The following is a 72,089-nucleotide window of genomic DNA, read 5'->3' on the forward strand; positions in this document are numbered from 1 at the left end:
ATATATATATATATATATATATATATATATATCGAGATTGAAGTAGGTATCTCACATTAGGAAATGTAGTGTCCGGGCAAGCAGTCCTTACTTCACTGCATACCTTCCCTAAGACCTCTATTCTTGCAGTCTTTTTTTAAAAATATAAATCGTTCTTCACATTATATATATAAAAAAATACTCTATTAATACGATTGATGTTTCCTTTATCTAGGTAGCTATATTTTGAAATAACAATGAGAAATAAAATGAAATGTCATAATGAACCACCCTTTTCTGATTGGTAGTTGTATGCAAGTCCAGGAAAACATAAAAATTGCTTCTATTTCTTCCAAGTCAGGATCCAAATAAGGACAGAAGAAAATTTCAATCTGGAGTAAGGACAAGTTAATGTTGAAAATGTTTGTATTCGTTAATGTTGAAAAATCCATTGCTATAAATTTTCATAACAAGTGCAGTAAACCAATATACCCTAACCTATATCTGAATCAAAATAAAATTAACTATGCAACACACTGTTCGTTTTTAGGTCTTACTATAGATCATAACCTGACATGGGAATTTCATATAGAGTCAGTTATTAATAAATTAAATAGAATATGTTATGCACTAAGGATTATTAGAAATAAGGTAAATTTAAAATTAGCTAAAACCTTGTACCATTCGTGTTTTAACTCTATCTTGCAATATGGTATCATGTTCTGGGGAAATTCAAGTCAGAGATTTAATGTTTTCAAAATTCAGAAGAAAGCCATAAGAATACTTTGTGACAAGAAGCCGAATTTTTCTTGTAGACATTTGTTTAAGGAGGTCAATATACTTCCTCTGGATAGTTTATATTTGTATCGTCTCTTTTTGTATTTGAAAGAACACTCATCGGCGTTCGTAACAAATAAGGATGTGCATAATCATAATACGCGACATAAGAATGAATTTCATGTGTGTAATCACCGGTCAGCAATTTATCAAAAAAGTGTAAGTTATGGTGGTGTTAAGTTGTACAACATGTTGCCTATTGATATAAAGTATGAAGAAAATATGGAAAGGTTCAGACAAAAGTTAAAATTATTTCTATTAGAAAATTTTTGTTATACGATTGAGGAGTAAAATGCTTATTACTTTATTTTACTCATGTAAATTTTTTGTACATATGACGCATGTTACACTTACTTGAGGACATTCCTCGTATTTGTAAGTTCATACAAAAGAAATAAATACAAATACAAGTCACTTCTCACACGATCGTTAAGTAAGGTCGTGAGTTTAGGATCGTGAATCCCTTCTTTATTTCAGTCCCGTCTGTTCGTAGTTGAAGGGAAAATTTCCTAATCTAGGGAAATTTCCTAGGTAAATTTAGCGAAAAAGCTAAAAGGGATTTTTTTCAATCAAATGTGAAAATCTAGGAAAATTCCCGCGCTGACTGATTGGCCAATTTTTCTTTGTTCTTCAGAAATAAATCAACACAACAGCATTGGTGTGTATTTTTTTTGCTTGAGTACATCTGTTCAAAACAGCATAATTTGCAACAATTTTCAGCTTAGGGTGACCAGATTCTGACAAGCAAAGAGTAGGACACAAGTATAATATTATATGATAGTTTACTGCGTCCCGTCGGCAAAACCAAGGATCTTATAAAATAGAGGATCTGCCCTTACAACAAAATCTTGAAGCCATGCGTCACAGTTTTGCCACCCCTACTCTGCCCACTCCGCCCAATAAGATCGTAATGTTTTGAGCTAACAATCATGGCGGAAACGAAAGTAGCGAATCAGACGATGGCGAAAACGAGAATAGCCAATCAGACTTGCCGATGCTCGATTGTTATTTTGCTTCATTAATTTAAAACGATGAAGATACATATAGGCAGATCCTCTATTTTATAACATCCTTGGGAAAACTCACATTCTTATCTCATTTAACGTTAACCTTAAATTAATAATTTATTTTCGTTAAAAAGAAAAGTACTGAACAAAAGTATTCCAGGAATTCAACACAACTCCAAATGCTTTGATGAATGACAAAATGGTATATTTTTATGAATGTACAGTGAAATTTCGTGTTGGAATGAAGATTTTTTTAAAAATCGATTTCAGAGCATGGTATTATTTTAAGGAATGAAAGAAAATTTAAGCCGACACGAGGGAACTTCTACTTAACTTCGTTAGCATCACTGTCATAAGTTGAAAAATAACCTTTCCTACCTTACCGATATATCAACAAGTCCTTCTCAGGAAAAACAATGTATTGTAAAACAATGGTTTGTTGATTGTTCTCAATCCCTAATCTTTTGAGGAGTGTTAAAACACATAGGTTCATTATTCAGGAAAAGTGCCTATGATTCAAAATGTTGTGAATAAAGAATGAAACATGAAATGGGTTAACTCAGGACATCTCGCAGCAGGCCCTATCCAGGGGGGTCTAGGGATGTCAGGCCCACCTAAATTTTTACTGGTCCCTTAAAATTTTCACGGTAGGCTTGTAAATGAACTATAATATGGGGATGAACTATAATATGGTTGGATCGGCACCCCTAAAGTCTAGGCTCCCTACATTTTTGTGCTGGCTACCGTACTGTTTCGCAGTTCATTTTAAAAAAGGAGGACATTTCTCGATTTTCTAGGCATCTTCGCAACACACAGGACAGCTCTTTGAAAAACAGTACTGTGCTGCGAAAATCAGTACATCTGTTCACCCTATTTTAGCCGGTTGTATTTGTGTGTATTTTTTGCAAAGAAAAAGTGAAGGAAAAAGTAAAACGAATATGGTTGGCACTTTCTTTAATATAACTAAATTAATCTCATCACATAACTGGACACTCAACAAACTAGGGAAAATTTGATAAGAAAAGAGAAAATTTTGTCAGTCGAGGGCAGTTTTTTAATGAACCTATGAACACTGTGGTGAATGCATTTCACACTTGTCTTTTCTTTTACGTATATATTTACCCAGGGGTAAAAGTGAGGGAAAACGCGCGGGACGCTGTCCTCCCACCTCGAAAAAATGTTAGGCGTCCCCTCAGTTTCTAAAAAAGTACAATGGGGAGAGATAGGCAGGGGGAACAGCGTGACGGCATGCCGCTACGTGCCGTCCCCCTACCTTTTCAGATCCACTTTTACCCTTGTATTTACTATAAATAGCACCCTGAATTTCACATATATACAAAATGGAGTTTGAACTCACTGAAATATTTTCAAGAAACAAACTAAATATTTCGTGAATGAATGGTAATTTTTCAACAATTACTTCTGCTGCCCTCCTTAAAAAATCACCTTTGCTATTTGGGGTATTGTGATATTGGCCAGTGCAAATATTTTGCAGGACAATAAAGAGGGAATTGTGAAGGAATGTTAACTTTTCAACTAGGGGCGCCCACATTTTTTTTTAAATTGGAAAGACTGATTCGAAGGGGGAGCGAATGACCGACACAGTCCCGAATACACATACACTTTTATGCATGGGTACATATAATACTTCACATAAAATAATAGTTATTTACGCATATATCCTTATTAACTACAGTAAAAAACTATAATACTATAGTATTTAGTGTAAACATGTTTACTACTATAGCATGAGAGAGCAAGTTAGGCCGCGCCTCCATTGCATCCGAATGCGACTGCGAACGCGAATGCGAATGCGAACTGCGAATTCATGTGCCTCTACTACATCCGAAGTTTTGTGAATGATAATGAAGTTGCATCTCTTTCAAACCTTCAATGTGAAATATTTTTGCTTGAAAATTCATATCTTAAAGTTTTCAGAGCAATAATAATAATAATAATAATAATAATAATAATAATAATAATAATAATAATAATAATAATAATAATAATAATAATAATAATAATAATAATATCTACTAATTTCCTTTGTGTGCAAAATAGAGTGAATATCGCTCCTGTTATTATTATGCTTCTGTAGTAACCGCTATTTTCTCTTTAAAATAAATTAACCAAATAAAATTAGAGATTGCAAAATCAACCAACTTTCTAAGAAAATTTTCTACATGAGTAAAAAACTCGTTTTTGCTATCTCAAACATATTAGCCAATAATTACATGTATTCGTAAAATCATGATTTGAGGAACAAAGAGGAAATATAAATTGAATAAAAAGTTGCGGTTCGTGTATTAATTAAATCTACATATTTTAAAGAGAAAACAAAGAAAATTATACACATCTTCCACTCCAAGTTCTTTACTTACATCTGCCCATGATTGTCGTTTGTGGTAATGTGGATGAGCTTAGAGCCACAATGGAACTTATCAAAAACACAATTTATAACTTTTATTACTCTTAAGGGACGGTGGTGTGATATTATTGTTTTAAAATTTCATGAATATTAACCTATATCAACAACTATTTGGTGCATTAAGTTAAAAACGGACATACATAATATAAAAATGTAAATTAAATGACAAACCAAAGAACATAAATTAGACACGCAAAACATTAATAGAAATATCCTCAACCTGTCATAGATAAAAAGTTAACCGAAATATACAAAATGATGTACAAAGAATCAATGCATTACATAATATACGAAATTCCAGGCAACACTGTGGTGTGCAATGTGATATAATTGAACCTTCATATAACAGTACTTGATGGTAGATGTGGCTAGCGTGGAACGGATTAACTATTTAAGATAAAAAACTTCTGCCATAATAGGAGCAGAGGGGAATGATTTAAAAATGCAAGCTGCGTTTCCCCGCTGAATTGCTAAACTGAGTCTCTGCATTAAAAATTGTTTGCTCCGCGGATCTCCTGTTTTCACAACCAGCTGTGAACCTATTTGTTTCATTAGATTCTTTGCCTCTTTGCTGAAAACACTCATTGTTTTAACAGCAAAGGGAATGAAAAAATGGTCTTCTTTTAAGCATTTATATTTTAAATGTTTTCGTCTGCACGCTGTTTCTGCCGCACTTTTAGCTTCCTTAGATGTCGATACGGTATGAGAAGCTGCAAAAGTATCAATACAAGTGACATCCCATACTAGACATTGCCCATTTTCCCAGGGGATTAACGTGATTCCATCTGGTCTTTTCCCATCATCCCTTGATAAACCTGATGGTTCTAAAATTGAAGGCACGTCTATGCTGGCCAAAGCACGCTTTAGGATATAATTTAATTCAGCGTGACGGGACACTCTGCCTGCGCTTTTGGGACAGCTCAATGAATGCAAACACTTTTCATTGACTTGCTCCCGACAAATGCATGTAAATTTTTTACACATGTTCATGCTAAGGCGTAGAGCAACACAAAGACGAAAAGAATTGTTATCCATGAAAGTTCCAATATTCCTCGATGGAATTGATTGCAACCATGCGCCAGATTCTTTTTCTTGTAAGGTCTTAAAGGAGCTATATCAAATACATTATCCAAGAATAGCTCTTGTTCAATAATTGATTTTAAGATTATTTTGTTCCAGCTTTTCTGTACTTCCAATGTGGATGGTATATCTTGTCTAAATAAGAACTTCCATACGTCAATTGCCTCTATCAAGTGATGAATGACTACATCATCAACGGAAATGTTAAGAATGTTGGAGATGAGAGGTCTCACCCCATAACACGAGGAAATAAAAGCTGGAAGGCTGAGGTCGGAGACTCTGCGGATATTCAAACCTCCGAAACGAATTGGAAGACTAGCTTGTGTTCATTGTATCTGATTCATAGATATATTTACGATAGACTCTAATGCTCTTTTCAGACAGGCATCCATTTGGAGAAGTAGACATGGCATATACCATGTTGGAGTAGTTCGAAGAAAATATTGTAACTTTGGTATACCCATGCATTTTTTTAGAAGGAAATATGCCAAGTGAGATGGTAAAATTTTTAACCTTTCAATAACAGTTTTAAGCTGATTTAGGTGCTCATTAAAAGCTATTTCGTAAATCGTTTCAAGCAGTGGAGCACCTAGAAGAAATAACTTGTTCGCATTAACTGTTCGAAGTCCAGGAAGAAGCTGAAATTTTGAAACAATAGTGGTGTCCACTTGTCCAGATGTGAAAAACAGTTCACATTTAGAAGGATTAACTTCTAAACCAATGCGTTTAGACTCTGCTAATAAAATATTCACATCCTGAAAGACGGATTGTGGGGAACCTCCCAAAGTACCATTTAATAACACAATTTATTAAAACATCAACATCTATTTTCATTTTTATCTTCGCACCTCGCAACGTCGTCTACTTCCACGCAAAACGAACTTTCTTCTCTCACGTAGCGCTCAATTTCTCTGCAGACGACTCTCCGTTCGCACGAATTCGGACGAACAATTCCAGCATGTTGGGATCGCTCGCATTCGCATCTTTTAGTCGGTTTTCGCAATTCGCAGGTCGGAACTAGTCGAGGCACTCCAATTTATTTACTCGTGCTGGGAAATTCGCATTCACATTCGCAATCGCATTCGGATGCAATGAAGGCGCGTGTTCTTGACATGTGTTTCCTACAACTGGAAACCCTTCGAAAGTTCAACAATTGTTTCGAGTCATGTTCTTAAAATTTGATGCAACCGCAAAGTTGCAACCGTACATAAATTACATTTAATTTTATAATTCTATATTTTGTTTTACATGGAAATAATTTAATCTGTCTTTATGTTTCGAAATTTAACTTTCCTTTCCTAGTGGAATTCTGATTGGAAACCTGGTATTTGTGTTCAGATAAATTCCCAATAGGTGGCAGCATTTGCGTGCGTGCTCCTCTTGGAGGATAAGTTCTAAACATGGTGAGTTGTAATAATGTTAAAGTTGAAGAGTTTACTATATTTATTCGTTTAGAAAAGTTGGGTTTCATGTAGGTTGTAGGTTCTGAATGTTAACGTTATTTTGTGACTGGTTAATAATTTTTCTACGTTCAAAACTTATAGAAAAAACAAGAAGCAACGACCTCGTGGTAAAGTGGCCATGTGTCACGAATATTACACATGGTAGGAATATTAAGTGAAAGAGATCGTTCAAATAAGTTATTACAATGTGTTTAGGAATAATGCAATACGTTAATTTTTTCTCCAAATAATTAACAATCTTTTTTGTATGAGTTGTTTTGACCAATATTGAGAACTTACTGGTGCTGATTGAGAAGAGTGCAGGATAAAACTATAAAATATACGAGTTCATTAATTGTCTGTAACAGTAACTTCCAGGTTTAAAATATTACCCGAAATAATGGTCTAACAATTATCTCAGTAGTTATCTGTACATCGTTTTGCATTGCATCTGGACCTATGTTAAGGTTTGGGCATTAGTGCCATATCGCCGAACCACTTTGAAAACTGAAGAAAAAAAAAAAAAAAACACTAAAATGTACTGCATTCGGTTATATTTTGTTGGATTACATTGAGTTACTTTAGATAACGTTACGTTACATTAGCGGCATAAAAACCAGTGGGGTGCGGAGTGAGGGGTGCGTCAGGCACGGTGGGTATATGCGTAAGCGAGGCTAGTGACATGTGGGTTTTGGGGATCATAAAAATTTCAATAGCTCTTGTCATGATTTCATTCTTCCGACGCTTCACTAGTTAACATACAATACAGATTCTGTATACTGTGCAGAAATGCACTTTCGTTCCGTTAGAAGTCACTTACCTTCATAATTGAGGCTTGGAAACTTTTCCAATTTCAAGATGATTACCGTGTACAACAGTTTCCTTTCCTTAAATAAATACTCCGCTAAATAGCCCTCTAAATGCTCTTCACTCTACTATATCACAAGAAATGTACCTCTCCGCGAAATACTCCTTCCGGCTCCACATACAGTTCCGCTAACATCATCAAAAACAAGTTTCTTCACTTTTACTATATCACTTGGCTTTCACTCATTCCTCCCCACAAAAAAATAAATTCTCTAATCGACCCGTTATATTTCCTAAAATTGGTCCGGCGATAGGGTACTTAACCCAAGCTTTGGGTTGACTTTCATATTTTTGGACATTTCTCCAGCAAACTGGTAGAAAAATAATTTTCGTTCAGGTTTACAACTGTTCGTCAATTTAAAAAAAATTAAAATCGAACTTACTTGAAATGATTATCTAGGATGTCCTGTTCTATATTTCTGGCGCATGCCTAAATAATTGCGTACAGATTAATATTTCACGAGTGGTTCACTCCAGCAGATGGTTCTACCAAATAGAAAATTTATAGGTAAAAAATGATGTGAAATATTTTCGGTGAAGAAATGAGTCTCTGAATATAATTATTGTCAGTGCACGGTATATTAAAATGGATTTCGAGTAATAGTGAAGTATTGTATGTTTTTCGACTATCATCGTTCATGCGCATACCCCCTTCACTGACGCGCCTGTTCGCTATGGATGCATGCCTTCGCTGGCACTCGGACTCCCCCTGCCCTGACTCTGTTAGATAGCATTCGTGCTTCTTAATGGCCACCTAGCACAATTTGATTCGTGTTTTATGCACTGTAGTTTTTATGCCATATATCCACACTAAATTGAGACCTCGTGAAGTCATTCTACAGGTGGTAGTGGAGCTCATTTAGTGCATGCTGTGCTGAAACAAGTACAAATCCCTAACCTAACTTGAAAGTGTTAGAAATGCGTCAAAATTTGGTAGAATTATCTGCTTGAGTAATGCCTTTGCAAGTAAACTGATTTGCTATAAGAAGTATTTTTCGTGCATGCAGAAAAAGTGTTGGTTTACTTTTGTTACATCACATTTGGGAAGGTTTGCATGTAAAAACATGTTTAGATACAACAAATTTTCGCAAGCAATAGAATTAAATACAAAAGTAATACACCTGTATTTAGTGTTTACTACTCTTAAATTATTACAAGTGCCTAATGACTGATAAGGAGCTCCTTCGTGGCTAAGCGGTTAGCGTACGCGCCTTTGGCGTGGGAGACCCGGGTTCGATTCCCGGCAGGAGCTCAGGTGGTTCGGATTCCACATTAATCAGTAGGTCCACGTCTCATATAGCCTCGCTGCTGAAAGGGACGCTAAACTAAAATCAACTCAACCTTATGACTGATGAGTAGGTGCGTATGAAAGACGACTGTATTAGTGCAAGGTTCTAGATTACTGGTCAACTTTCCCATTGAACAGTAATAAAGACAGAAAACAACGTGCCCTGTGGGGCTTTAACCCTCCTTCACTCGCTAACGCTCGCTTGGCAATACTGTGTAAATTAATTGTATTAACTTTAGTACAGAAAGAAACCAACCCAGCTATTAACCTACATGGAGGACCAGCAATCTAGAACCTTCCCGTGTATTCGGTACTTTTTCCACTTTTCGAATGAAGTCGAAAAACAACCGAGCATCAATCTGAGCCGGAACGTCTGATTGGCTGCTCTCGTTTCCGCCATGATTGTTGGCTCGAAACATTGCGATCTTAGTGGCGCGAAGTGGGCAGAGTACGTGTGTCGAAGCTGTGACGTATGGCTTCACAATTTTGTGGTATGGGCAGATCCTCTATTTTATAACATCCTTGATATGAACGACCTACTTAATTTGCCTACTTCATGTGGTTCGGATTCCACGTTAATCCGTAGATCCATGTCTCATATAGCCTCACTGCTGAACGGGTCGTTAAACTCAAAATCAACTTAATTTGCCTACCATTTATGCGGACGACACTACTTTTATTACAAATGATGTTAGCATACTAACCTTGAACGCTAAAGAAGAAGGAAATGGTTAAATCATCTTTATGATTCAAAACAAATAACTTTGTATTAAATACGACGTATTAAATACGACGCAAACCAACTCATTTCTTTTACTTAACTAAATCACCGTATATTTTAATCAGGATTATGTAACCCATTGGAAGATTTGTCTTACGATATACTTTCACTTCTCACTAGCTTCTTCCACTGTATATGCTTTTTCCTTAGAGTAATCCACTTTTGTGTGTTATTTATGTGCAAAGCTAAAGTTTTAACGATTATAGTGGCAAGATGAACTCTTTTCTATGCTTAAATCCATTAACTTAGAAGACTTATAAACTTAATCTGGATATAGTATACGTAAGACCGTCTGAGTTCCAGAAGAAGCTGGACGCTCATACTTTTAGGGATTATTCATTGAGTATCTACGAACTTAGAAAGGGGGTAACAAACCCACTTTCATTTACTTATCCACTGATACGAAAATAAAAAAGAACGTACCTATTTGCCCTTGTACTTTATATGCTATAGCGCATTACATTATATGCAACAAGGATTTTGGTCTGCATCATGATATAAATTTAAAAATATTTAACATTTTTCGAATCGAAATCAACAAAATTTATTCTAGAAAGTAAAAATAGAATGTTAAGCACATATAATGAAGACAACGCAGTGATTTAATTTGGTAACGTATAAATATATAATATGAAGTATCCTCGCGCACGGAGGACAGGGTGTTCTCATGTATACTATTACCCTTAATCTAAAAGAAGCATCGTCCCATCGGTTCTAGAAAGAAGTGGCCCAGGAAATGGAAAAAGTTCTGTATTGGATGGTATAGTCTGCTGGCTACTATCCTAGATGCTGAATAGGTTAATGTTTTGGGTCATGCAGCTGAACATTGGAGATAGTTTGTACGCGTGTATTTGACGTATTGTCAAGTTATGGATTGTTTTCACGTTTCAGCCTAATGATTTGAGCTACAATGGCATGATTAAACTCAAGATCAATAGTTGAATGTGTATTGAAAACAGGTTGCATAACGACATAATTTTTATTTCTTGAAAGGCATTAGTGAAGGTTCTAGACGCAGGTCCCCGATATAGATTAGTTGCTATGTTGGTACCTTTCTGTACCACAGCTTAATACTTAATTCACTCAGTATTGCCGAGCGAGCGACGGCAAGTGAATGCGGGTTAGAAGCCCCGCAGTGCACGTTGCTTTCTATCTTTATTATAACTCAATGGAAGGGGGGGGGGGCAATGTTCTAGAACCCTGCCAAGGAAATATTAAAATGGTTTGAACTCCCTAGCAGTCTTGCATATAGTTCGAAGAAACCGAGTTCAGTTTGTTGGAATATATTTGGTTCGAAGTTACTGTTAAAATCGTGGTTTCATGTATCGTAGAATTTCGGTCAGAGAAGGGAAAGTTACACAAACAAAACATGATGAAACTGTTCTACCGTATGGTTGCGTGTACTTTGGCGCCTTCCATTTCAACTCAGGCAAAAAAATATAAAATTGTACCATCACCATCTCAGATATTGTTGAAACTTTTTTTTATAGCAACTAGACATGTTTTTAAGAGACCCATATTTTTTTGTTTTGTCGAAAAAAAAATTCCCGCCAAGTAATGGGCCATCAAAGACGGAGAGTACAATTTATGAATTGTAGAAGACATGGAAAATGGTCAACTTCGGAGCCTCACTATTCGGCTATGGAGACAGGTAGAGTTATAATTCTTGTTGTGGTATGTACATAGTGATATAAATAAACTATATTTTATTATAGTTTGGTTTGCGCATGCGTATCTTTTTGTACATAAATTAACAAATGAACGTCAATTTATCTGAAAAGTCGAAGTTTGCGAATTTTTTTTCGAGCACTTCCGGTTCGAATTTTAAAATTCTGTTTTCGCGGTTGGTAAGACCTGGTTACCCGCTTTCCGAAAAATATTTTGTATCGCTTCTGTGTGCAACCGTTTTGTCGCAAAAAATTCGAGAATTTGTAAAATTTTCAAAAATCGCCATGTTTGGGCGCCATTTTCTCGAAAACACCATCTTTTAAAATTCTGAAATTTTGTCAGATGGTTTAACTTTACATGAATAATAAACACACCAAATACTATTCTCGACCAATGCTTCATGAGTTAACTGCAGCCTTTTAAAGTTAGCGAAGTTTCGTTAACTTTGATGTCACAGTTAGCAACACTGGAAACAATAAAAGTGCAATGATTTGATTGTTTGTGATTCACATTCATTAAATGAAGAATAAAAGGTTTTCTTGACTCTTTTTTTCATTATTTTGATCAAGAAGGCTCTCTGAAATAGTAAAATGAGCCTTCCCCTACTCCTCAGTTTTCTTAAACCGAAATAATCTGAGGTGGAAATTACGATTACAAAACGTACAAATTTCAAGTGTCGGAAACAAAATTTCACTGATTTTTTAAAAAATTTATTTATTTATTTATTTATTTTTACATGGACCAATCATTTGCTTGGTTGGTGTCTTCTTCGCTAATAGCATGTAACCGTGCAGGTGCTCCAATAGGTGTTGGCTCACTCACAACTCGTCCAGGAGTGGATCTAACTGGAAGAAACTTTTTTATTTTATATATAAATAAAACCGATCTCAGAGTTTGGAGCTCTTAAAAGTAGCTCTAAGTAGCTGTATTACCCCCCCCCTCCAGAAGTCCGTCTTGGATCCGCCCCTGCGTAGCACATTGTCGATAGTCACAAATGCTGTAGATCCATGTGGAAGCATAAACAGCACTTCAACTTCACGTAATTCATGATTTATTCATAATATTTCTGCTACGCACCACTGGTTATCATACATATATGTATGTAACAAAACAGATTTCTTAAATATACACTTTGAATTGCAGAAGTTCGATTTTGGGGGAAGCATGTAGTTAGTTCATGGTGACCTCTTACTGCCATAAAAACTTCGCCATTTTCCGAAAGCCAAAGATGACTTCGTTGAATACCAGTTACCGGTCGCATACTTTCCCTTTTTTCTTCCGGAAGTCGTCGAATTTAGTTCCAGGCAACAAAACGAGAGTAATACCCGGAGTTTGTACTTGCACTGTACTCACGAATTCTTCTGCGGTTTTAGTGGGGGCGCGGTGGCTCAGTGCTAGAGCGTTCACCTCCGGTGCTTGGGGTCCTGGTTCGATCCCAGATCGCGCCGTGAGGGCTTTGTGGTGGACGAACGCCGTGCTCATGGGTTTTCTCGGGGTCATCCCGTTTCCTCCCACTTTCTGTATTCCACCATTTCATTCATTTCTCATAATTACCGTCTCCTTTAGCCTAACCGGCATAATCGTGGGACGTAAAACTTAAAGATTTCATTTCATTTTTTCTTCTGCGGTTTTAATGCTGTGTATCTGTTTTTGCCTAAGGTTATGCCGCGTTGCCACATTCTTTACACCTTCCCCCCCCCCCCCCCCCTCAATACCGTCGCAGAGACCCTTGCATGGCCGGTTTCACTGCAAAACCACTGCTTTATCGGACCTGTCTGCATCTCGAACATCTGAAAGCGATTTTTAAAGTGGGATGCAGCACCATCAGAAATCACTGACACGGTTTGGGAAATTGTAGACACTTATTTTCTCGTATTCAAACCTTTTTCTATAAAATATATTTTCGCTTTTCTTCGAATATTTTTAGAATCTTGTCTATGGCTATGAATACATGAGCCGAATCGTGTGTTTTATCGTCGTTTATTACAACAAAACTGTCAGTTGTTTCATATTCCGGTGATAACTCAGAATTTCACTCTGCAGAATAACAGTCCAGTTTTCAGCGAAGTCCACATGAAGTAAAATAGAATTTGTATCTTGAAATTTTATACGGTGCTTTTCGGTAGCAATTAATTCTCTTTGGATTTTCTTGATGTAGTCATGAATTACAATTCTTACAGTTAAACCAGCAATGTACGATACGAAAACAGAAAGTGGCACAGTTTTTTAACGAGATCATTGTTTTCCCATATGGCATACGTAACACTTTCATTTTCATCAGGATCAATAATTAAAGACTCCACACTTATTCCTTCCACTCCAGGACATTCATCACATTCTTGAAGAAGACAGTTGTCATTTTCTACGGATCATAGTACTAAAGGAAATAGGTCACTCATGACAGCTTCAATACAGGCTGCACCATTGATTTGTAGCAACGCAGTAGCAACTAACTTAAAATTTGCACAATACACACACACACATACACACTTCCCTCGCAGGTTGCGGACTGACCCACTTTAGTCAAATACTGTACAATTCCGAGTGACCCATTCTTATGTTGGGATTGTTCTGTTTAAAAAGTCAGTAAATTTCTTTGGAACGCGTAAGAAAACGTTTCGATTTTTTTAAAATTGTCCTTTCTCGATCACTGTAATGACATCGCACTGAATTGAGACTTTGTCTGGAGCATTCCAAATCATCACTGAGGTAATAGTTCAGGCTTTTTGTAGATCATCAGAATTTATTGGATGGCCATTTCAAGTAAACTTAAAATATTCGTGTTTTGTAATCGCAATTTCCACCTCAGATTATTTCGTTTTAAGAAAACTGAGGAGTAGGGGAAGGCTCATTTTACTATTTCGGAGAGCCTTCTTGATCAAAATAATGAAAAAAAAAAGTCAAGAAAATCTTTTATTCTTCATTTAATGAATGTGAACCACGAACATCATCAAATCATTGCACTTTTATTGTTTCCAGTGTTGCTAACTGTGACATCAAAGTTAACGAAACTTCGCTAACTTTAAAAGGCTGCAGTTAATTCATGAAGCATTGGTCGAGAATAGTATTTGGTGTGTTTATTATTCATGTAAAGTTAAACCATCTGACAAAATTTCAGAATTTTAAAAGATGGTGTTTTCGAGAAAATGGCGCCCAAACATGGCGATTTTTGAAAATTTTACAAATTCTCCGAATTTTTTGCGACAAAACGGTTGCACACAGAAGCGATACAAAATATTTTTCGGAAAGCGGGTAACCAGGTCTTACCAACCGCGAAAACAGAATTTTAAAATTCGAACCGGAAGTGCTCGAAAAAAAATCGCAAACTTCGACTTTTCAGATAAATTGACGTTCATTTGTTAATTTATGTACAAAAAGATACGCATGCGCAAACCAAACTATAATAAAATATAGTTTATTTATATCCCTATGTACATACCACAACAAGAATTATAACTCTACCTGTCTCCATACGAATGGTGAGGCTCCGAAGTTGACCATTTTCCGTGTCTTCTACAATTCATAAATTGTACTCTCCGTCTTTGATGGCCCATTACTTGGCGGGAAAATTTTTTTCGACAAAACAAAAAAATATGGTTCTCTTAAAAACATGTCTAGTTGCTATAAAAAAAAGTTTCAACAATATCTGAGATGGTGATGGTACATGCTCTGCCTAAATTGAAATAGAAGGCACTTTTTTTTTTTTTTTTTTTTTTTAATCCTATATTTCATTCACAGCATTTCCAAAGAGGAATAAAATACTCCAACTTAAGGTGAAATAGTTCAGTTTTATAAAGTTTGTTGCCAATTTACAGCCAGTCGGACTTAGGGTTGGTTAGATTAGGTAGTTATTATCGAGGACCTATAATAATAGCTGCAGCTCTTATTCATACGAATATAAGTAATGTTGACTATGGATAACAAGTAATTTAATTCGTAGACTTTTTTTTTTTTTTTGTGCGAATTCTGATTCAGTGTAAGCAAAGCCTAAATCGTGCTGAGCAAAGTGATTACTTTGTACTGTGCTCTGTGTAGTGGTCTACTTACACTACCTGACAGACTTACGATCAGACATTTGTAACCGAAGTCGATCGTAAGTGCGACTAACTGTGTTGTTAAACATTGCCTAAAATATAATGAAATGTTAACGTTTTACAAAGAGTAGGGCTATATGGTATATGACTAAACAAAAATAGTAGCTTACTACGCTTGTAACCGTACAGAATATAAAGCTTCGTTAAATTTCAGTACTCTCTGCTACTTCCCTCAGTAACTTCTTGAATTCGTACGCTAAATTAATTGTAAATCTTCTCAAAGAACTATCCCATAAGAGAAAAAGACGCTGTTAGGAATGTTGTTTAAAAAGCAATTTCAAAATACCAGAAAACTGTGAAATCTTGTACACTTCTGTTAAAATTTTTATGTAACGATTACTAGTATGTTAAAACTGAGTAGTAAACTGCCTTTGAATAGAGGCACTGCTAAAACTCAGAAAAAAAAAAAATAGTTACTTCACTCACACTGCACGTTGTCAACTAGCCTGTCATAACTGTAGCTCGTGAAGTAACGAAATGATGCAATATGGTTGTATTAACTTTTTCCTTCTGAGATTTAGTAGTCTTCATTCACAGGCATCTTACTACTCTGTTTTAACAGATAATCGTTACATAAAAATTTTCAAAAAGTGTTCAAGGTTTCATAGTTTTTCTGGCATTTTAGGATTGCTTTTTCAACAAGTATCCAAGCAGTGACTGTTCTCTCTGACCGAATAGTTCTTAGGTAAGCGGATCTTCAATGCATTTAGCATAGTTCAAGAAGTTACTGATGAAAGTAGTCGACTGCTGGAATTATTTAATGATTTGCTTTCTGTACGTACACGAAGGTTAATACTATTTTTATTTACATTGCAAATATGTATCCTATAGCGTCCATTAGCAAATATTCATGAGTAAACGTTTGCTTTTGTTGAGATACTAGTTTTCATTTGAGCGCAATTCATGTTCTTTCAACTTAGAAATGTACACTCAGGTCCAAAATTATTGTCGCATGTCTACAAATATGTTGGAATATAATTTTATAACGAATTCGCCCAGTATTTTTTATAATCTTAGTATGCGTATAATTGGCAAAGACATGTATGCTGCAAATTGCATGTCAAAAGAGCAGTAAATAAGAACAATAAAACGAAAATAAAACTTTCTTGTCCATTTAGCAACATTTTGTTTTAGTCGTGTTAATTTTCGTATTAATAATTCTTTTCCTATGAAATGTACTCCAAATATAAATTTCCAGATTATTTACATAGTATCAGTATTAAAAGTACCCAGCAAAATCATTATCAAATTATATTTTTATACAAGAAGATAAGATATGCAACAATCAGTTTGGGCATGAGTGTACGTCGAAGTGCGAATGGTTTAACAGATTTTTCGTTGTAAGGCCCTTTTGTAACCTTACATCTATTTCCAAGTGATGAGAATAGTTATATCCAGAAATGTCAATGTTGGCAAAAAAGCTGATTTAATGAGCCTGATGGAACGTAGTGTATAGCTACTGAAGTGGGTATATTTATTTTGTATTGTAACTGATAGTAATGTGAAAATATCTTTTTTTTTTTTTCCAGCCGCCTAAGAAAGATTCAAAGTCTGGGTCATCTAAACAGCCCCAAAAGACCCAGAAAAAGAAAGAGGGAGGAAGTTCAGGAGGAAAGGCTAAGAAGAAGGTAAGTTTATATCTGATCAACATCTCATGCTTGCGCCTGGGCCGAAAGAAACAGTGTTCATCCATTTCTAAAAACTTTTCTAGGCACGTGATTCATCTTACCTGTTCACGTGATTGTGTTTGTGTGCCATTGAAGGGAATGTAGCGTCTCCTTAGAAACATTATATGCCTTTTTTTTTCTTTGAGCGTTGGCATGACACGTATATTTGCGAGGAGGATAAGGTCTGTATTCCCTCGCTTCGAAAATTGCAAGAACTTTTTTGAGAAAAAAAAAAGTTTATTTTAAATTATTCACACAATAGTCTTCCTCAGTCACTTGTTTTTCCAATATTTCGAGAGTAACACTCCGACACTCATCCTCGAGAGCAGACAGTGGTTTAATTCCTTTTCCATAACACGATTTTCACATTGCCATAAGTGTGTATATATATATATATATAATATACTAATATTATTAAATTACCACTGTTGAGACAAGAAAAGAATGTGAAGATCATGTTGCGAAGTCCATTGTGTGTCATTGAGGATTAGTGTCCCATAGTTACAGTCGGAATGTTGGAAGGAAAATTGAGGAACGTAGGTGAGTAATTGAAAATATTACAATGTCTTTCATAAACTTGATAAGTAACTATGGAACATTTATTGTTTTTTTTACAGTACATTCTGATTCCCTTTCCTTACTATCAGTCGCATCGTTCCATATTTTAATTCTAATCTCTGTGACTTATTCTCTCCCCCCGCCCCTTTCGTTCTTTGGTCTTTTAGTAGTAGAATAAGACGGGGATTCCTTCAAGATCGTTTCCGTTTATTGATTCTTTTATTTTTATTTTTTTTTCCTTTATTTTTTAAAACTCAGATTTTGTGTGCTTTAACTCTACACGCTTACGTAGGTCAGTGAAAAGTTATAATAATTTCAGAAATTTGCCTCAAATTGAAGGGTGACTGAATGCGGCCAGGCTCTTTTTTCTCCTGCATTTTCTGTAATTTTAGTTGAAATTTTCATGTTCAAGGCGGCATCTCGTATCTTTCTCTTTTATGTTCTCAAGTACACTGATCTTTGCCAAAATAGAAAAGAAAGAAAAATCTTCGACATATAAATCTACAAAATGACATTCACAATTTTATTTTCCACCAAAAATGTACCCTGATCGTTACTTTCTGACGATCTTCAATTATATATTTCCTATTTTTTATTGATACTATCTATAATATAATAATAATAATAATAGTACTGTTCTACATTACATATGAATATTTTTGGACGTATGTGTCAAAACACTACATATTTTTGAAGTATAGTACAAGAGAAATGCAAAATAGAACTGAGTGAACGAAACTTGCTTATCACTATCAATGTATACGTTCCCTCGATGTGACTTACACAGTCTCGGACTGTGTCGAATAGGAAGGACTGGCTGCTGATCCTAATACATACGGTAAGACTGACGTAGGTAATTAATACGTTCCATAAATTGACGTAATTACCTAATTTGAATTATACTTGAGTCGAATTTTCCTTTTTTCAATTAAAATTCCACTTGTTAAAATTCTTTCTTCCTCCTCTTTTCGATTTAATATTTTTTTTTAACTTCCACTCTTGTTTTTTACGCTTTCGCCTTTCTCTTTTTCCGTTCCGTTCGTTCTTTATTCTTCTTCCCAGTTCTTTTCTTTTCTAGAAATAGTAAGACTAAAAAGAGTTACAGAAAAAGCTTCTTTCACTCCTTTTTTCCTGTTCTCTCTCTCTTTTAACTTTGTAAGAAGCTGCAATATTAAACGTGTGATTATACATATGTGTATTATTTACACAGTATTTTATAAATTAAACATCATGCAGGAATATAGATATTAATAAAAGAGGCCACAGCCGATTTTTTAACACACCAGATCCTCTGTACATGTAAATAACGTACAAAGAGTGAAAAAGTGACTGATTCACGACCGGGACTCGAACCCGGGACCTCCGGCATACCGTGGCGATTCATTAATATCTATGTGAAATTACAACCGTCATAGGTGTTAAATATATTAACACAGGAATTGTCCAAGCACAGTGGTGGTCTGTGGTACAACCTACGTGGTCCGAGTGAAGGGCACGAACCTCGAGTGTGAGCGAGTGAACGGCTGTTCTGGGAAGCGGACTGCGTGACGTGTTGGTTAATGCATCGACATGGTACGGCGGAGGTTCCGGTCCAATCAGTCACTTTTTCATTCTTAGTGCGTTATCATGCAGGAATATTTATTCGAATGTAAACTATAAAAGTGTGAAAAATATAAAAATTATTTATGCTGAAAAAACATATATTACGTATGTCTTTATATACTGCAATGGATGACAGCCGTAAACATATTCAGACGCGCTAGTAATTGCAGTTTTTCGAGATTTAATACGTAACTGCGAATTGATGGAAGTCTCATCCTAGGTAAATTGTCGGGTTACTTTATTTACTTTATATGTGTCAGTTTTCATCCAGATTTTCCATATAGACTGTGTATCATAATTAGCTGAACATGATTACTATCAGTGTGCAAAATTTGGTAATTGAAAAGTTGATCGTTTTACCCGTCTTGGAAAACCCGTATTACGAAAATATTCAGTTTACACGTAGCAACTTCTGTCGCTGAGCTCTGCACTCTTTTCGTTGGAGGGACCTTCCTAGCTGATCTCACCAATTCCCAAGTGATGAGAACAGTTAAATCCAGAAATATCAATGTTGGCAAAAAGCTGATTTAATGAGCCTGATGGGAAATGGTGTGTACTTAATGTCGGCCATTGACTTCAATATACCCTTGAAATAAACTACATATGACAAGTATAATTCGGATTCATTATTACGAAATACAAATGTCCATGAATTGGTAACCGAAGATTATATCTGTAGTTTATGTACACTTACTGATAAAAATGAAACTATACACAAATTGTATATATACACAATATGTAGTCTTCTTACTACAGACTGTAATCTATCCACCTCATTGTCTTGTAATAGATCAGAGGTTTATTAATTTGTCCAATACATAAATTCCTTTTTGTCTTGTGTGAGAACCTATCAGAGGTTGTTGGTTCTAGTAACTTTGAGTGAATCATTTTACTTAAATAATCCCACATGGAAAAATGTTAGTACTTACTGCAATGTTGTGACGAAACAATAAGTTTTCAGTGCCGAAATTTCGAAGAACTGTCGTTTCTATTCTGCATGAAACTACTTACCAATATAATGTCTCAGTTGAACTAAAATCTAGCAATCGGCATAAACAAGATATTATTTTCTTCTGGTTCAGAATTTACCAAGAAATTAGAACAGCCGAAAAACAATGCAGGTTACGAATTTAGCAGTCTCCCTAAGTAAAACTCCTCTTGTAATTCAAAAGAATTGAGACCACTTTCGTTGTTCATTTGTACTTGAAATTGCAATGGTCCCATTTTCATCCCTCTGCGCCTAGTTAGTATACCTACATAACTGACGTATCATAACGTGCCAAGGGATCTTGTGGCTTCTGCACTAGGTTGCAGGCACGATCAAGATAGCTGTCAGAGAAGTACTTTTAATGGCAGACTACGGGGAAGCAAGTAATTATCTAATTGCAACGTAAGCACGTTCTAACTTTTAAAGCACAGTAATTAATCACTGAAGATTCACTTTACACTGACTATTGACTAAGTTTCTCAGTCGACATCTTTGGCAGATCAAGTCGTCATTGAGAGTGGCCTGTTTCACTATTGTCATTACTCAAGCTCGTGACTTCTTAAACACATAAACAGATAACTAGGGGTGAAATTACATAATGAACTGATAGAATGCATATTGAAGAGTGGAATGTTGGTCTTGAATTAACTTAAGCACCCGTATTTTTTAACTTGTCTGTATCTGTTTTAACTACGCTTTTCATCATAGTATGTATCTATTGAGGAATTTTCACGTTATAAACCTTAAGGAATAGGCCTACCTAGGTTATGAAGTGATCTTTGATTCAACTAAAAACTTTTTGCCTGGGAAGGAATTGAGCCAAAAGTATCCTATATAAATTTTCTATTTGTCTCCACACAATGTACAGTTGGACCAAATAGGAAATCGTAGAGATAAATAATGATTATTTTATAACATCAAATATAGCCACAAACAGAAATTTGCCAAGTTTACACTTGAATATCTGTGATGGAAAAAGTGCGAAGATTCTGAAACTTAAGGTAAATTACCTTTCGTTCATTATGTACTTACGAAAGAAAAAAAAACTGAGTTGGCAGTATATAAACTGTAACGTTGGGAAGTTAATGTCAAGATATGTTCTTTCAGCTATAACACGTAGAATACGTGAAAATGGAAAAGCATTAAATTTATTTTATTTATTTTTGTATTTCACATTTTGTACCATTTTGTCCATTTAACATAAATAATATTTTTAAAAACATTGAACAAATAAAACCAGATAATGGAGGTTAGGAAATCGGCATGGTCAGCTGTAATATTCCCTCTTCTAAGTCTTTATGATGTCATATCTTTGAATATAATTATGCCTTTAAATTAAAAAATAAAACAATCTTTTATTATCCTTTTATGGGATTTGGGAAAAAATTGAAAATCTCATTATAGTAATTAATTATATTTTTCTCTACTACATATTTTAGGAGTCAGTCTCATTTTCTTTGAAATTGCCTGAAGCAGTATCATCTTCAACTTTCCTGAAAATCTTAATGTTACAGCTGCTCGTTGGAAAAAAGAGATGGCAAATTTCTTTGAAAATAAAATAAGATAAAATAAAAAATCCATTGGACGTGAATTAAGTTAATGTTGCATAAAATTTATCCGGTATTCATGTAGCAGTTTTTTTTAGTTAGTTTACGTGTTTGCTTATCTACTTGTTAACTGTGACCTCGGATCAGGAAAATGATTGGTCTGGCACTTTCAAATCAGGGGGGGGGGATAAAAATTATTTCGTATATAGTTTTCTGTCATCTGTGAGTTAGAGGCAACTTCATAATATGAATTGTTCAGCATTTGAAACTTTTTTGCAGTCATATTGACGACGGTGGTTCGTTAAAAGAGTTTGTTCCTGTGCTATAAGATTCTTGTATGCACGTTCTTATAATTTCTAAATGTTGCCACTGTTTTCTTTTTCGTGCCAGTACTCAAGAGCTTTATAGTACCGGCACTTTCCGGGCAGGTTTTCCTGGGTTTTCGTCATTCACACCAGACAAATGCCGGAGTGGTACCTAACTTATAGGTCTCAGGCCCCTTCCTTCTTTCCCTTTCCCCGGATCGTGTGCTCGCCGAGGGACGCCATCCCTTAAATGTGACGGGCTAAATGGTCATAGATACCGAAAGCTCAGAAATCTAAATCCTAAATCCCGAAATAACTGTGTCAGAATATATATATATATATTTTAAAAGTATGGAAGATGTTACAATAGCGTATTCATATTGAGTACGGGGTCCTTTCTTCCAGAAAAAAAGCACTGATTATAACTGTGGTCAGTATTTACTAATCACTTCGTAATTTGACCCTATATTTGTGGCTGGTCGTCTAATTATCTGTTAATAAATTCATATCTCATACTGATTACCTTTTCATAATTTTTCTGTAAACTATACTAAATAGCTATAACTATTTTTTTTTTTTTTTTTTTTTTTTTTTTGTCGAGATTGTTTAAAATCGTCTTTGTCACTTGTATTCTGTGTAATTTTGATATTTTACTAATATATTGTCATCTTTTTCCTTCTTGCAGAAGTGGTCAAAAGGAAAAGTTCGTGACAAGCTTAACAACCAAGTGTTGTTTGATCAGGCAACATACGATAAATTGTTGAAAGAAGTTCCATCGTATAAGCTTATCACACCATCAGTGGTTAGTGAAAGATTAAAAGTACGAGGTTCACTAGCAAGGAGAGCACTTCAAGAATTGCTCCAGAAAGGTAATGTCTTCGTCCGTGTTTCACTTTGGTCAGAAAATTTCTCAAAATTAGTTTTTACGGTTTTATGGAGTAACATATTTGGCTAATACTAAGGAATAGATATTCTTTTGTTAACAAGTTATTGTAATTCTTTAATTATTTTTGCCACAAGGGGATGATGATAAGATTGGTAGTTGAAAGGGGGTGGGGGGAATCATTTGCGAAGGACTATGCCACTAAAGTAAAGTAGAGTGCACCCTTTGTGCTGCCGCGTACGCACCTTTGGCGTGGGAGACCCGGGTTCGATTCCCAGCGGGAGCTCATGTGGTTCGGATTCCACGTTAATCAGTAGGACCACGTCTCATATAGCCTCGCTGCTGAAAGGGACGTTAAACTCAAAATCAACTCAGCCCTTTGTGCTGCTATCACCCTTTTCCAGATGAATACATGAAAGTAAGTTCCAATTTTACAATAATTAAATTTCTTGGAGAATTTGATTCCTAATTTCCGTATAATTAAAATGTTTATTATTATTATTTAATGTCCTTGAAAATAGTTTCATTTCCTACGATTATGTCCTTCAGGATAAAATTAAAATAAATGATTATGAAACGATGGATTGATTTAAATCACTTGATTTTTTTTTTTAATCGTTGATTTAAATGAAATTTCGAAATAGAATGAAAATAAGTAAAATCTCGTTTCTGTTCTGTTATTTCAATTGTAGATGAAAATCATTATACAATGATATGCAAATGTATGTATAGCACATTATGAAAACGAGTGTCATGCAGAGAATCATTAGGGAAAATCTAGCGGGTAACGGGGCAATCCTTTCTTCTTTAGGCTTTTTAAATCGCTAATTATTCCAACAGGGAAATCAACATGAACATTTAAGACGAAAATTCTTTTGTGTGCACGTCTGTTTGTTTGTTCCCGAATAATAAGGCCATATTTAGAGGGGTCCCATCCCCTCTCCGAAACTTAAAAGAAATTTAGATTTTATAACTTTAGGCGATATGTATGTATTTTATTTGTATTTCATGCAACAAGCTAGTTCCGATTTTTTTTAATGTCCCTGCAAAATATCAGTAACATTAAAAAAAAAAGTGTCATGTTGATAAACGTTTTTGTACTTTTTCGCTAATACTTAAGAAACATTGTTTGGGATTGAAATAGGTTAACGATTGGGGATTAATTCAAAATTTAACCGCAATACTTTAACTTAAATGGCATAAGTAACATTTTATATTAATTCCTAATGTTTTTTCTTCAGTTCGCGACTTGTATTATATGAGGAGAAAGATTTGATTTAAATCAAAAAATATATTTAAATAATTTTTTAAAAAATCATGATTTTTTTCCACCTTATGAAATAAATGGGATGAGAATGTAGGAAGAGACGGGATTGTCCTCTAAGAAACCTACAGACATGATGTTCATCAATTCACGTAGGCTGGAGTCAAACAAGAAATCCTCGCACCAGAACTTACTTACCCACTGCGTCCGTTTTTCGTATATGTGCTTGACAGAATATAACCTAGGTAAAGCGTTATGTCGGACAGTTTTCAAGTTCATTCACTAATCTTTCTGTTGAAATTCACTTGAAATAAAATTTGTTTTACGTTTCACGATTATGCTCTGTAGCAAAAGGAGGCATTGATTAAGTATAATGAATGATTATGAAAGAATTGGTGGAATGATAATATAGGAGAAAGCAACCCCAAAAAACTCATGTATACAATATTTTCCACTAGTCACGTGGCCAGAGATCGAACTAGGGCCACCTAGCACCAGAGGTCGGCGTTCTACCACAGCCACAGTGCCCCTTTCCGATATTTCTTCCACTCATACTGTTAGCTTCCAATAGTTCTTCCATTTGCTAGCAGTATTATCCGACTCTTTTGTTATACAGGGTGTTAATTTTTTTTTTTTTGAATAGCATGTTGCCATTGACTGTTTGAAACGCCTCATTCTATTAATATGCGGTTAGTGAATACCACCGCTCAAATTCAACTACGAATGTCTCAGATTCCTAAGAACAACCCCTAGATGCTTGCTGTTACGTAAACTTGTTCCAATAGGATCTCGAGTGGTTGGCAGTGTAGCGACAATCATGGCAAAATGGGTCTTCTGATTGCATAGAAAAGTTATGGATATTTAAGTATGTTTTTTTAACACGTGTGAGGCGTTTTTTTAAATACCCAGAATTCCTGTCTTGAAAGTGACCTTTTTGAAACGACCAGCTTAACTTTTAGAACTGGAACTGACAGTTTTGTATGAAGTATACCAGGGTTCGTATAGCCTAGGAAATCAGGGAAATTCAGAAATCCGTAAATGCCCAGAGATTTCTTAACTGAAGAGCCCTGTGAAAAGCCATGGGCACGGTGAATTTTTTTCCACGATTTTTGTGTGATTTAACGTTAGAAATGGCATGTTTATCTTGGACATATAATAAAGCTGACGTCTGTAATACTGCGCTAGTAGAATGATTAATTCGCTTTCAAAAGCCTATATTTTCAAAAGTATTATACGTACAAACATGAGAGATACTTGAAAATAACAGCAAGCTCACGAAGTTTTTTGTACCATCTACAACTGTTCGATGTTCCCCTTTGGTCACACAACACACGCATAGACGGTAGTCGACCTCGTTCCATACGTTTTGTAGCGTCGTCCTGTCGCTGGTCTGCAGTCTGCACTGCAGCATCGATGCATGTCCTCAGCTCGATTGATGATTGTGGTGAGCTCCTTCGTGGCTAAGCGGTTGGTGTACACGCCTTTGGCGTGTGAGACCCGGATTCGATTCCCGGCGGGAGCTCATATGGTTCGAATTCCACGGTAATCAGTAGGTCCACGTCTCATGTAGCCTCGCTGCTGAACGTGACGTTAAATTCAAAATTTTCCAACTAATGATTGTGCATCTGTGCAGCTGAAATACACAATATAAACTTGAGTTTGCGGTTATTTTTCTCTCATATCTTTGTGTGTGTAATACTTATGAAAATATAGCCTTCTGAAAGCGAATGAATCATTTACAGTAGCTGTATAGAAAACGGAGAGATTTTGTAAATGAAGGTAAATACATAATGTACACGAAATTAAATGTACCTAAACTTGAAACAACCGTGACAGTTAATTATTATTATTTATTATTATTGCAAATTTGTTCCATATGCACAGTAAGATTTTATTTTCAACATTTGTTCAAGTTCGGGATTTTCTCAGAAATGTTGAATGCATTCGAAAAATAATCAAATATAATTGTACTTTATCTTATCCACAAGTTAGTTTTATATTTTGTCCCCGCTATGCAAAAATGCATTTCCTTTGAGCTCATTTCTATCAGAAGAAAATCCATCACCCCATTCTTATTAGCATCCTTAGCTTAAACAGCCTACACTATAGTAGTCAATATGCTTCATGTTACAATCTATGCTTATCTCCACTAGGATCCTTAGAGTAAACCAGGCATTAAAAAATAAAAACAACATAACTCCAACCGAATTAAGTAATCCTTGCTAACTCTTGTATCCAGGGCAATTCCGTATGCAGTATGTTCTTTTCGTATTTTAAGTTTTGTGTCCATGTGGCGAACTGGACGTCAATGTATTAAAGGTTTAATGGGTTAATCTTAGTATAATAATTTGGGCTCCATGATGATTAAGTGTACCCTAAATCAAATGTAGCGTGAAATTTCATGCAATAGGAATCGAAAGATCTGTTGGATCAGATATCGTGATATTTCTATAGAATGCGGTGTCGCATCAAGTTAACAAAGTTCTCTGTCACAAGAGATAGCCGCCCACTTGCAACTCATAAGCTAGTTCCACAGATTTCCCGATCCCTGTTGCAGAAATTGTCACAATATACCTGGACTTTAAGAAAATGTGCATCAGGTCCTTAGTTTCTGCGTGCGTCTTATAAATTTTCATTTTAAGAAAAGTATAAACATTATTTATGTTCTAGATTTGGATGAGCAATTTATAAAGCTCCGAGGACCAAGTCGAGATAAAAACTTGGGGGTCAGGCAAATTAAAAATTGATAAATAAATATGAAAATACAACGTTGGCAACTTTGAAAAGTGTTTTGTCCTCGTTACTCACTCTCACCAAGAATGAAAGAGTCTTATAGGGAGAGAGAGAAAACATGTTCATCTTCTATTCTTCCCAGTTCTTGCTAAGTGGACAAGCATTGTGTGCTTGGGTTTTCTTGGAGTTCTCCCGTGTCCTCTCACTTTTATCATTCCATCATTATATTCCATCTCTTCATCACAGTTTTCCTTAGTTTCCGTGCATAAATGTGGAAAATTAAACTATATATATATTGTGAAGGTACTTAAGTTCAAATCGAAGAAATGCAACGATATATTATATTATAAAAGTAATTCAACTTAATTTTATTTACATCATCTTTTGTGTTTGTTAAATTGTACTATCTTGCAAAAGGTGTGAAAAGAAATTGTCATGGAGTTGATTCACATTAGTTATGATTCCTGGTTTTTGTTAAGAAACAAGATGCTGTAAGCTAGTATATTACATTAAAAGAACTTACATAACAAGGCTGTTAAATAACTGTCACTAAATAAGCATTTTAATTTCAAAATTGTATTACACCAAATATTGTAATTTCAACATTTAGGAGTAGTGTAGAAGAGAGGAACGAGAGACGCGGACAGAGATGTTAATCGAGTCACCGAAGTAAAATCTCGGAGTAACTTCAGAGTATAGATAAATCGTTAAACGAGTCGCATCTTAGAAGCATTACGCGCCTCGCAGTATGCGACTTGTAAATTGTCATTACGATTTTATTTCGGATTTGAACAGTTATTCATTCGGAACTTGAAGGAATCCACAGAGACTTTTATTGTTATGTGCTCCAATCATCAAACTTAATAATTTTTGAGGACATTTTATATCAGCCGAAGACAGAGCTGTGGATCAGGATCTTTTGACGGCAAGGAATCAGCGGCGCAACAGGTATGACATTCTTATTTTGGCCAAATTCCTTTTGTCAATATCCTTCAGAAATTTCGTGACCAATCTAAATTTCTTGAAACCTCAATTTTGTACGAACTTGTTCCTATTAAATCCAATTCCCATGAATTCAAAGACTTTACTATTTTACGTATCAGCTTCAGTAACCAATACTCTAATTTTTGCTTTCAAATAATACAATTCTTGCTCAAATTTTGAGCATTTTTGAAGGAGAAATTTCAGATATTTCTCTAGTTTGGTCTGGTTTTTACTCAGTTGCTACGATCCCCATACACAAATAGAATTAGAGTAAGTCAGGCTAACTTTGTTTCTTTATTATGCGTATCCTACTTATTCCATACGTCTTGGCCGATTAGAATCTGAGCCACGAACATTTGAAATTTTGAAATCCGTATTTTTGTAAAAATCTGTTCGGTACCAATGTCCTCGCCTTGCAGAATGGGCTTGGTAACCGAAACGTTAAAGGAGAGAAAAAAAAAAAGAAAGCCAAGTCTCGATTCAAGTATGTTACAATACGCAGCCACATTCGTCTTGTTATTCAGTGTGTTAGAAAAGAGAAAAGATTGTTCGATTTTAAGTTTAGCGTTTCTTTCAGCATCGAGGCAGTATGAAACGTGATCATATAGCTTAGCTTAAGGGAGATTCCGAACCACATGAGCTCCCATCGGGAGTCGAAACCTAGTCTCCCGCGTTGAAGGCCGTGCGTGATAGGGATAAGGTCAGTTTAGTCTTTCAACACGTTTTTATAACATTTCCTTTAACTATATTCCAGTAACAGTATCTTGTTCCCACTTCAGATGAACAAATGGAATGAAATTTCCAGATTAACTTCCTACAATCTTGTTCTTGTGGCTAAAGATGCATGATTTATAAAAGAATTGGTGGAACGAGAATGCGGGAGGGACCCCCAGAGGAAAATTACGGACACTTGTCAACCATAAGTTCGTGTGCCCAGATTTTGGAGCAGGGATCTCTCGCACCAGAGGTGAACGTTCTACCACAACCACCTTGCCCCCTAAATGAACAAATAGTAGCATATATATTCTATTTGGAGAGGAAGGTGGGGAACAAATTCTTGGAAAATCTGAAAGTCAAAATCGAACAGATACGAATAATGTAATTATTTAACCATATCAATCTTAAAACTTTTTTTTTTCTCTCTCTCTCTCTCTCTCTCTCTCTCTCTCTCTCTGCAGGCAATTGGTGTTTGTATAATCTGTTCACATGGGTGCTTCGTCAAAGATATTAGAATTAGGTTGATATTAGAATAGTATTCGCTTAAACAACTAATTTTGATTCGGTCTGATATCATCATGTTCTCCCGTCTGAATACTTAATTAGTATTTTAGTTCTGTAGTGATGGTGCCAGTCGAATTTAAGAATTAATCACTGTTATCATACATGTTATTCCACTTCAGCATAGCAGTTAAACAATGTTTTCAGTGTTGATTGCTTTTGACAGTCTCTTTGGAACTCTCGGTATACTGAATACACATATTTTTTTCTTTCTTTTTCAGGTCTTATCAAGCAGGTTATTAAGCACCATGCGCAAGTGATTTACACTCGAACGACGAAGGGTGATGACCAGCCAGCTTGATCATAATCAAATTCCTTATTAATTGTTTTTTATGTATAAATACCAGAGTAAAATAAAAGTATAAAATTATAACGTAGACGATATTTTTTAACTATAGCAACAAGGTCAATTTCCAAATCTAACCAGGTAAGGTTATATATTATATTGATGCAATTGAAAGTTCCCACTGACGTCGTCGTATGGGAACCAAAGGAACGTAACTCCAAGAGTGGCATTTGTGTTTGCTTGGATTATGAACATAATTCTGAAGTCCAACTTTGTGCTATTTGATTATTATTGAAGTTGACTTTGTAATTGACTTGTCTGCTATGCGATAAGGAGTTTACCATCTTACTAAAACATTTATTTGAAGAAAGGAAAAAAAAAACTGTAAACCTACGAAAATGGAGTTACGTTCCTCTGGTTCTTATATGACGACGTGATCACTTTCAAATGTTAAAAAAAAAAAAAAAAAAAAAAGTACTAAGTGAATCTCAGTATTCTCTGGATGTAGTTACACACTTGCGATCGCTCAGCCAACACTTGTATTCCATTACGAAATTATTCAAATTCTAAATTGCACGTCTCCCCAATACACTATCAGGAAAGTTCCTCACTGCCAAGAAGTTACTAAGATGCCGGAAACGGGTAATTAATGGAAAGAATATCAGGAGAATATGGTGGATGAGGGGGTGTTATACTGCAGCACATGGAGGATCTGCACCGCCCTTTGAACGACATGAGGCGTGCATTGTTGTGCAACATGATACCATGAGCTTCCTCGTGGCTATATTGTAAGCATACGTGTCTTCGACGTGGGCTGTTCAGCATCAAGAGCTTGCAGACAAGTTTGCGGTGAATTTTGTAGAGTTAAGTTTGTTAATGGTCCTTAGTGGTTGTTCCGCCCTTACAGACACACACATGCTTGATGGAAACGATATGAAATCTTTGAGTTTTACGTCCCATGGTTATGGTTGTTAGGTTAAAGGAGACGGTGATGATGAGTAATGAAGAAACTGGGAGGAAATGGGAGAACCCCGAGGAAACCCACGCACACGGTGTTTGTCCACCACAAAGTTCACGTGGCTGGGGCTGGGATCGAACCCGGGATCCCAGCACATGCATGATGGATCGCCTCATACCATAGACCACTGTTCCCAATAGGTGTAGTGTAGTACCTTTGGATGTGTCGCAAAATATTAGATTTTAAAGATAGCATATAATAAGTTAATTATTTTGATCAATGGTAGTGCTTACCTGCTGTGTGTGTGTGTGTGTGGGGGGGGGTCCTGGCTCAATCCTAGCCTGCTTTCATCGAAGCAAAAATTACCCTTTAAACAATATTCAAGGTGTTCAATATCTTGTCTTATCGAAATCTGAACCAAAAGAGATAACTCATGATTTGTTTTCGGATGTTAAAGGAGCAGTTCGAATTAAAAACAAGTTTGATGCAATAGAAAGAGTAACAAAAAGAGACCCGTATTTTTTAAAATCTTGATAGGCCGTCTGGTTCTGCTTCTATAGGCATTAGTTTTTGATGAATCGCAAATGGTGACGTCACTCGTGAGCTACACGAGCAGTGATGCCAATTTAGCCTATCTTTGGCTACATCTAGCCTATTTGTAGAGGCATTTAGCCATACAAATCTACGAAATGCTTATAGCCTTAAATATAGCTTACTTTATGAAACTTTTCATTTTTTATTTTTTATTAGCCGTTAAATTAATTCTAAAAATACTTTTTCTTTAAAAATAAAGTGTAATTTTTAAAAATTAGCCTATTTGTCATTATATATTATCGTATTAATTGATTTTTCTATACAGAAGGTGTTTTATTACACAACAAACACTTGTTTTTTATTCTTTCTCTCTCCCCCCACCGACAGATTTACAAGTACTTAACAATATTTATCGACTCAGAAGGAATTTTAATGTCGCCCCTATAACGGCCCCGTTTGCTACTTTTTAATTATTGTAATTTTTGTATTTTATTGCAAGGATGAAAGTTTTCTAATACAAATTTAGTAAACTATTCGATTCTTCAAGCTACAGAGATTAGTTTTGTTTATGAAAGAAAACAAATAGGATATCTAATTAGCTTGAAAACTCTCAATGCAATCATGATTATTCATGTGGGTGTACGGAGAAATAAGAAGTGTTAGGACTTGACCTGCTGAAAGAAGTACTACTGAAAATTGGGACAACGGCAGTCTATACAAAAACACACCAATCCACGATCCAAGATGTTGCATCCAATTCCAGCGCCTTGGCTAGCTGTGCCGTAATCGATGATGGCATTTGAATCCAACTGTAATATGGCTGTTGACTTTTACAAATCAAATGAGTTGTTGCTGGTTTTTATTATAATTTTAAGTCGTTTGCGGATTGTTAGTTTTTATCGAATAAAATTCAATATTTCGAATTTTAATATAACTCATTTATAATCCTACAGACAAAAAAGGGGTTTAAAATCTATAATGTAGGTTATAGGTTAGCAGTTTAGTTTTTTTTTTTTTTTTTTTTCATTTTTTCATAATACAGCTTATTTCTGAAGGCCATCTAGCCTATTTTCTTCAGAGGTTGTTGGCAACACTGTACGCGAGGAACTCAATGTGCGTCAGCAACCACTGTCTTGTACGCAGCTGATAAACCTTTAATAGTGCAATGGATTTAATACATTGCTTTTGGTTCGTTAGCAGTCTTGCTTTGTGTTGAATTTTGAGGGACGTTTTTGTAAGTTGTTTTTTCTACAGCATTAGTATAAAAAGAGTAGAGAGAGAGCAGTAATTACGTAGTATTATGCGAAGCAGTGGATAACGCCAACCAATCAGAACTGTGTTTCTCGTTTCTACTTCCGGGAGCATTACTCTCCCGAGCTAGTCCTCATTACACTAGGTCAACTGGTGGCGCCACCAAGAAATCGGTGGTGGACGAGCTGAGGAACTGCCCGGGCTACCATTGGTGGCACGGGACACAGTTGGGCCATTGTTGTTAACGTAGCGTATTACTCTAGGCCACTAGTAGCGGGTTCAAGAGTTGTTTGAACATCGGCACTTGCTCTGTGACTCATCAGACCGCAATATATTGTCACTCTGTTTAGTGTTTTTTAAATTTTTTATTTATTTATTTATTTATTCACGAGATAATGGCAAGTAACAATGAAGGTGGTGGCGGAAATGCAATGAAGAAAACCAGAGAAGACCAAATGCAGGAATTAGGCAAACTGATAGAGAATAATGTGAACACTGAGGATTTTATTTGTGCAATTGAAAGATATCCTGCAATTTGAGGCAACACAATTGAAGACCACAGCAACAGAAACATTAAATGCATGGAAATCAATTATATAGTTATTCACACCAGATTTTGAAGCAGAGAAGCATGCTTTCACTCACTGAAGACATTTTCTCATGAAAATATTTGTCTTCTTTTGGTTGCGCCACTGGCGGACGATACGCGAGAGTGTGGTGTCGCCACTAGTTGTGCCACTACCGGTGGCCTAATGTAATAGAGCACTAAGAAGGTTTCGATCCTGGAATCGAGAAACTGACAAGAAGGTGGGTGCAGACAGTCCCACAATGGGGCTGTACTTTAAATGTTAACTTAATTTTATTGTGTGTACTAGACAATAGCAAGACTTAACGACTCAACCTTGTAACACTACGTGGTACAGAAAAATGTTAATTTCGAAGACCGATGGGGGAGTCTGTAAGAAACCTTCGAAGAGTGGAACGGACAAGCAATGAAGAATTTTTTTTATTAAAACTGAAGGAATGAATTATAATTCTGGAAATGGGGATGGGGGACTGAACTGGTAACGAAAGTGGATGCAATAAGTGATGAACTGTGGGGCATGGTTATTTGTAAGTTTGCAGGAAGTACCATACTAATAATGAAAGAATACTAACACTGACCAGCCAGGTGATTCCTGACGCCAACATAAGACGAAAAATGTAGACCAGCCTGGTGCGCAAATGTTTCCTTTCGGAGTTATATGCTGCCGAAAACATAAAATGAAGTTTAAAAGGTCCATAACTCCAACACACTGGGACCTACCGTACTCGGATCAAGACTTCAGTTAGGAACTAGCAGGATTGTTTTGTTTAAAACAAATGATTAAAACTTGTTTTAAAAAATTGATTTGTTTAAAACAAATTTTATATACGTTTTAAACATTTTGTTTTAAACACATGTAGTCTATTTTTTTTTTAAAGATTTGTTTTAAACATGTATTATTTTTAATTTATTGTATTTTGTAAAAAAAAAAAAAAAAAAAAAAGCGTCTGCCAAAGGAAAAAATTGTCAAAAAGTGTTTCTCATTCAGAAGACTATTTCCTTCCCATGTGAATGTTTTGCTTTCTTGTGGGTACAGCAGGTCAATGTGGTGATCTACAATTTATTTTTTGTCATTTTTCCCCTTGTTTTTAGCGTTTATTGTATTGTTTAAATGCTTATCATGCTTATCAATTAACTTGCGAGAAAGTATCGTAGTTGAAGGTTGGACTACTTGTAGAACTGATATTAAAGGTAAATAGAAGAATTATCATGGAAACAAGTTTTTGTGTTGCATTCAAAAACCAAACAAAGGGTTCCTTGCCAAATTGTGTTTTTCAAATTAAAATATCGCACGCATTCGTTGATACAGTACATGTTGGTTCTCAGTCTCCGTATATATATACTTTAGAGAAAGAAAGAATCCGAAATGAAGGAAAGAAACACTACGTGACAAGGTGCAATCTGGAGTTTTATATGATTGCCGCTAGAGAGGGGCGCCCGTTTAGAGGTCATCCGCTCCTAGCCTGAATTTCAGATTTTGAGGGCAATAATGCAGATTTAGAAACCTTTTGCTGAGCAAAGTCCACAGAAAAATTGAAGTCCTTACTCAGAATCAATACTGACTTTGATCAGTTATTATTTCCATTGGCCGTAAGGAGCTATAGGCCTATATTGCTCTCTCATATATTTTTTTGGCCCAAGGATTCCAAAGGTGGCTCTACTTTCTATAAAAATAGTTTCGGGCCTGCTTAAAATTCTGGAAATTGGGCCTAAGCAAGTTTCCAGTTTTGATCATCTATGTTTCCTTCGTATTTATTCGGTGTAAGGACCTCAAACTTGTTCTATTGGACTTTGCTTATCAAAAGGTTTCTAAATGTGCCTTACCCCAAAATCTTAAATTCAGGGTGAGAGGCCGCGCTGCCCTCCTGACCTACTGACAGCTCTGTCTAGCTGTTGTCATGTAAAACTATCTCACGCCCCTTTACGTGATTTTAGTTATATTTATTTCGGCTCTTGACTGCGAAGATATTACGTTTTGAAATAGAATTAATTTGCTGAGTAAAACTGAACCTTATTGAAAATGGACTTGAATCCGTTGTGCTCTGAACGCCCCAAATATTACTTTTCTTCAATAAATTATTGAGTTAAAAAAAACAACCAATTACATGGAAAATAGAAAATATTCTAAAGTTAGCACAACATGAAATGTGCTTCAAACATTACTTTTTGAAAATTTATTACTTTAAAATAATTTTATTAGCATCAGTGATCTGAAATAGTAATCAAATTTTGTAACTGAAATCTCACCCGCCTCCACAAAACGCGAACTTAGCCCCTAAGGGGATAATTGAGAAACTTTCAGAAGCAGTAACTCCGAATGCTCAGCACACACGGGTGGTGCGGACTTTAGTTTCACCGTGTATATTGATAGATTGTGTGAAATCTCCATAGTAGTTAGATTTTAAAATCTACCTAAATAGCTTACTACAACCAAGAAAGTACTTGAGAGTGTCATTGGCAAGAGGGTGTAATAAAAGGATGTCACGATATGAAATATGCTGAGAATTACTAACCTACACTGAAATATTCTATACCCAACACAGTGTAGTCTTAACCAGGATAAAATAAATGAAAAGGTCATTTGCAAGTAACGAGCAAAAAGTCTTTAAAAAATAAGTTATTACACGATTTTGAAATATATGTCTAAAATCATGTTTTAAACTGTTCAAAATGTTTAAAACTTTTTTTCGTGCGTGTTTCAAAACATGTTTAAAACATTTCCAACATTTTTTCATGTTTTAAACACATGTTCTTTTTCAAAAAATTGTATTTTTTCCAACCCTGGGAAGTAGTATGTGCTCTATCCAAATATCCATGTTTCAGAATCCTGCGATACTTCCACAACAATTGTTATAGAGGTAGTTACTGAGTACTTCAAATTATATGCCTCTAGTGAAACTGACTCCATAAAAGTAGTTACGTGAGTACCTTAGGATCCTGAAACATGTATATTGGATAGCGCACATATTAGTTCCTAAGTGAAGTCTTGACCCGACTACGATAGGTCCCATATGGTCCTTTAAACTTTATTTTTTCATGTATTCGCCAGCGTATAACTCCGAAAGCAAGCATTTGTGCACCCAGGTTGGTCTATACTTTTTGTCTTATCTTGGTGTCAGGAATCACCTCCCAAACGTTGTCGGTGTTGTTTTGAAGCACCCTGTATGTTAAGGTGTCCCTTATATCGTCGGTAAATCCACGTACAGGCGTATCTGCATTTTTTTAATTTTACAGGAAAGCGATTTGAAATTCTTCGTATAACGTTATACCTTACTACTTATTTCATTTTCAACACGGTGTTGCGAAGGTTTGTACCAAGGAAGGTTTGATCTTAGGGTTTCTGAAGATAACGTTATACGAAGAATTTCAAATCGTTTTCCTGTAAAATTAAAAAAAGAAAAAAATGAAGATAAGCCTTACGTGGATTTACCGACGATATAAGGTAATTTCGTGTTACGATACGCACACCTGCGAAATGTATTTATGTGATCGTAAACATGCATTAGTAAAATAGCAGCTCCCTACAAGAACGTTAACCCGTGACCACAAAATCATGAAATAACGTTTTCATATTATAATTTAGAATGCCCAACCGTGACAACTGAGAAACCAAAAAAGACAGAGAAACGAAACTTTGCTTGAAGCAACTAGAGAAAGAGGACACCTGCCCGTGTATTGACGAACATCAGCGGATAACAATGTTGAAAACCCAAGAGACAGTTGTGTTTTTGTAAATTGAATGACATAAATTGGATGTCATCCTTTAAGCAACAATGAAAATAAAAACAAGAGATGTTAAACGCAGATCAGTGTTACAAACTATTCGAGAAATAATGTGAAACATGCGTTACATGCAAACACCGTTGGTTTACGCAGCATTGTCATCTTTTACAAACCATACATCTCACCTTTAACAGGATACCGAATATCTCATTTAGTACGTGACTTACCGATCTTACATAATCACAGTACTGCTCCTCATGCTCTACCACATTGCATTATAGGTTTTAAACCATACTGCACTAGCGACCTTTTCCGAGTTATTGTACTTTTTCCAAACTCAAATTTTCTTTTCTCTTGATGTGGGGTTTCTCTTAATGTTTGCATGTTTGTACAAACCTCCTTCCAATATTTTCATTTTTTATTTGTGCTAAAACACTTTTCATTTTATTGTCAACATCATCTTTTCTTAAACAAGTGCATTTGAAACGGGGCTGGCTAGTTGCTTTCTGCTTGATAGTTTGCCAAACTCCCCAGCTTTAACAACTTCTGAGCCATTGCGGGAGTTGCGCAGTAAGAGGGGGGTTATCACGCCATGCACTGCCTCATAAGGATGCATATGCTTGCACATCTTTTGAAAACAAATCTACCAAACAAAAACAGCCTTTCCAAAACATAACGCTGTGGAACTGGAATTTCACCACCGTCCCTCCCCCTGCAGTATTGGTTGACACGGTTCTCGCCTGAAGGAGAATAGTCTGTTCCTTTGTGACAATGTTGTGTACCGTAACCAAGTCGCTACAGAGAGAGAGAGAGAGAGAGAGAGAAAACTTGCTCCTTGCCTAAAAGCGAGATTGCCAAATGGTCATAACTATTGGTTCTGTCAACCAAGTGACGTCAAGGCAGCTATGAAGACAGTAAAGGCGACCCCGTGAAGAGTGAAGACAAATTGAGGGTGTCGATATTTAATAGACTCGTATCTGAATAAGTAGAAATTCGGCAGCAGAGATACAATGTTTTCCTTTTCATGTGTGCATGGGTGAATGAGAAAATTGGAGGGCAGTTTTTAGAAAAAGGGCGTTAATTGGGGAAGGGGTGAGATTTTAAAGCGGGTAGCGGACTTTGTTGTGTTGTATGTTTGTGTGTGTGTGCCGGTCTTTGTTGTTCATTGGAATATTGTTGCTGTAATTGCATAATTACGTGTCTGTCCCTGATATACGTGAACTAGCAATGCAGTAGCAATGAATTCTGTAACGTATCTGTTGAATTAGCCGTTTTCGAAAAGAACTTCAGAAGCAAAACTATTTGTGAAAGACATCGGAAGACCGATTCTGACTCTCAATATAACGCAAGTAATTAGAAGTCAGAAACGAACATTTACAAGGAAGTTTAATCTCAACTTGTACGAACAGCATAAGTGGTTATGTGAATGTGAAATTAAAAATGCTTTGTATTGTTTTTCCTGTTTGTTGTTCGGGGCGGAGGGGGAGGAAGATGCATGGAGTAAAAGAAGGTGCGAATATCCAGCATCTGCACGAAAAAAAAAAAAAATCGTCAGGACATATAAGACACGTTCTGAGCTCACTGTGTTGGGAAACGTGAATATTGTTGATCAACTAAATGCTGGTTATAGGCGGTCCATTGAGAATCACAATCAAAAAGTGACGCAAAACAGGTACGTGCTCAATATAATCATCAATTGCATTTGGTTTCGTGGCACCCTCTAATTGGCTTTAAGAGGACATGATGAAAAACAGACTCGTCTTCAAATCGAGGCGTTTTTCGTAGATTAATTAATTTCAGTGCAGAACTTGACAGCGCTCTCAAGAGTCATTTAGAAAGCGCAATAATTTTCAAGAGTACGTCAAAAATCATACAAAATGAGATTCTTCATTGCATGCTTGAAGCATGCCATGAAGAAATCGCTATTATTATTTATAATAACTATCTGTGGCGTATTTAGGGGGCTTCCCGGCTTAAGCCCCCCGAAATCTTACTACAGTAAAGTATATGAAATATCTTGCAGAATTTTCACATTTTCAGGCAAAGCCCCCCGAAACAAAATCGTGAATACGCCACTGCTATTATTATTATTATTATTATTATTATTATTATTATTATTAAACTATTAATAATAATAATAATAATAATGAAAGAGGAGAGGTCATCTATTGTGCACCACCTAAAATTCAAAGCACCAGCCGCCACTGATGACAACACTGTTTAATGGACCCTTCTAGACTTCTAGTCAACGTAATCAGTTGTTGTCAATATTAAACTTAAGGTGTACAAAATTTTAGCACCTCACTCCCTGTGTGCGCTACCGGCGTTTGCGTTTCACGGTATTTCTTGAAAAGTTTGCAACATTAATCTTCGTTTACAATCTCTTTTGTCTTTATCTTCATTGTTGCTTCCAATGGTGATATTCAATTTAGATCATTCGATTTACTAAAACATAACTTTCTCTTGGGTTGGCAACACTGCTCATCCGGTGATGTCCGTTAATACACGAACAGGTGTCCTCCTTTCTCTAGTTGCTTCAAGCAAAGTTCCGTTTCTCTGTCTCCTTTGGTTTCTCAGTTATCACGGTTGGGCATTCTAAATTATATTATAATGTGGAATCGTCATTTCATGGCTATCGTCAGGTTGGCACGGATTGACGTTCTTGTAGGGAACTTCTACAGTGCGTCCCACTAGCTTTCGAACCCGAAAAAAACGTTATAATTTCCGAACAAATGTACATAAGAAAATGAAATTCACCATACACGTACCTTGTTTCATGCTAAACACGAGAAAGGGTTGAACAGAAGCGCACACGTCAAAACAAAGACGATAGGTGGCGCCAGGGGAAGTGCTGCTTGGTGTGGTGCGCGTGCGTTAGTGTGACTCGAGTCGCTGCAACCCGAGGATGGTTCTGTACACCGTACAGGAATGCGTGTTCATTGTTAAAAATTATTGGATATCGGGATCGTATCAGACCGTTCAACGTAAATTTTGCCGTGAATTTGGATGCCGTAAAGAACCATCGAAATCATCAATACATCATTTGGTGAACAAGTTCGAAACAACAGGAACGTTGCTTACGGGACATGGAGGCGCGCGTCCACGGATGTCCGAGGAGATAGTACAGAATGTGCGGCAACGTCTTTTGCAGTCCCCTAAGAAGAGCCTGCGTCGATTATCACAAGAGGTAGGGATGTCAAAGTCAACTGTGCAAAGAGCCGCCAAAAGAGCCAAGCTGTTTCCATATCGCGTTACAGTCGTCCAGGAGTTGAAGACTACAAGATTGGGGAAAGCGCAAGATGTATTGTCGTTGGTTGCAAGCTTTGTTGCATGACAATCCAGGAATCTTAGATTATACTTCAGCGTTTCCCAACCGGTGTGCCGTGAATGGGCCGCTGGTGTGCCGCGAGGAATCGAAACAATTATTAATTTTATAGCAATCAAATTGCAAAAGGTAGGGAAAAATGCATATTTGTATTTCACATTACTATGAACCTCTACTGTGAATCTACAATTTTAAGTTTCATACCGGGTTACTGTTCTGTACATTTCTAATGTTGAAAAAAATGGTTATCATTGTTATGACCATTATTGCTTCTTTACAGATTGCTTCGTTGCAGACTATTTCCTAACTTAAAAATTTAAAATATCATTCAATCCTTTCGACAAAGTACCTACATTTGTGTTTTAAAAGTAAATGAGATTTGTTTGTTCGTTCGTTATTTAGTGATCTTCCTTCTTAGTAAAAGGTTGGATACAGTTTTTAAAAAGAAAGCGTATTTTTAAAAAAATTGAGTCTAATATTTCATTGCAATTGTTTTCTATTTTTAAATTAGAATGAAAAATAAGCATAATGATTTACCACGGGGGAAAAACAATGATCGAGGTTTCTTCTCTGTGAGTAGGAGACCAATAATCATAGAAAAAATACCAGTTTTATATTTACAAGTAATAATATCTATAATGTGCCGCGAGAATCCAAGTAACACCCGTAGTGCGCCGAAAGTTGAAAAAGGTTGGGAAACGCTGCTATACTTGGTTCACAGATGAAGCTTGGTTCCATCTCTCCGGTTATGTGAACTCGCAGAAAACTCAGGTGTGGGCCGCCGAAAATCCGCCTGTGTACCATGAGATTCCACTTCATCCCTTGAAGGTGGGAGTTTGGTGCGCAATTTCCCGACAACGTATCATTGAACCCATCTTCTTTGAAGACACAGTAAACAAACAAGTTCACTTACACATCTTCAGTGAATTTGTGAATCAGCTAGACGATCAAGAACTGCGTCGCGGTTATTTCCAACAAGACGGAGCAACATGCCATACTTCCAACGTGGCCATGACAGAAATTGAGTCCTTTTTTGGTGACAGGATAATCTCCAAAGGATTGTGGCCGCCAAGATCCCCAGATTTGAAACCACCTGATTTCTTCTTATGGGGTTTTCTTAAAGGTTGTGTCTACAGAAACAACCCACGATCACTGCAAGAGTTGCGAAACCACATTGAGAATGCGATTCATGAGATCACACCGGAGACTCTACATCGGACTTTTCACAATATGGAACGCCGTGTACAAACATGTCTTGACGTCCAGAGAGGACACTTTCAGCACCTGCTGTGACAGTCATGTATTCAGCATGAAACAAGGTACGTGTATTGTGAATTTCATTTTCCTATATATATATTTGTTCGGAAATTATAACGTTTCTTTCGGGTTCGAAAGCTAGTGGGACGCACTGTATTTCATTAATGCGTGTTTACGGTCACATAGAGTACATTTCGCGGATGTACGTATCGAACTTACATTATATAAGAGACACCCTAATATATGAGAATTTCTATGTTACGTTATGATCTGATCTTTATTCACTCAAATCACATACAGCATCAATAAGTTGTTCTCCGTAATAAAGAAAGGCCTAATACCAGCATATTTCTTATCTAGATTATAATGACACAGAACAGTTTTACGTTAAAGGATCAAAGAAAATATGCGATTTTCGCGTTCTCCTCCGCTGGGGCTCCTGCAAAGCACCGACCACCATTGCACTGACTATTTTCTCCTTACACTCACAATCTTGCTGCCAGGATGAATGTGATTCTCCTTCTACATTATGGAAAAATGAATGATTTTGCGTGCCTAATTTCTTTGAAGGTCTTTCTGGGTAAGAATTACGTACATATATCTGTGATGTATTTACTATCGATGCGAAAGGAAGGCCTACATCTTTTGGTATTTTTGCGTGAGAACATCTCGAACTTACCAGATTAGGCTCTGATGTTCTTGTCTTTGTGATGCTCTCATGTTCATCTTGGGGATTTGACGTTCGAGGTATCTGGCATGGCAAGGTAATATTGAAGCATTTCCTAATGTCTTCATCAGTTTTCGCATTTCTTAATTCCTTTATATAATATGATAAGTAGTTAATTTTTAAAGGAGTCAAGTCAAACCACACAATGAATGGTTCATATATACCAAATCGTCCTACTGAAACAGTGCCATAATTGGAAGTTATCCAAAATCCTCTAAATTCTTCCCCACTAAGAATGTCTGGGGTATCGATTATAAGTATATTTTCACCTCCTTGCTTACGACGAAAGTATGATTGAGTATTGCCCGCTGCACCAAGAACAATTTCATACACAGGAACATCAGCGGTCGGTTCTTCAATTTCGGAAAGCAATATATAAGCTTCGTAATCTGTTTTAATTTGCAAATATACAATATATTCATTGCATTTTGACATTCTTTTTGCAACTGAAGGTATTAAAATACAAGACTGCATTAAACGTAATTGTCCAGATAGATTCGTAAAGTTGTACTTGTAACTTCCTTGACAATAACATGTTTTCTTCGTACACTGCGGACAATTACATACTTGAAAGCTAAACCACTTCACATCTAACGGCACTGGGTCAACAATGGAGAGAATAGGGTACCTGTATGTACCAAAGCCATAGAATACTTCAACGAGGCTGCCCATTATACTGAAAGAATAACGTTGGAATTCCTTATAGTGTTCATCAGAAAGCATTGCTACTCCTTTTATTAGCGAGTTTCTGTAAAAGCTGATCGAAGTATTTGCGAACACAATTTTATATCCACGGTTACTCTCAGGATCACGTTCCTCTTGTAACAGAAGCCCCTTCTCTATACACGATGGAACTGTAAATTCAAATATAATTGATTTGTCTGGATTAACTGGTAACGGAAAATAATTAACGTACCCTTCGGCGTGCCACTTCTTATATGATTCATATCCTTTATCATCTACGAAATTGCATTCATAAGCGATGGGAACAGGTGCAGCCAGGAGTGAATAATAACTTGCTTGAATGGGAAAGGGGTCGACATATTGGAGGAAAGGTGATCTTCTATTTTTATCACTTTCTAAACCTATTTCTATGTTTCCTTGATGTACTTTTATCCAATACCCAATGTCCTTTATATCAGATAGTTGTCCCAGTTGATGCTCCATCACTAACTGTCCTCTGACATATAATCTAGAGCTTACTTCTCCAAGATCCCCAAACACTATTTCGTATCCTGGGCCTGTAATGTGGTCTTTTAAAAAGCAAACACCAGCAACAGTGTCTGTCTGGGCTTTGAAGATGAGCTCTTCAACTCCGTAGGTATTTAATGGCAAAGGAAAAAAATCCAGATACTCATTTGGCCCAACTCGCCCATAAAAATTAATATTCAACGCATGTTCAGGAAAAATCCACTGGCAACATGCTCCTTCTCGCGATGAAAATTCAAAATACCAGAATTCTACATTTTTTTGTTGAGTTTCTTCTAATGACATAAAAGGTTTAGAATTACCTATTTTACCAACGCTTACCAATCCTTCAATTATTGTGATCCAAAATCCATGATATTCTGTGTTCGAAACCAATCCTCTTGTAGTTTTCTTACAACGACGTGTAAACCCTACTATACTAGAATTTACCTCTCCTAAAGTTATTACAAAACTTGGAAGTTTGCCCTTTGCAGCCCCGTGTGATGGGTAGAGTTTAATAACTGCTTCGTTCTTAGCTTTGACTTTGAACGACTGGAAATGAATGATTTGCTTCACTAGGGAATAAAATCTTTTGTAAACTACTCCTTTCTCGGACAGAAATAAACTAAAAGGCCAAAAATTGAACATCTTTGGGTCGTATATTTCCCAAATTTTTATCCAATATTCAAATCACTATAAAATTTAACTTAATGTGCTTTTCTGATATTGTATATTTTGACGATGCACGGTTTATTTTGTAGAAAGTTTTAAGTACTAGTACTACGTAAATACAGTGAAAAGAATAAAAACAAGCTAATGTGAATTTTGTTCTTCACTTGTTACAAATGCAAAGTTACATGAATTATATTTATTAGTGCTGAAAGTATTGGCAAAGATTATTAGATGTAGAGAGCATTACATGTTCTATTCACTTCGTTGTAATCAAGTAGGCTATATTTATTACTTTTTGTTTATGCTCAATAACTTGTCTGGCAATTGAACTTATTTTCTTTACTAATAAGTACAGGCTTATTTAGAGTAATCACTTGGGTACCTTTTGAGTTATTAATTCATTATTGTGTTAATCACAATCTGGGAGGAGAAGCATAGAAAGAGTAACATTGAGTAAATGTCGTGGGGCCCCCCTGGCTCACGAAAATGTATTAAATTTCTCAAGATTTTCTTAGTACAAATAAAAATACCAAATGTAATACAGCAACCAGGAAGATGAGCCCGCTAGCAAATTTTCTTCGTCGCCCATGGTGGTTGTGGCCTTTTTTCCTTTCGGACAATAGAAAAATATTGGGTGCCTTCCTGTTATAGGGGTGCATAGATTTGTAAAACGTATGGAAGAAATATGGAATATTATTTCTCAAGAGCAAGAAATCAACATAAGAATCTAACCTCTGACTTCTTAGCTTTTAGTGGCCATCTAGCACAGGTTGGTTCGCTTTTAAACAACGTTTGTTTACGCGGATACTCTCCTTCACTAACGTGCCTTCATCGTATGAATTCATTCCCGCGTTCCTGTGCGAGCTTAACAGCTTCCCCCTGTCCTCAGTTACACTTCTTGCTTTTAATCACTACCTAGCACAAGTTGATTAGTGTTTCTTGTACTTTTTAAATGCATATATCTGCACGTTGCATTTATATTCATAACGCTGCCCTCCTAAATGAAACTGCATTCATGAATGCATAAATGTAAATCGACCCCTAAGAAATAATTTGGGGGGTTTCAAAACAACACCGACAACGTTTGAGAGGTGATTCCTGACACCAAGATAAGACAAGAAGTATAGACCAACCTGGGTGTACAAATGCTTGCTTTCGGAGTTACTGGCTACCGAAAACATGAAAAAATGAACTTTAAAGATCCATAGCTCCAATACTCTGGGACCTACCGTAGTGGGGTCAAGACCTCACTTAGGAACTAATATGTGCGCCATCCAAAAGCACATATTTCAGATCGTAAGGTATTCACGCAGGAATTTTTATAGAGGGAGTTTGGCTACAGGCGTATAATTTGAGATACTGACGAACTACGTCTATGAAAATTATTGTGTAAGTACCGCAGGATTCTGAAACTTGGATATTTGGATAGGGCACATACTAGTTCCTAAGTGATGTCTTGTCCCGACTACGGTAGATCTCATACTTTTGGAGCTATTGACTCTTAAAGTTCATTTTTTCGCTTTTGACAACCTATAACTCCGAAAGGAAGCATTTGTGCACCCAGGTTGGTCTTTAGTTTTTGGCTTAGTTTGGTGTCAGGAATCACCTCCCAAACGTTGTCAGTGTTGTTTTGAAACACCCTGTATTTGCATCCCTAAAATAGGACAGTACGGAATATTGTAATCTTTAAATAGAAATAAATAAATAATAAAGCAAGGTTTCAATGCAATTACGCATTTCATAGCAGTAGTCAACTAATTAAACGGTTTAACGTTCCTTCTCAGCAGCGAGGATATAAGCGGTGTTCAGGTGACACTGATTGCAATAAAAGTAGACAGTCCAGCGTTGCTCCGCATGGTGTCGCTAATAGCGGGAGGAAACGTCAATTATTCAGTTACAATCCTTGTTGTATTCTAATAAAGCTGTTGTTGAATATCGTTTTAAAAAATGGATAATTACGAACGTAGTACTGTAATTTGAGCACACTTCACTCAAAAGTTTCGTATTATATTTGAGTTAGAATCAGTGGTCGAAGTGAGATGGTATGCGGTGGTATGCCATACCGCCTCTGTTTTTTCAGTGATCAAGGCATACCGTCACGGGAGAGTAGATGCCAAAAACCTTCAATAAATCCATTTTTATACACAGTAATTGACGCTTTGCACGTAAAAAGATTTTATTTCTCGTATAGAAACAATTTTAAGTTGACAACACTGATATTTTGTTTATCTTTTTCCTACCTTTTGTATTTAAAATGAGTTGTCTTCAAAGAAATTCATCTAGTTTATATTTTGATGTGTCATATTGAATTGTTGCTTTCGTATGTATGTTTGTGTCGTCTTCTTGTCTTAATTCATATAGACAATATTTTAGACTACACTGACACACTGTATTTCAACATTTAGATAGACGGAATGGAATCAAAATCGTAATAAAACATACCGCCTCTGCTTTTCCCCCCACTTCGAACACTGGTTAGAATTGAGTGCATAAAAAGTCTGACCAGAAAGAAACCAAACTTTCAAACAATATGATCAACGAAGCTATAGTTTTCTTCAACTCCAGTGACCACAAGTGCATTTTCTTTATTGTTTTACTGTATTTCCACAAAGACACTTTATAACATTAGTTCTTGTATCATTAGGATACAATTAGTTTTAACAATGGTGTGTTGTAATCAATTACTAATATGTACAGTAAACTAGAAACTATTTTTTAAAAAATCATTAAGAGCTTTTTGGTGCAGAAAGCATTATAATTGTAGTCGTAGTATAATAGCATGAAAATTCACTACATTTATAATATGTATGTCTGTAAATAGGTGCCAATAGAACTTGAACTTTCAAAGCACTGGGAGCCAAGTTTTGAAAGAAAAGATATAGGCATGTTTGTAACTATATTATGGTGCCTGAATATTCTCAATCTGTGCATGATTTGTTTTTAATTTGAATTGATGTAGTAGTTAAACTCCTAGGGCCTTATGCAGAGTCATTTTGAAGTATGATTAGGGGGGTACTAAAGGCCTGACTACTGAAGGAAACATATGTTAGTCAAACTCTTTAGTATGGCACTAATCACGCGTCAGAACGACTCTGCATAAGGCCCCTAATGTTTCTGGCCTAATATAATAATAAAATAATTCTGTTGATATATACCTAAAATACTTGTAATGATAGAACATTACAAATGAATTTTAGTGAACTTTATGCGAGGAATAGCTATAAGCAGGGAGTAATCTACACCCCCAACACCCCTCTAATACCCCTCCAAATTTCTTTACACACACCCCTGGATGGAAAAGGAATACTCCCCCAAATCCAATTGTATCAATCAATGTCATATAGGTTATTTATTACATCAAGTTAAAAAAGGTTTAGCGTTTAGGAAGGAAGGCAATATTCTTATTTATTTATTTCACTTCAAAATACGAAGCGACCTCGTTATCATGTACGGCTTCGAGAACCACATGACCTCATTGTTTCGGGCGGTGTTTCGATTGAAACAATTGACAAAACAGACCGCTGATACCTACCCTCCTGGGTTCCGAGGTCGTTTCCGAGAAAAGAGATTAATGGACAGATGCAGATGACTGAAATTGGCAACGTCTTGAGCGATTATTCATCTACCTCCTCCTCAATTAGGAAAAATGTGACAATATAGTAATAAGCCTATACCAGATTCAGTTGGTAAGTGCTACTCTGCAACCGTCTCGCAACCAGAGGAGGGCTAGGGAGGGCCTGGCCCTCCCTAAATTTTTCATGTCCCATCCAGACCTCAATACAAAATGCACAATTTAGATATTTGTAAGAGAATTTTTAATGACTTGGCCCCTCCTAATATGTTCATGGCCCACCAAAGCTCTGTAGCTGGTTTCGAGCCTGCTCTGCAAGTGGGGTATCAACGGACGGACATTAGAAGGGTGTAGTCAAAACGTTTTTAGAAATGAAGAGACCGGTCGAAGTAAGAATTATATATATTTTAGACTGAGTCTAGTGTTATACAGGAATGCATTTGGCGCTAGCTTAATTTTTTGTAAAGTATATTTTTATTCACGTAAATTCATTGAGCGGAACAGGGCTCGTAGAGAGTCACTTTTTTTTAACTAAAATTTACTTTTCTTCAAGTGGTCTCTAAAAGTTACTTTTTTTTTTAAATTTGTCACTAAAAGTTACTTTTCTGAGAGGTAAAGTGACTTTTTCGTGTGATTTATGTTTTGCATTGGCAGTTTTCTAAGAAATATATCATAAAAAACAAATGGAAAAAGGCAGAAACTTGTTACTCATTACTCTTCTGAAAGCTTCAATACTTGCTGCCACATGTAAAACAGTTAGCTTTATTCTCACTTCAGCTTTTATTCTTTCTAAAGCACAGTGAACGGTTGGTGGATGCTTAAGCTCTCAAGGTGGGGTTGAGACAGGAACGGATCCAGGCCCGACTTCTAAAGGGGGGGGGGGTTGTCATAATGCTACTTTTAAGGGCTCCAAACTTTGGGATGGATTTTATTTATATATATAAAACAAGAAAGGTTCCTCTTCTGGGAGGGCGATTCCCCCGCTGGATCCGCTCCTGGGTTGGGAACCCTTCTGTGTCTATTCTTTCTTCTATCACAATAATCTTTTAGTTTTCTCTCGTAATAGTTAACGCTCCGTTCAACGTTGTGTGTGTGTGTTTGTGGTTCATCATGTTTGTCTTGTGTTATGCTTCTTGTATGTTCTTCTTAAGAGTAGGTGATGAATTTGAATATTTCACGTTTTTGAGAACTATTAATGCGATGTTAAATATATTGTCTAGGATGAAGAAATTCGGAAATAGGCCAGAACTGGTTCCACTTACTCAGAAGCTTTTTAAATCTGCTAAGTATGCTTACCGTAACCACAAAGCTTACTTTGTAAACTTAAGAAAGGAGGAAGCTCAAGAAGAAGAAGTAAAGAAGAAGAAGCAAACCACAAACAAAGAGAGAGGTGATGAGGAAATTGACAAAGAAAAAAAGGGTCATTGTGAGATTTTGGTCACTTTTTGGCATGCATTTGACCATTTTTGGTCACTTTTCAACTATTTACAAGAAACCAGACCACTGTGAGCCCTGGGACTATTAAGATTAGGGTATATTAAAGAAGACAAAACAGAAAGATACAAAATATTTGTAAATTGAAAAACTTAATTTCTGGAAAACAACTAAATCAATGAATAATTTTCTTATGATAGATATTCAGAGCCAATAACGTAGTCAGGAAGCGGCAGAAACGGATATTAAGAGATCAAATAATATTACAAGACAACAATTAACGTTAACAACAGAGTTAGAATATTAAAATAATGAAATTGGAACTATGTACAGTATTAATTACTAAACGAATGTGATTTCAGCATAGGACGGGGGAATTTTTCTCAATATTTTGAAAAAAAAAAAATCACCACTAAAACTTGTTGGGGGTGAATAAATTGAAATAATAGCAGAATTTTGCAAAATAATTACAATAATTCGTATGTAATCAATTCACATGTAATTAGTGGATAAAATAATGGAGGTTAATTCCTAATACAGTGAAACCTCTCTTAACGGGCATCTCTCAATAGTGGACATCTTCGTAAGAGGACAAACTTTCTTATTCTTCCATGTCATAAATATGTGTGGTGTGGTGCTATAAAAAAAGAGAGAACCCTTCCTTTTAGGGACACCTCTCATTTACGGACAAATAATCGGTTCCATCGATGTCCGTTTTGAGAGGTTTCACTGTATTACTTAGTTTAATAATAATAATAAATGCTCAAATATGTGAACTTACTTTATTGAACCTACCGCTGCGAAGAGCTTATATTATTATTATTATTATTATTATTATTATTATTATTATTATTATTATTATTATTAGTAGTAGTAGTAGTAGTAGTAGTAGTAGTAGTAGTAGTTGCTGTTGTTGTTGTTGTTGTATTATTTCAATAGTTGCGTAACAAAATATACTGATTTCTTGTTTGAGTTTGAGCACACCCCTCCTTTTGTTTTGAACACCCCCCCAAGTAAAAATTTCTGGCGTACTTACTGGCTATAAGTCTTACTAACATGTTATTTTTGTATACAAGAAGTAGTTTACTTATTTCGTCACTTTCCTTTTACTTTTTTTTACTAAATTTATTTGTAACTGACAGTAAGAAACTGCAATATAAAAGCACTCCCTGAAGCTTTCACTGTATCTCAGAGAGGAGATCCGTTGTATAACGTCACGCCAAACAACCTATTTCTGCTCCCATGACGTAAGCAGCGCATTTTGGCGTTGTTTGAGGCTCCGTAACTAAGAAAGATTTTTCTGAGATTTTTTTGGTGTGTGCTATATTGAAAACAGTTTTAAACGATGGAATTATTAAATTAAAACGTTTTGTCAGAAAGGAAGTGTTAATTGGCTAGTGTATCGTCTCCCACTGTTGAACCTACTGTCTGCATTGCTAGGGATTAGACCAAAATTTCATTTATAATCGCTCATATATAGGGTGAATCAAATTGAGGTTACAAGTCCAATTCCTGTCAAATATGCATCGGGGTTGAAATGCAAATGTCTCCAGGGCACTCATCAAAGTGTCCCTGGAGCCAACTTGAAAATTTCAAATAGCAACATGTGTCGAGTGACACTGCGTTCGATATATCTTAGAAAATGGCATAATTTTGGTAGGAAATGAATGTTAATATGGGGAACCGTTTCAAAAATGGGCGCCAAAATGGATCGTGTTTCAATTGAACCGTTGTAAGAGCACGGTGAAGATAGATCAAGGAAACATAAATTATAGTAGTCGAATAGCATAGGGCAAATCGAGTGGGGTTATTGTGACCCCTGGGGACCCCATTTGAGGAGGATCGCAGCTCAACTCAACCCATGTTGCCATTTGAAATTTTCAAGTTATCCTCGGGGCATTTTGATAGAGATCCAAGGGCACTTACAAAAAATTTTCTATTCGTTCAGAAGTGTGGGACAGATACCTGTGTGGAAAAAAATAAAAAACACAATAACATAAACACTGAAAAATCTGACTGAACACACATTATGTGGTTCACCATTTTTGGTTGTTACAAGTGCGAGTTTTGGTAGGCAGAAATTTCAATATAAGGTGTGGTTATCGCGAACAGCTATGCAGACTGCACAGCATGCACCAATAGGATTAAAACATCAAATAGCTCATGTCGTAAAGCATCCCTCTCTTAAACAAATCCTGTGCAGTTCAGCAATTGGCCGTGGTGGAGGTGTTACGGTTGCAATCCGTCGTCCGAGGACACGCTCAATGGTACTGAGGCCCGGTGAGTGCGGTGGCCACTCCAAACGGGTAATGTCTTCATATTGCAGGTAATTCTCCACCAACTGTCCCCTATGTGGACATTTATTATCATCCATTTAACGAAATTTAAGACCACATGCACCAGGGAACAGACATACTGTTACACGATAAAATTCCTGAATATCTCAGCTGTTTCCGTCCACTGCTGGAACACATAAAGTGGTGTATGGGCCCCTAACATGATACCGCCCATACCATGACACCAAGGCTTGCATATCTATCCCTTTCAAAACTTTGGTAATGGTGACGTGTTCCTGTTGATTAATAAAAAATGGTTACTTAAATATCTTGAGTTAGGTATGGCAGATGCTCTCAGAAACCGTATCTCACGCTGTCGTATTAGAGCATGAGAGGTAGGTTCTAATCTCTTCTTTATAGAATTAAAGGAAAAGAACCCTAATTTACTTTAAGATGCTTCGTCACAATTTTATTTACACCATGTATATAATGATGATAATGCGATTATTTGCACAATATCTAAGTTACAAGTTACTAATATGATTTTCGCCAGGAAACCAACTACGATAGCGCAGATTGTCTTCCTTAGCTGAGTTTGTTAGTAGAGGAGGTAGTTGAACTTACAGGTAAATGTAGAAACCTCTCATTCAATATCCGATGCTAATTCCTTTCCACATGGCTAACTCAAAATCTCTCTTGACGTCTCGGCTGCCTCCGTGATTTTTCCTTTCTCCTCTTTCGGTCAGCCTGAATCCCATTATATTGCCAAATTTTATCAGTCTTTAACTTCATATTAAGAAGTTGATGATTTTTTTACAATTTAAAAAGTCTCATCAACTTCTATCTGCATTGTCCCTTAGGACAAGTCGTTATAACCAAAGAAAAACATATTAATAGTATTTCTTTTTAAGGCTTTTTCTTATAATTTACTAAGGCATTATCACTTTTTTTTTACAACTTACCACATGCATTTATTCCTCTTTTTCTTTTAAAATCTGTTTTCAACACACTGTAATGGACCATCTCCTAGACAGGCATGACCTATAACTTCTGGCAGGCTATGCGTCTGAACAACTGTGCATTTGGGATAGTTAGAAGTTCTATTAAGCCAAGTACTGAGTTTTGTAACTTGCTCAGGATATGCCATGGATGCTATATTGGGAATAGTACCACTTACCATCGCCTTCTTATTGTGCCAACTTTGAGCCAGATTCTGAATTCCTATAGATATATATTCTTAAATGTATTTATGCCAATGTGGTTCTATAATCCTGAAATATTTTGATTTGGTAGGTAATGAAATCTTATCAATCTGTAAGAAATCTTATGACGTGTCTCGTCATTTAGGTATAAACTCCGAAAATTTACTTTTTCGTCTCTTCATCTACATTCCTAAAAGTGAAATAGAAATTCTATTACTTTTTCATTCTTTATTTAACTGTATGTTCTTGAACTTTATCGTTAGTATCGTAATTTCTTTGTCATTTTTGTTTACTGTTATTCTCTTTTAATGCTCCAATTCATCTGTTTATTCTTTCTGTCATATTACTGAATGAATCCTCTCTATCTGCTCAAGCTACTTTTTTCCTCATTAAAGATTCATTTTTTATGTTTAGTTCCTATATTTTCGCAGTAGTTCCCCCCTCCTCTGATGCCTCTCTGTTTCCATTGAATTTACTTCCATATCAATTATTCAAGTTTCTTTATTCATTTAAATTCTTCTTGACAATTTATTTTAACATCTATTGTATATTTCCATGTCTTTCTCGATTTCCCTTCTAAATTCAACCTTCCCTTCTAAACTCAAATTCCCTTCTAAATTCTAAATGGTTCAACTTTCTACACATTGTTTTGCATCTTCAGTGTAACTCTGTTTCCATACTTTTTTTTTCTCAAGTTTTCCAAAGTTTTTAAATATATATCTAATCCCCTTCAAAGTAGTCTCGTTGGTAACGTACTCACTTCTCACAGCGCTCCCGCCATTGTTGGAAAAACTTTTGGAACGCAGTTTATTGGAATGGTGAGCAACTGTGCCGTCACATTCCGCATGACGTCTTCTCTTAACACAAATCAGGCCCCTTTTAGTGGCATTTTCAGCTTGGGAAATAACCAAAACTCACACGGAGCCATGTCAGGTGAGTAGTGAGGTTGATGATGATGACACACAGGAATGTCGTGTTTGGCGATGAAAGCCTGAAACAAATTTCGCGAACATTCTCCTCATACCCAAGTTGTTGTTCAAAATTGAATGTACCAATCCAAAATTGAATGATTTCCGCTTGGATATCGACAAACTTTTGGCTAAATTTCATGTAATATCGATGCTTAAGTTTTTCTGTCATTTCAAAAGGAACTGAAATCCAATGACCGCTCACTACACGTCTTCATTCGTTGGCCCACTGCCAGCGACCGACACTTTGTGCGGGCGGGAAAAAATCACAACTGCGCATGAATGTCTCCTCTATATCTACACTGCAGAAAGTCTCCCACGCTTCATTGGTTTACGCGGGAAAAATAAGGTTCGATACTTTCCGAACACACCTCGTATATATATATATATATATATATATATATATATATATATATATATATATATATATATATATACATACAGGGTGACCGCGTGACTATGTTACAAAATTTAAGGGATGATTCCTGACACGGAAACAAGAAAAAAAGTTCAAATAAACTTTTGTCCAACGTACATAATTTCGGAGCTACAAGGTGCCGAAAGCGTGGGAAACTGACATTCAAAGCTCTATAGCTCGACTATGGTGAATGATAGAGCTAATGCGGCATGGTCACGTCAAAGACACCGAAGCTGCTGTATTCAAAAATGCTTAGGTCGAGATCGTGCAATTCGTGCACAAGGGATTCCCCAAAGGAGCGTAGGGATTCCCGGATAATCTGTCAAGAAAGATGGGTCGAAAAGGATACGGATGAATAGCTGTCCCAACTGCTAGCAATAATGCGTCTGTACTAAGTCGATATCTCGCACAAGCACAAAATGGAGAACAGTTTTATACGTGCCATGTGTGGTTGCATAACGCGCACTAAATAAGAGTGGGAAACATGAAAGGAAAATGTGAATAATTTAGTACAAATGTTAAATACATGATATTACGCTGTCCTATCATTGAACATACGCATTTAATAAAAGGCAATAGTCATGAAACGTTCTAAAATGTTGTAAAAGGATCACACTATTAGTCTTTCTTCCATGTATTGTTGTCATTGAAAACAAATAAACAAAACTGAGCGAAACAACCATAATGCAAAAGAGGTTGTTTCCTAAAAACAAAAGTCACAAGAATGGGAATAATGTCTTCAATCAACATTTTACAGCAGGATTGAATGCAGCCAAGAACATCATCAATTACCTGTAAACGAGACAAATCTCCCAATTATCCTACAATAGGTGATGGACATGGCGTCCCTCTACTTCAACACAGGCGTTACAGCGTCGCAGTAAGATCTGACGCATCCGCTGTAACAACCCAGGATCTGTTCTTATAGTATCACAGACAGCGAGTATTCGTGCTAAGTTCTTCTGCGTTGTCTATAGACGTTTCATAGACAAGTGTTTTGACATGACCCCACAAGAAAAAATTAAGTGGATGCAAATCTGGGGAACGTGCATGCCAATTACAAGGACCGCCTCTTCCAATCCATCTGTCACGAAACGTTTGATTCAAATACTCTCGAGCACCAGCTGAAAAGTGGGCTGGGGCGCCATCATGTTGAAACCACATCCGTTGACGAACACCGAGAGGGGCATCCTCTAATAACTCTGGAAGTATGTCTCGCAGGAATCTCGTATACACTGGTGCAGTTAATCGTGGTGGTAGTAAATATGGACCTATTATCTGATCACTGATAATACCCGCCCACATATTTATGGCGAATCGGTCTTGGTGGCCCCTTTCCACAATTGCATAAGGATTTTCGTCTGCCCATACATGACTATTGTGACTATTAAATATCCCGTCTTTCGTAAAACAAGCTTCGTCGGTGAAAAGCAGGTAGGAAGCAAACTGTGGATCAATTACAGAGCGTTGGAGAAACCACTCTCAAAACCGAACGCGAGGTTGAAAGTCAGTTGGATGTAAGGCCTGAACCCTCTGCGGGTGATAGGGGTGTAACTGTTGCTCGTGTACTACTTTCCAAACAGTATCTTGTGCTACTCCCCTTTCACGTGCTACTTTCCGGGTACTTACTGTTGGGTCTTGGGTGAAACGGTCAAGCACTTGTTCTTCAAAGTTCGGAGTACTTGTGGTTCTTCGTCTTCCTTGGTCGTAGTATTGAGGTTGTAAATTTCCCGTGTCTCGTAAGCGTTGAAAAAGTCTGGCAAACATAGTATGGGCTGGATGTCTTCTTTCTGGATACTTCAATCGATATAACCTATTAGCTTGTCGACTGTTGCCATTTGCTTGACCGTATACAAATATCATGTGCGCAAGTTCTGCTATCGAATACTCCATTTGATCTCACATTCGAACAAGCAAAGCACAAACTGCACTAAGGAACTCGTACGCTACGAACAAAACCACATGAAGAATGACCTTCCACCTTCCACAACACCTTCTAGTAGGGTTGTCTTATACTTTCCTTACCTTCGATTGTTTTCTACGACAGAAGGAAGAACAAATGCTTGTGATCGAACCTGCAAACTGTGGTGTACTTCAGGTGATAGCACCGCCTGTGAAAACAAAATATCTTCTAAACGATAACAATACGACATGTTAAGCATTCTAGACAAAATCTCGGAATTAGTCCTGCAAAACATCGGAAGCAGCGACTAAAACAAACGTCCTGATTATTTTTTTTCCTTGTTCTTTTTCAATGTTCGGGTAACGCACATTACGGCTAATGATAAGAAACGGATATTTTACTGTTGTTCTCTGGCAGTGGTCAAATTAACATGGAATGGCGGAAAAATCCCCCTCTCGTAAAAAGTATCCTCGGCTCGTATCATCAAATGAAATAAAGTTTCTGCCTGGAAGAAAGCACCCATATCCCCCGGTTTTTCCCCTTAGTTTTACTTGCTTTCAATGACAAAACTACATGAAAGAAAACAATGATAGTGTGATGTTTGTACAACATTTTAGTACGTTTCATGATTATTCCCTTTATTAAACGCGTCTATACGTACAATGAACAGGACAATGTACTATCATGTACTTACCATTTGTACTAAAATATTCACATTTTCCTTTCATATTTTCCCCACTCTTATTTAGTGCGCGTTATGCAACCACACATGGCACGTATAAAACTGTTCGTCATTTTGTGCTTGTGCGAGATATCGACTTAGTACAGACGCATTATTGTTAGCAGTTGGGACAGCTATTCATCCGTATCATTTTCGACCCATCTTTCTTGACAGATTATCCGGGAATCCCTACGCTCCTTTGGGGAATCCCTTGTGCACGAATTGCACGATCTCGACCTAAGCATTTTTGAATACAGCAGCTTCGGTGTCTTTGACGTGACCATGCCGCATTAGCTCTATCATTCACCATAGTCGAGCTATAGAGCTTTGAATGTCAGTTTCCCACTCTTTCGGCACCTTGTAGCTTCGAAATTATGTACGTTGGACAAAAGTTTATTTGAACTTTTTTTCTTGTTTCCGTGTCAGGAATCATCCCTTAAATTTTGTAACATAGTCACGCGGTCACCCTGTATATATATATATATATATATATATATAGAGAGAGAGAGAGAGAGAGAGAGGCGGATCCAGGATATGATCAAGAGAGGGGCTAAACCATATTTTGCCATTTTATCCAGGGTAAACCAGGATCAAAGCCCATTTTATCCAGTGTATACCTGAGCGTCAAGGGGGGTGCTATAGCCCCTATAGCCTCCCTTGGATCCGCCACTGTATATATATATATCTTTACCTGCAAAGTTCAAAATACTCACACAACTGGTAGTTCTTGTGTCTACTTCCTTTCAACTCATATACTTTTCTTCGAAATTTCAAAAAATGTTTTCACTTCCACATCTTTAAACTTTCCAGTACGGTATCTAACTAATTGTTTCTACCTTCCTTACTGGCTACATTTATTAGTGAGATTTACTTCAGTCAAGATTGTGATCTAACAGCTTGTTCTTTTTTCTTAGCATTGGCGTTCATCATAACTTTCTATGACACTAGTAGGCACTTGCTACAAACTTAGAACTTTCCAGCTGGCGGACGTTAAGTAGTTGCGTGCGTGAAGCTCCCAGTTCCTATCAGTTTATGAAGCGCTCTTAGGAAAAACTGACTGATTTTTTTTAACAAATAATAATCTTAAAGTAGTGAAGTGCTGTGTACTAAGTTTCTTTTTCTTGTTGTTATTAATACCTATTATTACGTACAAAATGCCAACAAATCCACGCGATACAAAGGCGTCAAGTTCATCGAAAGAAGACTTTATGAAATAAATTTGTAGTGAAGTGAAGGGAGCAGTACAAACACCTGAAGATACAAATGTGATTGTAGAAGCTATTATTGAGACAGTAACGAAAGTTGTGGTGTAGAAACTAAAAGAAACTATTGGTTTCAATATAGAAGTAGTAGAAGAAATGAAGGCTTCAGTGTCAGAGCTGAAATCCAAGTTGAAGTAAAGAGAAATTAGAATCGCTTCTCTGGAAGAAAGTATAGTTGAATTTGAAAAATACCAAAGGAGAAATAGTATAGGAATTTTCGGAGTGCCTGAAAAAGAACTAGAAAATACAGATAACATTTCCTTGCAGGAGATTAAATGGCGTCGATATAGGACGGTCCATCTCGAGCTCCGAATTAATGCAATTTTAATTTTGTACAAATGTTTTTTATAGCTCTTTTTAGCGTGAAACAAATTTTAAATGAGTGTGGGCAATTCTGACAACGTTAATCTTACTTTTTACAATGTTTTACAGTGTATAACAGTTTAACACGGGCGTTTTCGGACACCATGTCTGCGCCATATTTTTTTTATAAACCATAGTGTTTGTCAACTTGCTTAAAACAATTTTATACCTTTTAACAATGTATAGTGTAATAGCTGACATGGCTGATGGCTGCATCATTAATTCAACCCATTAGTGGTTTTAAGAAAGTAAGAAAAAAAACATTTCCTTGTCGGTCTTCGAGACTAAATTAGGAATTAAACTTGAGCCAACGGATATCTGTAGATCTCTTAGAATTGGTCCTAAAGTTCGTGGCAAAACAAAGGCTATTATTGTTAAGTTCACGAGTTACAGAAACAGAGCTTTGGTGTTCAGAAACAAAAGGAAATTAAAATCCAGCGGAATCACCATGAGAGTAGACCTGTGCCAGTCAAGATTACAGCTTCTTAAGATGGCGACAACGAAATTCGGTACAAGGTACGTATATACACAGGATGGGAAAATCGTCATCATAAAAGACAAGGTAAAGCATTTCATAACCACAACTAGGGAACTACAGTCGGTGTAATTACACAGAAGAACAAAACTGAGAAGTGCTTTTGTTTCTTTCCATTATTATTATATTTTTATTTCACTAATGTTCATATGCAGCCTGACTACAACTGTACTGTAGATACTCACAAAACATCTCATTACTGCTTTTTACGTTCTTACTATGTAATATTGTTTAAATGGTTTTATTGTGTCTTAAGCTTACTAAGTATGGATTCTCGGGAAATTGTAAGAAGTTCAGAATATCCTACAAACTTCTGTCTCATATCTGAGGTAAGTGCCAGGAGGATAATCACTGGGTTAGATATTATAATATACATTATACGTACCGTATGTCTTAAATGTAACTATGAGTACGACTATGGGTAACTCTACTGGACATTCTCATATTCTTGACCTCTCTGTTATTAACAGAAACCGTGCTATGGTATGCACAATACCTGCAGATTCCAAAAGAAAATTTACTGTTATGCATGCTAATGTTCGGTCACTTCTTTCGAAAATTGATGAAGTAAGATATTTTATCGCTACGAATGAATGTGCTGTATTTATTGTAACTGAAGTGTGGTTAGATAAATCTGTTAATACTGAACAAATTGATGTACAAGGGTATTCCGTTTTACGACAAGACACGGGCAGGGGTTGGGGGATAGTAGTATATTATCTTAAAAACCTAGAACTTAAGACTTTTGCATCCAGCTCTGGTGACGAATTAGATACCAAACATAGAATTTCTTAACTTTACTGTAAAAATAAACTCTTATTCAATAGGTTTTGCTGCATTATACAGATCACCCAATATATTGTATATTTCACAATCAATCATTGAAGATATTGTCATCGAGCTCTATCCACAGGTCGATTCTCTGTATTTAATTGGCGACCTGAACTGTGACCAAACTTGCATAAACAAACCTGAAACGGTTTATTTAAACTCAATATTAAATAGGTTAAATCTTATTCAAATAATTAATGAGCTTACTAGGATAACTGAAACAAGTGAATCTTTGTTAGATGTTATTGTTTCTGATAACAGAGAGAGACTGGCATTGCATGGTGTTAGTCCCCCTATTGGAAATTCTGATCACTGTGTTATATACATGGTTCTTGATATTAATAAACCGCCTAGCCCGAAACGTGAAATTCTTAGCTGTCGAGATTATGGTAGTTTTGATGAAAATCTTTTCTTTAGCGATGCTCAATACACTGGGAAAACATTGAGTCATTTGAAACAATAGACGGTAAGGTTTCCTTTGTACAGGACGTATTAACACATATATTCGATATGCATGCTTCTATTAAAAAGATCAAGCTTTCTAAAACTAAACTCCCATATCTCTCAAGTAATACCAAGCTATTAATGAAAATGGGTGATCGAGCACATCTCAAGTTCAAGCGTACCAGAACCCAACAAGATTGGGAAGAGTTTAAAAGGCTTAGGAACTTTACAACGTCAGTGGTTCGACAAGAAAAAATTGCTTACTTCTCTTATCGTATTAAAAACTGAACTGCAGTTAAAGACAAATGGAAAGTAATACAAGAGCTGGATCTTTGTAACAGGAGCAATGATGTAGCAACTTCCAGTGAAATCAATGATCCAGATATTATTAATGATTATTTCGTCAGTCTTCCTGGTTTGCCTCCTATTAATACTGACATTAATATTGTGAGAGAGTTGACAATCAAACTAAGAAATTTCTGTCTAAAAGCATCCACAGTTGCAGACAACATTTCTATCCAGCCCAGTAAATGAATCCGATGCGAGAAAGGCGGTACACAGCGTAAAATCTAACTCAGCTGGTTTTGATGCAATAAGCACTAACATTATCAAATTAGCGTTGCCATTCATATTATCACCTCTAACAAAAATAATTAATTATTCACTAGTTAACGCCTGCTTTCCTACTGCCTGGAAAACAGCAAAAGTGGTGCCGCTACCAAAGAAACCCCTCGTAACTTCCTTAAACGAGCTACGTCCAATTAGTATCTTACCAATAATGTCAAAGGTTGTAGAGAAATTAGTAAACCAGCAATTATACGACTATGTAAATCATAATAATATTATCCCTATTATTCAATCCGGTTTTCGTAAGCATCATAGTACTGTCAGTGCGATGCTCGAGATAACAGATGAGATATTAAATGCAGTTGATAACTCTAAAGTTACAATCATAGTCCTCTTAGACCTAACCAAGGCCTTCGATCTAGTTAATCATAACCTGTTGTTGGCTAAACTAAGGTATTATAAATTCTCTGATACCGTTATAAACTGGATTGAAAGCTACTTACTAGGCAGGAAGCAACAAGTATATCTTAGGATAGCTCAAAATCCCTTATCTTCGTTACTCGTTATAAACAAAGGAGTACCTCAAGGATCAATCTTGGGTCCCCTTTTATTTCTATTTACATTGATGACCTCATAGATTCCATTAAATACTCTACTGTGCATTGTTATGCGGATGACACACAACTTTGCATCATGTCATCACCACAAAATATTGAACAAACTGTAGAACTTATTAATAGAGATTTGACCTCAATATCTGAATGGTGTACCTATAACGGTCTTGTTATCAACCCCAGTAAGTGTACATTTACGATTATAGGAACCTCACAACAGTTGAGTAAAATCAATGCAGCGGATTTAAAAATAAAAATTATGGACACTTATATTTCTCACTCTACCCATGTGAAAAGCTTAAGACTCATATTGGATAAGGAACTAAACTATAATAATCATATATCTACTCAGTGTAATAAAGCTATTACTTTATTACGTCGACTTTACAAAGCCAAAGACTTTCTATCTCAGTCTATGAAATTATATCTCATACAAGTTCTTGTTTTACCGTTATTAGACTACTGTGACGTTGTATATGGGCCATCTCTCTCCGTTTACAATTCTAAAACTATACAGAAAATACAGAACTCGTGCATTAGGTTTGCCTTTAACTTCAAGAAATCGGAACATATCCTACCAGTGCTAAAAAGAAACGATATTTTAACAATGTCGAGAAGATACCTGCACTATAGTTGTCTGATATATAAAATCTTAAAACTCAATCCCCCTCAATATTTATATTGTAAATTTACAAAGGGGTCACAAATTCACTCTCACCTTACGCGTAACAGTGAGAAATTCAACGTACAAAGACTTAAATTGAAGATAGTGCAAGGATCATTTTCTAGAACAGGTCCGAGAGTATGGAATGCGATACCAAAAGCTCTCACGGAAATAGAGTCATTTAATTCATTTCGAAATTCATTAAAATCATATTGGATAAAATCCCAGCGACTGGCCTCTGGCACTTACGACATGTACAGTTTTATTTAATAACTTAGCTAAATCCAACAATATCGATACTATTTATTGCATATGTGACTTGTTTATTTTCTGATTTATTCTTTTACTTGTTTTTTTTTTAATTTTTCCCGTTCTTTTGATGTGTAATGTTTAATATTGTATTGTTTTGGCAAGGGTTAGGTGGTAGAACAGCCATGACTGAACCTCGCCCGCTTCAATAAAGACGTTTTCATTTCATTTCATATACCGATGTCATTAGGTTACCTCTTTGTCTTGGTATAGTTATTATGTGTTTTAATACTTCTGTACTATCTATTATAAGCAATCTTTCTCTATCTCTCTCTTTCTCGACTTCCGCCAAAACACGGCATTCAAACAACTCTTCGTCAAAAGACAAGTTCCATATAAACAGTTAACAATATAATGCTACTATTAACAACAGATGTAACACTCATTTATTCTTCCTATTTCTTTACTTCTTCTATATAGGTACTGTCACCTTTCATCTATTTCCACTTCTACCCCCTCCCAAAAATGAAAGGTACACCCACCTGTCTCCCCGCCAGACATCCGTGCATATCTACATATACATACATATACGTAAAGTGAAGTCGCAAAGTAAGTTTCCCTTCTTTTTATCCCGAGAAATCGTAAAGCCATGGGGAAGCAAGAAATAGGTTATGTTGACGGCGCTATTAAAGTACTAGCAGAAAATTCGGATGAGCGGTCCATTATATTCTTGGGAAGTGTTGAGGTTAGATCAATGGATTCTAATCGGTATTGTCAGACATTGACAATACTGAAGTGTGCTGGTTCACAGGAATCGCCCTGGCTTTCTGACATCTGGCGATCTGATAACAATTCGAGAGTGCACTCGGAGACGGCAACACAAAACGATCTTTGCCCCATCGGTTGGAAACGCCTTGTCCATCCGCCATACAGTCCTGACCTCGCATCCAGCGACTTCCATCTCTTTCCGGTACTGAAGAAGGCCCTCATCGAAGGTCACTTTGGAACCAATGATGAAATGAAGACAGATCGAAAGTCACTTTGGAACCAATGATGAAGTGAAGAAGGCCGTGACTTTTCTTTAGTGTGCAGACCACACATTATTTTCCAAGAGGGATCTCTAAGCCTTATAAAGCGGTATGATAAATGCATCAACGTCCTTGAATCTTACGTGAAAAAATAATCTTTTAATTTTCGCAGTACAGTATTTGTCCTGCATAAACACCTCTATGCATAGTTGCCAGGGGAAATTTATTTTGCGACTTACCCTCGAATATATAATATTTTCTTTAAAGATAAAGCACTGTTTATTATAAATTCTTTATTTTCTTTATACATTTACAATGTAGTGTGTATATACAGCCAGTTAAGATATTCTGCTTTACGATGCAACTTTTTTTGTTTTTGAAATACTTACAGCTTGAAATGTGAAGCAGGCAGAAACTGTTGAAGGGTTTGTGACAAGAGGAGACAGTACTAAGTGATACCAGGTAATTTTTTAGTCTAGTAAGTGTACAGGGTGTTTTAAAGGGAGCAAAAATGTATAAAAAATCTAAAATATGTATTCCAAAGATATTTTAACCCGATTCTGTCTTGACAAGAACTATAAGAGACATTACATCCAACTAAGAGACGGTTATGCTGAAAACTTAGTAAAATAGACACAAAGCAAAATAAAGGATACTTACTCTTTTGCGATGAAGAAAGAAAGTAAATATATAAACAAAAGAGGTTTTCGCTACTAAAATCTTTCGTCAGGTTAAGAGAAAGAGAAGTGAACCAAAAAAATTAAGGTACGAATAGAAAATTATCTTCACATCTCACCAATTTTTGTGGTAAAATTAAAAAAAAATTGTCTTTCTCTGCCTAACAAGATACAAATAATCGAAAATGTTTATTATATTTTATTTTGGAAAGGCATCTAAGTAGCTTTCTATTAGTGTAAGTATCCTGTAAATTTTACTGCTAAACTGAATATTCAATTCTACTAAATTTAGTCGATACTGTCAGAGAAATCGTCATTCTTTTGTTCAGAAGGATTGGAAATATCGTACCTATATGATAACTTAAAAACGTTTCAGAAAGTACTTAATCAATGTTGTTGAATTCAATATTGTTTTGATAATAGGGTGATATTTCATATGACATATTGTTAGGCTTGCCAGACGTTCCGGTTTGATCGAGTCAATTTCGGTTTTGAGGGGTCGTCCAGGCGTCCAAGCCGGTTTCGTGTTTAGTCACGGTCTGACGGGGAAGTTTAAGTTTTTAGTCGCAAAGTTATTTAACAACTTCTAGCGCTTTTTCCATTGTGATCTAGTGACATTTTAAATCTACGATCTGGCAACATTTTTAAGCACTGCGAGTTGGTATATATACTTGTACATTGAGTCGTCATCTTATACTGTGCTTGTAATAGAGTATTAGTAACAGTTGAATGTTTCAGTTGGTTACAATGCCTAGAAGATCGTGCACATTTAATGATGAGCTGAACAACAAAAATTTCATTGTGCATATGTCTTGCTAAGTTGAGAATTTATCACCAGAATTTTTGATAAAATATTGGCATTAAGAATATCTCGGTTTGGAGCTTCAGAAATCTGGCAAGTCTACATATTGCTATTTATTTATTTATTTATTTATTAAATTTTGCTGCAGCCCATTAAGGAATGTCAAATAATGGGGTTCGATCTAACACTTTAAAGACACCTCAAGAGAAAAAAAATGACAAGTTTGCGTATTTCCTCGAATTTTAATTGGTAATTAAGTGGAAACATACATATGTATCACTTCATTTCACAACTTGTTTTCAATGTTTAACAGTTCGGGTATAAAAGTTGAACCACGAGATTAAATCAGAGCGATATAACATAATCACCTAATACTTTATGATGCAATATGTATAAATATTATTTTTTTCAAATTGCAACAGCGCAGAAATAAAAACAAACCACATTGAAATAATATATACTTTGTAATAACTAAACTTTTAGTATTATAGAAAAACACGTATTATCATTAATTTTTATGATACTTGCCTACATATTTACGATTCCGCGGTATATTCTTGATCGTTGCTGGTATCAGATCGTATGTGCATGTTTAAACTGTACAACCAAAGCGATGATAAATAAGAAAAGCTTTTCCAAAGTGGCAGTCATGTGTTTCAAATGATACTTAAAAAGACAAAGACATTTTACCGCAACATTCCTGTACTAAATTATAACACAGACCGTTTCAATGCTTCTCGAACCCCTTTTTTGATGTATAGCATTTGAGTAAAACTTGTAGAGTCAAAGTAGAGGTATATAGAAATCTGACAACTTGCCTATTGGACCTTAACATCAAAAATATCATTCCATAATTGCTAAAATGCTATGTGATAGTGCCAGAAAAATCCCTGTGTAAGGAATTTTGATATAAAGGATTATATCTGTGTCTGTTAGTCTGAAATTCTATAGATCGCTTCCGAAAGTGCCTGTATTCCGCCGCATGTCAACTCCCAAATGTAATTTAAATAATTGTTGGTTTTCTATGTATAAAGACAATGCATCATTAAAATGATGCTTTTCTTTAATATTCTCAATGTATTGACCACCAAGATCTGAATAAGATAGGTAGACGTGGACCCATAGGCTTTATGTCTGTCTCACCGTGCTTGAGTTTGTCTAGGAAATAGTTCATTTCCGATGACAACTTACGAAATGAAATGAAATATTTAAGTTTTACGTCCCACGGTTATGCCGGCTAGGCTAAAGGAGACGATGATGATGAGAAATGAATGAAATGGTGGAATGAAGAAAGTAGGAGGGAACGGGAGAACCCTGAGAAAACCCACATACACGGTGTTTGTCCACCACAAAGTTCATTTGGCGCGAGCTGGAATCAAACCAAGGATCCCATGCACCAGAGGTGAAACTCTTCTACCACTGAGCCACCGCGGCCCCTAACCAACTTATATTGAGCTTATTTTTCTCTCCAGGGTTCGCAGTATTCCGATCGTAATACTTGTATATTTAAGCCTAAATTTTGATAATTTAAAAAGTTAGTGAAAACATAATACCAGAACTACTAAATTTATGAATATTAAGTAGAATGCTTAAATTTACACGTGAATTGTCAGATAAAATTTCAAATTTTTTTTTAAAAGAGAGGATGGTTATTAGAATTAACACATGTATTTTTTAAAACCTTTTTTTGCCAACGCCTTAAATTCTGGGATAAAAGATCAATGCCTAGATTAATCAAATGACTTACACGATCTGCAGTTGAATAATTTTATGTGAGTTCAGTTTTCCTTTGGGTACAGTTTCCAATAGATCATTAAATTTAATAAGTTTCCAATAGATCATTAAATTTAATAAGTTTCCAATAGATCATTAAATTTAATATATTAGAATCTTTTATGAAGATCTAAATGATTTCGAACATAAAGTTCCGTAGGCTATATGAGTAGGTTTTTCTTTCTTTCTAGATAAGTTTAAAACTTACTTCCGTTATGAGCATTATAGAATACTCAATTGAATATTTTATATTGATAGACATGAATTGCTGGCCACTACCTTTTCGTACGATTAAATAAACTCACTTTTTAAAAGAGCAGCTGAAAGTACAACCAAAGTGTAAAATCTAAGCTAAGTAAACTTCAAGCTCAAACTCATAAATTAAAAGAAGTTAAATTCAATTGAGCTACGGTTCCCTTACGCTCACTTAGGTAAAATCACAAATAAAATTTACTATTTGTCTAAAATTTTAAGAAAATAATAATATATATACACAATGTAAACATATGTATAAAATGTATACATGTACCCATATTTAAGACCTAATGAGTCACCTGCAACTTTAAATATAATTTCGTGAAAAAGTGGCTAAGCATTTGCTTCGTAAAATCGATCGAACACATAATGGGCTTGAAGTTTTGTGTACACTATATTTTAATATATTTCGTTTCACTGGATTGGTTTTGAAGGCAAATTTGTAAAGGAGTGTTCTATTTAAGTAGGATTTTATTACTCCTTGGATAAACTACAGATGAGGAAAATAATTATGGTTGTTTTCATAATTCTCTTCTATGGAAAATCTAGGTCAACATAATAAACAAGAGTGAGTATACTGTATCTATTTTCTCATTTGTATCCTCTCCTAAAAGTACGAAAGTGCATTTTCTTGATACAAAGTAAATGAGCAAAATAATTGATACTTAGTTCATTGAAGTTTCTTATTAAACTTATTTTGATTTTTTCTGTATAATTTATTTTGTACATTTATAAAACGTTGTAAAATTTTGGTCCTTAGAAGGACTATGAAAATGGTATGTTTGCAAAGTATGTAAATCGTTCCCTTACTTATTTGATTTAAATAGGTTTTTAAATGGAAATTAATTCTCGTAGGTGTATTAATAGTGGATACTAAGTTAAAAGGCTGGATTATCTTAGTTAAACAACCGAGCTGTCCCTACGGAACTAAAACGTCTACGTTTGAATCTCTTGCAATTACGATTTTGAGAGTTTTAGACAGCTTGAATAATACTAAATCGATTTTAAAGAGAGTTGTAGGAAACTATTAGCTTTCTATATAGAAGGACAATTTGATTTTCATGCCATATTTATTTATTTATTTATTTATTTTAAAAACAGAAAGTTTTTAAAAAGTAGCCAATCATTAAACTCGATTGTGTTTTGAAGGCAGTATACTCCGGCCATTTTCGGACAAATATTCTCTTATATCCAAATGGACCAATTCGTTCCAAATATATTTGACAATAGTATTTATATGGTATGAAAGTGCCGCACTTTCAGCAGCCATTCCACAAAAATGACTTATTTTACATTTCAGTCTAAATTGATACCATCATCTTTCTAAAGAATTCATTTTATGATTTAAAGAACGTTCCACGGTTAATGCAATGAGGAAGAAAGCGTGAGATTCCCCTCTCCCACCAAAAAGGAAGAATAAAACGAATCCGATGTTGTAAACTATAAACTCATTTGACCTGGGATCAAAGCAGGCTTGCACCAGAGGCGTACTTGATAATTGATAAATGAATTAGAGTTTTATGTAACAGTACTTAGACAACATTTTTGCCAATTGTTCAATTTGTTCAGGTATTAGGATATATATATTTCGAATCGGTAGCACAAATTACGAGCATTAATCAATTTCAATCATATTATGTGCTTTACATTCTATTTATATTCTTTTGGAGAGAATTCTGTGTATAGTACGTGTTTTGTTATGGGAGAAAAAGCCTAAGCTACAAAAACTTTATTTGTTTTAAACATAGAAAAACATAATGTATAGAGAACACTACAAAAATACGGTAAAAAGATGAAACTTAAGTGTAATGATTGAAATTGACTCGCGCGAGAATCTGGTGCAATATACCTTTGGCTGAAATTGACTCGTGTGAGAGTCCGGCACAATACACAATGATTGAAAGTATACATGTATGTAACGCAAGTAATGGGATACTTTGTTTTATGCGCTGAAAAATTTTGCTAGTTTTTTTTGACAAGTGCATTCACTCTATCTTCTATAACATACAATTTTAATATCGTAAAACATGAACAGAGTATAAGTAGTTCTTGCCAAGACAGTTACCCAATTTTTTTTTAATAATTATGATCATAAAATACAATTTTTGAAGCTCCCCATTAATAATAGTTTGAAAGCTTGCTTAATATAGATATATATTTATTTATATGTATATCTTTTTTGGCAGTGTGCACAAAATGAGCATGTTAATTTATAATGATGATTTTTTTTTGGTTTTATCTCAATATGTGGAAGGTTTTTCTTTCTTATTTTTTTTAAATGGTAGACAAAAAAAGCTAGCTGCGCACTTGCACCTACAAGGAACATGACAGTAAATGTTAATAATGTTTTCTTTTTTTTAATAATTGTTTATAGTACTATTTTGTTTGTTTTCGAAAATAGAAGTTATTTCTGCTTTGTATTGTAGCAGAGAAAACAATATTTATATACTTATTTTTTTTAATTTATAATATGTATTTTTTTAAACCACAACTCAACTACTGGTAAAAATATTTATTTTTACCAGCTGTGTGAAAAATCCTCTCGTTGCACACAGAATAACAATGGGTTCTTTTATATTTTTTCTTGTTATTTATTTATTTATTTATTTTGTTTTGTAATTAAATTCATTCACACACTAAATACACGCACAATCACGCACACACTATTAAACGCACACTAGAATCACTTTTCCTCTTCTTTTTTTTTTTCTTCTATGAAGTCGCAACATGATAAAAACTGGAGAGGCATGATTATACAGGATAAAGTTCCATCATTTACATATGGGGTTATTGCCAACATAACTTATTTTAGTTGAGTTCTTTCCAAAGAATAATTTTCCTTGAAAGACCCATACAATATCAGCACCAATATCTCTCCTGATGCCCAACACTTTTTCTTTTTTTTTTTTTAATCACCTCCTACATTGATTAAATGTTCATAATTTTATATATTTATACATACACACACACGCAAGTAGATGCCACTTGTATAAGATAGTTTGTTTCTATTTATTTACTTAGTTAGTTAGTTTTGCAGTAAAATCTTCATACTTTTCTAATACCATACTTCATATTTAAATAATAACAAGAAATTTTTAATATTCGTTTTCTAGATTGCTTTTTTTGTTTAGGAGTAGAGACTCTAAGACAAATACTGTTAGATGGTTAATATATGTTAAACTTAATTACTAAAAAACTGTGTTTTACAATTCACTTTGAGTCATTGTGAAATTAAAATAACGCACAAGTTAATATGTAAAATAGAAAAAAAAAATGCAATTCTAACAGATAAACTCTGAAGATATGGAGGATATGAGTAAACAGTTTTTTCTTTTTAACTTGAATTAGGGTGGTGAATATGGAATTTGAGTTTTTTAAAATTTGAAATTGTTGCATTTGATTTATGAATAAATTACTCGTTTGAAAAGAAAGAAGAGAAAGCTTTTTCACTCCTAATCATACGAACGATGAATTTCGCTAGCAAATTTGGAAATGCTGTTGATTGTAATTTTAAGGTATAAATTTATAAGTTCAATAAACGTGCTACTAAATATGTTTTAGCTGAACTTTTAAAACTAAAATTTGTACTTTTACATGAATGTAATCTCAAATACATTAAGGGAAACTAAAATTAAACGTTTCTCTTAGAAAAATTTTTAACAATATAAATGAATCAGTAATTTTTAAAAGGTCATGAGTCAGAAAAGTAAAGTTAAGAAAAAAATTGAACAAAAACCTGTTTAATTTTTCGAACTCCTGCTAGACATGAAATGATCGACCTTTGTTTGAGTAAGTAGAGTTTACTTGCCATTGTACGAAATAAACAACTTGTTTAGAGCAATTGGTAGGAACAAAAATTGTACTCAATGCAAACTTGCTCAATTGTACTCAATGCTATTTTCTGACTCATGATCTCAAAACGATTGATTCAAATATTAACAAGACCTGAAGTTCTCCTAATTTTGTAACGATGTTTAATTTAATGATTATTACTTGTTTATTAAATGTATGTCGTGTACTATTGAAAATTCAACTAGTAAAAATACATGAAACACTTGGGGAATTGTATATAATTTAAAATGCTCTATAGGTAGTTCAGTATTCTGTTTTGGATTTTATGTAAGTGTAAAAATTCTACCTGTAATTTTGATATAATATTCATTTAGGTAATGTTTTTCAATTTTTCCAAGCTCGTAAGGGAACTTCATCATTCGTCTTTTGATATTGTTGAGTTCTCATCGAACTAATTCTCATTGCTTGCTTTATACTTAAAAGGATCAGTCTTATGTAATTGGCTAAGTGGCTCGGAGTCTTTTGCTGTTTTTTGTTCTATCAAGACCAAATAGTTTCCTCTTCTGTGCATTTCATATTTATACACGTATGTTACTTCTTCTTGCTTTCAAAACTATCCTACTCCACACGTTAACACTTTTTTTTTAAATTAATAACTTGTGCTGTCTTTACTTCACTAATCTTTTTGTGGCACTAATTGTCAGTCTTGGCACAGCACCACATATTTAAATAAACAAATCAACAGTGCGTGATAAAAATGTATATTTTTGTACAGCCAATGTAATAATAGTTGTGTGTTAGCTCCTTGATACTCTTTGTTAAGTTTTTGTCTTTTTAATAGGTTCGGAGCTAACACAGTCCTGGAATATATCAACAAATATTACTTTTTTTTGTTTAATTTTACACATACCACTCTTTGATGTCTTTTATGTCACGTTTTTTGGACGTTTTTGGAGGACACTTTTCTCCATTCTTGACGTTTCCATTCATTTGTGACTGGCTTCCGTTGAGGAGGGCTGCATTAGGGCCAGGTCCTTGCGCAAACTGATAGTTCTTGCTTTCGTCTACTTTGTAGGAACCCTCAGAGCGATTCTTGAACTTCAAGATAATAAGAATGATCAAGATAATTGCTATCAAAGCTCCAGCAATGATACCAATAATAAGAGCAGCATTTTCTGCAGCTTCTGACGAAATGCGACTTTTGCCACTCGTTCGGATGTCGCCGTCTCGTGGAGGTGGACGGAACGTTGGATAGGGAAGATAGGGCGGAGGGGGCGGGGACTCAGTCGTGCTAGTTGTACTGGATGTACTCGTTGAGGTAGATTTTGAGGAGGAGGTCGACTCATGTTTTGATGTGGTTGAGTGACTCGTGGTTGAGGAGGTGCTCGTACTTTTGGACTCTGTGAGTGTTGTTCCTGGTTCTTCTGATGTACTACTCGCTTCGATAGCAGTACTTGAAGATTTGTAGATTGTGGAAGAGCTTCCGGGCTCTGAAACAAAGAGTAAGACATTATATAATGAGTAGCAGACAAAATCAAAGAATACGTGAAGAAAATAGATTAATAGGAGGAAAATACACTGTTACGAAACTAAGAGGATGACTTTTACATTATCTAATTTGAAAATGAAAACACATTTTTCAGTTTAGCGTCCCACGATTATGCTTTTTAGGCTAAAGGAGACGCGTAATTAAGGCGAATGAATGATGATAGAAGAATCGGTGGAATGAGGATGTACGAGGAAACAGGAATACCCTGACAAAACCCATGGACACGATGTTGTCTACTACAAACTTACTTGACCGGGAATCGTACTAGGAACCCCATACACAAGAAGTAAGCGCTCTACCACTGAGCCACCGTGTCCCTGATCTAATTTGAGATGCGAACTTGAGATGACAATAACTACAACACCTGGTTTATGATACCATAACTCTGAATTTATTGATGACAG

General features: G+C 35.7%; 2 protein-coding genes and 2 non-coding genes across 9 annotated transcripts in view; 3 read left to right on the top strand and 1 right to left on the bottom strand.

The window, feature by feature from the left end:
• The first annotated feature begins 6,596 nt into the window (after positions 1-6,596).
• RpS25 (ribosomal protein S25) lies at positions 6,597-29,657 on the top strand. 2 transcript variants are annotated; one of them, XM_081730239.1, is made up of 4 exons: positions 6,597-6,734; positions 17,001-17,099; positions 22,824-23,007; positions 29,502-29,657. In XM_081730239.1, the coding sequence occupies exons 1-4, from the start codon at positions 6,732-6,734 to the stop codon at positions 29,579-29,581; spliced, it is 366 nt and encodes a 121-aa protein (XP_081586365.1). In that variant the 5' UTR covers positions 6,597-6,731; the 3' UTR covers positions 29,582-29,657. The 2 variants fall into 2 exon arrangements, with proteins under 2 accessions (XP_081586365.1, XP_081586366.1); XM_081730240.1 differs by lacking the exon at positions 6,597-6,734 and adding an exon at positions 6,794-6,935.
• Positions 16,842-16,913, top strand: LOC145665565 (small nucleolar RNA SNORD57). The gene has a single exon (XR_014127584.1). It is a non-coding gene; the product is annotated as a small nucleolar RNA SNORD57 (small nucleolar RNA).
• LOC145665566 (small nucleolar RNA SNORD57) lies at positions 19,771-19,841 on the top strand. Its single transcript, XR_014127585.1, has one exon. It is a non-coding gene; the product is annotated as a small nucleolar RNA SNORD57 (small nucleolar RNA).
• Positions 29,658-63,115: 33,458 nt separating the features above from the next.
• The window catches only part of Nrx-1 (Neurexin 1), a 962,813-nt gene continuing 953,839 nt past the window's right edge, over positions 63,116-72,089 (bottom strand). For all 5 annotated transcript variants that reach the window (XM_081730243.1, XM_081730244.1, XM_081730241.1 and 2 more), the window contains one exon: positions 63,116-71,626. In XM_081730243.1, coding sequence (XP_081586369.1) covers positions 71,037-71,626 — 590 coding nt within the window. In that variant the 3' untranslated portion in view covers positions 63,116-71,036. The remainder of the gene's footprint in view (positions 71,627-72,089) is intronic.

Source organism: Thermobia domestica, chromosome 11 (assembly GCF_964235325.1).
Source record: "Thermobia domestica chromosome 11, izTheDome1.hap1.1, whole genome shotgun sequence".
Lineage (NCBI taxonomy): Eukaryota > Metazoa > Arthropoda > Insecta > Zygentoma > Lepismatidae > Thermobia > Thermobia domestica.

Bases quoted from the DNA above. Each gene is read 5' to 3' on its own strand.
- RpS25 (XM_081730239.1), top strand. The intron at 17,100-22,823 runs GTAAGTTTATAT...TCCTTCTTGCAG, and splicing joins GAGGAAAGGCTAAGAAGAAG to AAGTGGTCAAAAGGAAAAGT. The intron at 23,008-29,501 runs GTAATGTCTTCG...TTTCTTTTTCAG, and splicing joins TCAAGAATTGCTCCAGAAAG to GTCTTATCAAGCAGGTTATT.